The 68328-nt window shown below is 46.4% G+C and overlaps 1 protein-coding gene across 1 annotated transcript; it reads left to right on the top strand.

Moving 5' to 3' along the window:
• The first annotated feature begins 42324 nt into the window (after window positions 1-42324).
• LOC144147346 (uncharacterized) lies at window positions 42325-47779 on the top strand. Its single transcript, XM_077679462.1, has 3 exons — window positions 42325-42473; window positions 43758-43861; window positions 47297-47779. Exons 1-3 carry the CDS (start codon window positions 42422-42424, stop codon window positions 47693-47695), a joined length of 555 nt encoding a protein of 184 aa, XP_077535588.1. The 5' UTR covers window positions 42325-42421; the 3' UTR covers window positions 47696-47779.
• The last annotated feature ends 20549 nt before the right edge of the window (window positions 47780-68328 follow it).

Consider the following 68328-nt stretch of genomic DNA (forward strand, 5'->3'; position numbering starts at 1 on the left):
TCAACGGGCAGTAATTAATGAAGTTCCTGCAAAAGGACAATGGCGGGAAACTAGATAAACCAATAGCTGAAAATTCTCACATCTAAGCCACGTAACAAGGTGATGCTGCAGGGCAAATTTTTGTTTTAACCCAGCCAAGGAGAGAACTCTGTTCAATTATGGTGTCGGCTTTTTAGATGGAAATGCCGCGTGTTTTGAGGAAGCGCAATCTTCCAGATGGAACGTCGTTTACGCACTTGTGAAAAGAACGTTCCGGCAACTCCATCTTGAGTGATGCGGCTCTTGCAGCTCGCTGTAACAAATGCTGTCTTGAAGCTTTCTGTCCGGTGCTTTTTGCTCCCACACCTCAGCCAACTGCAATATCCCCTTCCTTAAAACTGGTACAATGTCTTGGTTACTTGCGGCAGCTCGAAGAATAAATGTCGACGTCCTCTGATCTTATATCTGCCTTCGTGGTTTTTTTTTTGTTATCTCTGCATGCAATGAGAGGTCAAGACATAAGGTATCTCATACTTGTTCCGAACGGGCTTCACGGAATGGACTCACCTATTTAGAGCCACAAGCATACTTCAGTGTATTTTGACACGCGTTTAGTGATAGTTATGAGGTCAACTTTCGCACAAATATTGACTTCGCCAAAAAAGCGTTGCTGAAAGTGATGGCTATTCTAGCGCCTTAACGTTTGCGTGCGTCATGTTTGGTAAAAACATTTACGAATACCTTTACTCTGGTGGCTACCAGCAACAAGTGATTGGGAGAAAAATCACGATTTCGAAACTAGCACGTGAGAATGTGGCTTGGCGACTACTCGACGCCGACACGAACTACGCTGATGAATTCCTTGCCAGACTAACTAGTAGCCAGAACTATTCTCAATAAAGTGTGTTACTGCGAAATATGTGGAAGGTTGTCATCCCAGCCTTTTTCTTCAGCGCCGGCATAACGTACGGCGTAGCGTACCTCTGCGCCTTCCGACGGCTCCACTGCCACGCCGAGATTCATTCTTTATTTTGTGCGGTTAGTGGCACATGTAAACTTGTTAATTCGTGCTAAGACAATAGGATCCCAATTTAAGGGAAGGACACTTATAGTTCATGTGAATGATGGTGCCTTCATAATAACCTCCCGGAGTTTCGCTGCCGCCGCGCCAAAACACTTCATGACGTATCTCGTCGTAGTCGTCGACGTCCACCGGAAAAAAATTACGCCGACGGTATACTCAACGACCTCTCATTCACATTCAAAACGTAGTGAACAAAAACGTACTACGTGGTCATGCTCAATTGCACGGTTAAACTACGTTTATACGTCGACGCTCAACCAGCGCAATAAAAAGCTGCGTAATGTTAGTTACCACAGCAGTGAGGGCTGTGGCTACGGTTGGCTACGGCTTCCGTCGGCCTATATAAGCGGTGTTGTTTGAAGTTGAGGTGGAAGTGCAGTAAGATACTTTAAAACTCGATCATTTCTGTTGTAAGTATGAGCAAAATATATTACGAGTTGCCGAATTTTGTAAAACATTTGCAGTGTATTTACCAGTGATAGCAGCTTCAAGTTCACCGCGGTTCTCTTGGTTTTCCCATGCCGTGTTATCTCACATCATTTTCAATAAAGAAAACGGCTTCCTGGGGACACTGTTGTAACTTTTTGGACATTTTTTAATCAGTATTCGCAGGGCTTTTATTGAAGCAAGGGTTTCAGCAATCATGCTATCAGTATGATTTTTCGTTCGGTACGGCCTGCTACATTAGCAGCGACTAATATCAGCACTATCAAGTACAGTCGCGCTCACTATGACCTACACCACTCATTAGTATTCAGACGATTATATCGTCAAAACAATGACTATGGGCATATACGTTAAAATAAGGCTTGATAGTTTAGAACGTTGTTCTCCTAATGCGCACTTGGTCTTTAACTCCGGGTGCCAGACAAAGTTCATATAAAGCTGTGAATACTAACGAGCGGTGTAGGTCACAGTGAGCGCGACTGTACAGCATTCTAGCTCAGGAGTTTGTCATGTTTTAATTCACTGTAGTTGAATAACAGCCGCTCCATTGCGCGCCGTGGTTCAATAATGTCGACTAGCGTTTGTAGGCCGTTTTTCTGCACTGTGCGGGGCTGCATACTATGTGCGCTGGTTATCGTCTCTTTTTGCAGAGGGTGGGGCCGCCTTTTAAGTGCGTATGCACTTTATAAGCGACCCCAAACCATCCACCGCCGGCGGCGGCGGCGTCCGCAGTGCTCCTCTATATTTAAAAAAGAAACAGCATCCGGCGCCAGGCTTCGATCCGAGGACTTTGCGGCCGCAGCGCGACGCTCTACCGACCAAGCCACGGACGCGACGCTGATGTCAGTGTTAGTGACGCGCCTTATATCTTTAACGCATTCAAACTACGTCGTCAGCGGCGTGCGTTGGCGACTCAGCGGCGTTATAGCGGCTTGATAACTGCGTGGTGTACACGTGATACTACAAACCCGATGGAAGAGATGGAAGAGAAGGCGGCGAGGCGGTGGGCTGCGGGGGCCGAGCGCAAGCGCCGCAAGCGGGCCGCAACCGTGCATTCGCACTTTCACATTCTCCCCCTCGGGGAAATGCGGGAGAATTTTTTGTTTATTCTATTTGTACTGATTCTGTTTTATTTTTGTCAGTGGTGATTCACCTGTTGGCCATTAGCCTGCTGCCCACGATGTGTGTAGGTGTGGAAAGTTTGGTTCTGAGCTCGGTTGTGTGTTTTTTTTTTTCACCTAGAAATTGGTTGTTATGAAACAATACTTTTGGGCTTCCGCCCCTTTTCATTTATTTTTTATTGGCTTTTAACCTGCTGTAACTTGGCTCTCGCGGGTTGTTTTAGCACCTTTTTTGTTTTTGTGTGGGGAACACGAAATAAATAAACGAACATAATGAATATCAGTCTGCTGCCGGCTACAGGCCCTCGTCTAGTTCTCGAGATGCTGTGTCCTTAGCATTGTGCGCTTTAGCGCTATTTTTCTGTATGGAGTTGTTTTATTTCGTTAGTCATCGTGTAACAATACGCAAAATATTCAACTCAAGTTTTTCCCCACGTCCCAAGTGAAGCAATTGGAAGTTTCATTCCTTTATATTGAATATGTGCGAAGGAAATGGAGTGCTAAAAGTGTTCTCTTTCACCGCAGGAAAGAAACAAGCCGCTGCAAAGCTCTCCTCATGATTTATTTCTCTTGTTGCGCCTGTTGACTATCGTGTGGACAGCTTCCTGTATCGCCACTTATTTTGTAATGGCAGTCAGCATTTCTAGTGATTACCAAATTCTATCGTCATAACAGCCGGCTATGTTCCAACGACAGACATCACGAAAGCAGGATGCCTCTGCACTGACTGCAAGGTTCTGTTGTTAAGAAAGCCGGCTTTGTTACTACAACATTTTTGTCGTGGTTATCTTGTAACGACAAACGTCACAGACAGATTTCTATGCACGACAGAATGATGCCTGTTGTGGTGACAGGTACTTCTGTTGTGACTACAAGAATGATTGTCGTTAAGAAAATTGTGACTGTCGTTACGATAGTAAATTACGACATAGTCAGCTGACTATGTCCTTCCGACCTAGTCATCTGCAACATAGTCAATTACGACATAGTCAAGTGATTATTTCGTTACCCCATAGTCAACTTTTTTAACCCCAAATCTACCTATAAGTAGTGTGTCGTAACCACAGATAGCTTTGTCGGAACAACACGACTTTTGTCGTCACTACAAAAATTTCTGTCCTACGACGGGAATTCTTGTTGAGTTATTGTCGTATTTTTATTATAATTATCGACTGGGTGAGGAGGAGAAACATTTGGATCGGCAACAGGTGTTGGTTCATATTCATCGAGTGATTGATTAGTGAGAACTTTACGAAAATAGATTAAGTGAAGCCTACACTGTGAACAACCGCGCTGAAAAAGACAGCGGAAAGGCAAATAAACTGAAGCCTTATTGAAAAAAAAGCAGCGCAAAAGTTTTCCCTTCAAAAGGCAGTGGACCCGCACGGAATACCAATGCGGCTGACAAACCTGCTTGGACGAAAAGGTAAGGCATCGCTCGTCAGGGAAAATGGATAAGGTTGTACAAACCAGCTAAATACGGTATGATTGGCTAAAAAGCAGGATTAGTTTAGTATATAAAAGCAGAGGCAACAAAGCCAGTATTGATTAATACAGACCACTCACAGTAACATCAGTTGTGTATAGATGCGTATTCATCATCAAAATCATCATCACCAGCCTATCTACGCCCACAGCAGGGCGAAGACCCGATTTTCCCGGTCCTGTGCACACTGCGACCAATTTATCCTCGCCAACTTCTTGATCTCATCTGCCCACCTAACTCTCTGCCGCCCCCTGCCACGCTTGCGTTCTCTAGGGATCCACTATGTTACCCTCAATGACCAATGGTTATCTTGCCTTCGCATTACATGCCCTGCCAACATCCATATCTTCTTTCATAATTTCTTCTAATATGTCCTTAACACGCGTTTGTTCTCTAACCCACTCCACTCTCTTCTTGTCCCTTAATGTTACACCTATCATCTCCTGTTCCATTGCTCCATGAGTCGTCCTCAATTTAGGTTGAAACCTTTTAGTGAGTCTCGAAGTTTCTGCCCCGTAGGTGAGTACTGGTAATATGCAGCTGTCATTCACTTTCTTCTTCAGGCACAATGGTAGGCTGCCATTCATTCACTCAGAATGTCTGCCGAGTGCACTCCCCTCCATTCTTATCCTTCTAATTATCTCTGTGAGTTGGTTGGGGTCGGCGTTTACAACTTTGCCTAAGTTACCATATTTGCTTACCCCTTCCACTGCCTCGCCACCTATCTCAAACCGCTGTGCTGTCCTGAGGTTATTCATCATTACTTTGGTTTTCTTCATATTATTTTCAGGCCCACGGTTCTACTCTGTTCGCCCAGTGCGGAAAGCATGCTTTGCAATTCGTCTCCTGAGTCACTTAACAAGGCAGCGTCCTCAGCAAATCTGAGGTTACTGAGATATTCTTCATTAACCCTTACTCCCACCTGTTCCCAATCCAACATTCTGAATACTTCTTGTAAACATACTGTGAATAACAATGGAGAGATTGTGTCTCCATGTCTGATGCTATTCTTTATCGGTATTTTACTGCTATCCTTATGGAGGAGGAAGGTGGCTGTGGACCCATAGTAGATATCCTCAAGTATTCTTACACAATGCTCGTCTACGTCGTGGTTCCATAATGCCTGAATGACTGCTGAGGTTTCAACCGAGTCAAATGCTTTCTCATATTCTATGAATCCTATATAAAGAGTTTTCCAGCTATCATGCACCAAGATTTAAAAAAAGAGTAATGGCGTAACTCGAAGAAACCCTTCGGCATACCTTTGCTGTACTGTGAAGAAGCGGGCAGCATTTTTGTCGGTAATTACACCTTAATAATTATTGCAATAATTATCCAAATCCAGAAGTACTGTACTAATCACTAAAGTGTCAGTGAGGCACTTGTAGTCACCCACGAGGGGCATGTAACTGCGGTATTTTCAGCGACGAAGTAATTGTGTACTCATTTATTCTGACTGATAAAGAAAACCCCCGTAACGTGAAAAAAACCACGTGACTGCGCCTCCGCGCGCATTAGCACGCATCGCAAAGCAATGCCCTCAAAATGGCAGCCTCTTAGTTAGCTAGAATGAAATAAGAAATAGGAAGAAATCGCGACGAGTCTGTGCCTTATCTGCACGCGCACCCCTTGAATCTTGCTGTTGCTGCTCCTTCCATGCATGCCAGTATCAAGGTGATGCGCCACCTTTTCGGGCTGGTGGCAGGCGAAGCAGTTGCTTTCAATCAGCTTATTTGGTCCTGGTTTAGAATGCGCGCGGAAGCACCGTCGCGTGGTATTTTTCATATTTCGCGGGTTTTCTTTATCAGTCAGAATAAACGAGTACGCAATTAGTTCGTTGCTGAAAATACCGCAGATACATGCCCATCGTGGATACCTACAAGTGCCTCATTGACACTTCAGTGATTAGGACAGTAATTCTCGAGTGATATAATTAATTAGAATTAATTAGTTAAGTGTCATCAACGAAAAAAAATACTGTCCGCTTCTCCACAATACTGCAAACTTTACGCACTAGGTTCTCTTCGAGTAAGGCCGTTGCTCTTTTATAACTCTTGGTGCATGAGAGCTGGGACACCCTGAATGGGGGTTCAGTATACTCCGCGCACTTCTCTATCACCTGACTAATCGTGTGAATATGGTTCATTGTTTAATAGCCTTTACAAAATCCTGTTTTTTATTTAGTTTGTCTAAAATTTGAGGTTTTAGAAATTATGTTAGCGATTACTTTGGGAAATAGCTTGTACACGACTGAAAGTAAGCTGATCGGCCTGTCATTCTTCAAGTCCTTCATGTCACTTTTCTTATGGATTAGGAGGATGTTCGCGTTCTGCTCTTCCAAGATTCCGGTACACTCGCAGTCATTAGACATTGCGTGTACTGGTTACACAGTTTTACTAGTACCCGCCGCGGTGGCTCAGTGGCTAAGGCGTTGCGCTGCTGAGCACGAGGTCGCGGGTTCGATTCCCGGCCGCGGTGGCCGCTTTTCTGATGGAGGCGAAAAGCAAAAACGCCCGTGTGCACGAGATTTCGGCGCACGTTAAAGATCCCCAGGCGGTCAAAATTAATCCGGAGCCCTACACTACGGCGCGCCTCATCGCCTGCGTTACGTCGGCGCGTTAAACCCTACAATCAAATCAAATCAACCAGTTTTACTAGTACAATTTCGCCGCCATCCTTCAAGAGGTCTTCTGTTATCTGATTTTCACCAGGTGCTTTGCCCCCTTTCATTTCTTTCAAAGCCTTCCAGGCAATAAAATCTGAAGTTCAAGCAACAATTCAAGGAACTCAAGTCATTGGGTATTGGGAGAATTGATTTGGGTGATAATTTTATTGATTGTAGCGTTTGACGCGACGACGCAACGCGGGCGATGAGGCGCAGCTAGTGGAGGGCTACGGGTTAATTTTGACCACCTGGGATTTTAACGTGCGGCGAAGTCGCGTACACACGAGCATTTCTGATTTTCGCATGAATCAGCAAAGCGGCCGCCGCCGCAGGAATTGAACCCGCGTCCACGTGCTCAGCAGCGCAACGCTTTAGCAACTCTGCCACTGCAGTGCGTGACTATTGTTAGTGATAACACAGTGCATTGAAATTGCAGAACCTCAGCAAAGACTAATATGGAATACGTTGTTGGACGCTAAAGGGGCCTATGACAATGTAAACGTTGAAAAGCCGTGGAGGGCGCTGGAACTCCGCGGCTTAGATTAAGAGTTAATACAGTTTCTTGTAGCAATCTATGAAGCTAATACAGTGCACGTGACTTGGGGAAGGCAGAAATACGCACAGCAGGTCAACACCCACCGATGAATGAAACTTGATGCCCTTTGATCCCAATGCGATTTATTCTTTACATTGGAAAGTTAGAAAAAAAAACTGGAAAAAAGGCCATTATGGTTGGACGTATCCCAGACATGGCAAGGTGAAATGCTACAACAGCGTATTCTGCGAATGTCATACGGAGACGACATTGTTCTTCTAGGTGATAAACTTAGCGATATGTTGTAGCTAGGAAACCACAGTCGAGGGGTTACGTTTTAGCACAAAAAAAATCGCAAATAATGGTCTTCAGTGACACAATTACTGACTCAGTGTCAATTCAGCATGGAGAATTGCCCAAGGTCAAGGAACAGGAATATTTCGGGGTGTGAATCAGCCAAGGGGACAACTAGTTAAGAACTCAGGAGACGCAACTTAAGAATAAAGAAAAGCGAAACGCAGCTATTATGAAGCCTTCAGGTCTTTGGGGGTATACCGAATACGAATTAGTGAGAGGAATGTGAAAAGAAATGTGCATGTGAATGTGAAAATTTGCGGGCGTCACATTTACGAATGCAGTAATGTGCTTAAGATCAGACGCTCTTTCATGCCTTGAGTGAACCAGAGAACCGTAGGCCGTTTGGCCTTAGGAGCACATTGTAAAACAAGTAACGAAACAGTGCGGGGAGATGTGGCCTGGGCGTCGTTTGAAGTTCGAGAAGCTCCGAGTAAAATATGTTTTGAGAGGAGGTTGACAACAATTGATCAACGTAGGTGGACAGATGAAGGTTTTTGATACCTATACATAAAAGGCCCGGGCAGGCCGTGGGAGCGGAAAACTAGAAAGCTAGAGATAGAATTCGGGGGAAAAAAGAGGAGAACTAAAGACAGACAAGGTAACCAAAAATGAAGCAAGCGGATAGAAACCAATAAATGGAGACAAAAAATGGAAGCAAAAACTTCGTTACAGGTGTACACGGCAGAGAAAGTGGACTTCCCGCTGCGGTGGCTGAGTGGCTAAGGCGTTGTGCTGGCGAGCGCGAGGACGCGGGTTTGAATTGTGGCCGCGGGAGCCGCTTTTCTGATGAAGGCGAAAAAAAAATGCCCGTGTGTACGAGATTTCGGCGTATGTGAAAGATCCCAGGTGGTCAAAATAACCCGAAGCCCTCCTCAACGGCGCTTGTCATCGCAAGCGTTGAGTCGGCGGGTTAAACCCCATGATCAATCATCGAATTGGAATTCAGAAAGAAAATCTTCTATGATAATTCCAAGGGTAGTGCTATGTTTTTTGAGACTAGAGCATGTTGCTTGAGAAGTAAGAGCTTTGTGGGGCAGCATACTTAAAATGATGGGATATGCGTGGTGTGCAGAAAGAAAACCAACTATGCGGCACGCAGTTTTAGAATGCGAGTGTATCCATTCAAATCTTCAAGAGGGAAATTTTCGGCTTTCAGAAGCACTTGAATTTCAGGGTAAAAAAGAACGAGTTCACTCGAATTCTGTCGAGGGGACTTAGCGAAGATTAGAATGCTGGTGGACAAAAGGCGAACGAAAATGCCTTAGACAGCTACCACCTGTAAGAGAAAAAAAATGTATACTGTGCCTGCCCTCAGAGCTGCGCTAGCACTAAACGAACAGTATAAAACATAGATATATTATTTTTTATTGTTATAATAACACCTCATCATCACGTTTCAAAGGGGATACCACTAGCAATCAATCAATCAATCAATCAATCAATCAATCAATCAATCAATCAATCAATCAATCAATCAATCAATCAATCAATCAATCAATCAATCAATCAATCAATCAATCAATCAATCAATCAATCAATAAAAGGGCATGCGGGGCCGCCGCTGCTCCGTGCGTGCACCAGCGCAACAGAACCTGCAGCCGCCGTCTGGGGAACTTTTTCGATAGAAAAGCGTTGGTGGTAACTATACCCTGTATTGTTGCTAAAAAACGAAGCCTGCAGGAAAGTTTTATAACTTTTTCTCTTGCGGGGAGTCCGTAAGTGGCCAAATGCATTCTCAAAACTGCCGTATGATGTATGAGTTTGATTCTGAGGAATATCTCATAAGTCCTCACGCTTGGGAGACTTTTGGGGAGAAGGGCTCCGTCATGGTGTAAATTCTTTCCTGACCTTTGACCGCTGTCCTCATAGCCTTGCCAGGCTGCAGCTCTCAACTATGAAATTTTACTTCACAGCATGGCCATCGTAGTTCTGCAAAGGGCACTGTTCGCTTTTACCGACCTTCCCATGCGACGAAAGCCTAAATGGCTTGGCTGTGATGCTCCGTGCTTGAATGCCGTAGGCGCCGGGGTTTCAGACATTTTCTAGCAACAAGGAGGAGCAAGGCGGTATACCGGATATAGTGAGTGACATGCGGAACTAATTTCTGACACCTGCTACGATTGAACTGGTGCAAAAAGCAGGGGGTACATCCGGGCGTGGTGCAGAAGGAAAAGTTTTCACGGGTGCACAATTGTTTTTTTCCAGCTGCCTTCCGACTGCGCTTCTTCAATACCTTCCCGTGACGCAACATTTCGGTGCAGTGCGGTGTGATAGTGCGCTTTTTGAAAACGCTTAAAGCCTTTGCAATATTGAACGCTATAAAACTATTGAGCAAACATTACTTTCGCGAATTCCTCCGATTTGTTCTGAAACAAAGCCAGTTTTATGGATTTAGGTTTAGAATGGGAACGGAACTTGGAGCGTTTTTTTATTCTTGAATTTTAACACTGCTCATTACGCGGGCGCTCACAGAAACTCACTCACAGCTAACATGTACATATTCATTTTTACATGTTAATTTACATATAATATTAACACAGTTGACCTACTTACAGGCATATGGTGACACCGCCTTTAATATAGCAATGTTATGTGTTGCGTATTAACCCCCGAAACAAAGGTCTCCCGGGTGATAAAATGCATAAATGTCCACGAAACAAAACGCTGCGGTTCTAAGACCTCCTTTTACAGTCCAGCAATTTGTCCGATAACCAAGCAACCTACACTTCACCCCTCCCCACAGGAAAAGAAAGCAGAAAGAGAACACAATGCCCAGAAAAAACATCTTCATTGCAGCTCTCACTGGCTCGACTTCACCTTCACGCACTGGACACTATGAGCGAACCGCTTTCCTGGCATCTTACTTTTTCTCCGAGTAAGACTTTGTGCGAGTAAAAAACATTGATGCGCTATTTTATCTTCATTCCTGACGCATTCGCCAAGCCCGTGTGAAAATTATTTTTTTACATACGCAGACGCGCAGTAAATAAACGCTCAATTTGGTAACTGTTTCCGGGGGATGGTACGCCTCTATCCCGCGCACAGCTCGGCGTGAGAAGCATAGTGGAATGATATGCTTTGTCGCCGTTTTCGCTCTAGAACGCAGTAACAGCATGACCATCCACAGCAAATGTTTCGGCAGTCACGAAATGCAAAGTCCGTTTTAGGGGCCCAGGACAAGTAAAGCGAACGTGCACTGCTAATACCGCTGCGAGCGTCCGGTCCTTGCCGAACACCCTCCAACCACTTTACAGGCTGCCCTTCGATAAACTCCAGCGCCGCACTGCGGCCTCGTTGGCCAGTGCACGAATCTCTCCCATTACATCGTGCGGAGTTTCATGACCCGAAAATTATTGAGGGACTGTGGTACTATTACCGTAAAGAGTGTGGCAGCTGTACGGGTTTCTACACTCCCTTCAGAGTATGCAAATGCAACGTATATTTAGCGAGACTATATTGCGGAAACTAGGCATTTTAATAACCTTGAACATCTTTGTGTAGCCTTCACTCTGCCTTTACTGCAATTTTTTGTGGCTGTCGTATACTTTTGTGGCCGCAGCTAGACGAAAGTAGGGCAATGGTAGCAATTTTGCATTTGCGGCGTTATGTAAGCATCCCACGAAAAAAAGGAGTTTGATAAACGTTTTGTGTGAGCCTTCTCACTCATTCTATCTAAGTTCAGAAGATCTGCAAATGCATAAAAGTTCATTACTGTGTGCATTTTATTATGTTTTACTGATATCGTTCCTCCTGAATTTTTCGCACACTAGGGAAAGCCCGGGCGTACTGAGAGATTGGGAATGGGCTTCTAAATATTACCTCAGCGGATTGTACAAATGTGTCCCGATTCCCGTAGACATATAGAGACTCTTCAAATCGATGCTCATCGTGACAAAAAAAGCCTCATACGAGCAGGTTTCTGCAAATTGAACTCCTTCCAATTTTCTGATGCCCTCATTTTTTTGCATGCGCGTTTCCACTTTACACTGATTTGGAAAAGTGAATTGGGCAGAAAAGTCTACGAATATGAGGCCTGCTGAAAGAAACGAATCAAAACTTTCCGCACTATGAGTAGGCGCCGGAAGATGGAATGAGTATGAAGCATGTTTCGCTGTCAGGGCTAAAACTATTTGTAGAGCGCATGACAAGCCAGGAGGTGCAGCCTGCAGAGAGAACGCATGACATCATGGGCAATGCAAAAAGTCCTAAAAACACGCAGGCGAGCGCCTCGGTACTTCGCTTGCTCCGCTACTTTGGCTTCTAATATTGAGAGCAGCGCAAAAAATCGTTGAAAGGGCTACAAAAATTATGCGTTTGTCGTCGCCAAGAACGTTCACGATGGTTTGGCTCAGCGCCCTAAGAAGAATCTTTGACACGGCCTCAAACAGAAGTCCGCGCAGCTGTGAGCGCTCATAGAAAGGCCTTTGTGTTTTGTACTCAGTATTAACAATTTCCTGTAAATGATGATATCACCTAGTCCTCTCTAAAACCACTCCATCAGGCCATATTGGAATTCGTGAGGTTTTGAACTATACGGCACAGCCGCCAAGAAAATGACGGCACAAGTTTCAAGAAATGTTTTTTGTTATATATATATTTAAATGAAAAAAAAAGAGTGGCCTAAGAACGGTGTTTGCCGCACCCCAGATTTGACAGAAACGGTTTCACATGCTACTTGCTCGAGCAGGACAAACTGTGGATGGTTAGACAAAAAATCTTTTATCAAGCGTGTTAATAGTCCGTTTTCAAATATGTGTTAGAGCTTTACAATTACATTTTATGACATATGGAACCAAATGCCTTTGAAAAGTGTGCTAATATTCTATCAGTTCGGGAAGACTTATTACATAAGAGTAGATGGTGCACAATTTCGCTTAGTTGCGTTTTTATTGATAATCAACTAGGAATTCCATGTTGGCAAGGCGACAGGATGCGCTTGCCAACATGAAATGCACCTGGTTGTACTGATAAACCTGGAGATCCCCGGGTGCTACCTATTATTCATACGTATTCACTTGCGTTCGAGTGATATGATTGCGCTTTCCGCCAGACTACCTTACTAGGAGGGCATATGTACTCAGGCGTGACAATTTGTCTTTATTTGCTGAAAGCGGCCATGAATACAAAATGCAAGTGTGATCGATTCGAAAGATTTCGTGTTGTATAGTGTCCCAGCACTTGTCGGGAAGTAAACGATTTCACTGCGAAAGTAAGCAATTTAGGCGAAAATTTTTATTCTCGCGCCAAAACGTGTGTTTGAACGAGGTTTGCAATAACATCATAAGAAAGGGTGACAAGAAGACGGCGCCCTTCAGGGACAACAGGCGGCTTTATTGAGCGTCTCGCAGACCACCCTCTTTCCGCTTCCATGACCGAACATGAAGAGGAAGACGACGAAGTGCACGAGCCGGGCCCATACCCCAAGCATGCAATGCAGGCCCAGCGCCACCATTCAATGTCACTTCTTTTTCCTCTAACAACAAAGTTCTAACAACCTGCCCCCCACGAAATTGGCAGGGCGGGGTTTATGCGTTTTCCTCAGAACGCACTTCTAAGGGGTACAGCATCCGAATGGAACGCTGTGACTGCGATCCATCAGCGAGTTTGACGGAGCAGGCTCTAATCTTTCCGTCGCGTCCAACGTGAAGATCTGTGATGCGCGCCAGTCTCCAGGTTTGGATTATCGACTAATACGATGTCTCGGACTCTGACAGCTGCTGTTGACTTGTTGGGGCGAGACGATAGCTCCAGCAGGTACTCGGTTGCCCATCTTCGCCAGAAGGTTTCCAGGAGATCTTGCCTTTTTGCCCACAGGTTATGAAGATGCGGATGTTGGAAACGACAGAGTTCTGATGATGTCGGGCGAGGAACAGAGGTCAGCCGGTTCCCTGTTAGAAAATGGGCTGGAGTCAGTGGCTCGGGTTCCTGGCTATCGTTCAAAACGTACGTGAGTGGCCTGGAGTTTATAACGGCCTCCACTTCGGTGAGGAGGGTAACAAGTTCATCTCTTGTCACACATTGTTGTCCCAGAGTCTTTTTCAGTGCTAGCTTCACCGAACGGATGAGGCGCTCGTAAAATTTTCCCCACCATGGCGCCCGCTGCAAGATGAATTTCCATTCAACCTTGTGGTTGGCAAAGGTGTTTTTCACGTGTGGATCACGGATTGTCTCCCAAAGTTGTGTGACTTCCTTTTTGCTGCGTTTGAAGGTGAGGGCGTTATCGGTGTACACTACAGAGGGAAAACCTCTGCGTGAAACAAAGCTACGAAACGCATTCAAGAAGGATGGCGCTGTCTGGTCGTCTATGAGTTCGAGATGTATAGCCCTGATTACAGCGCAAGTAAACAGCACCAGGTACACCTTTGTGAACTTCCGTGCCGTGCGTACAAACAACGGTCCCGCGAAGTCGATTCCGACAACAGTGAACGGGTCGGTTTCTGTGACTCTGTCCTTTGGCAAAGGGGGAACCACTTCCTCCATGGGTTTTGCATGGTGCTGTCGACAAACAGTACATTCAGAAATAACTTTATCCACAAGCTGTCGTCCCTGAAGAATCCAGTACCGCTGTTGAAGGTCTACGAGCGTGTCTCTCACACCGGCGTGTAGAAGCTTACGGTGATGTTTCTGCACAAAAAGCTTAGAGTAGAAGTGTTGCTTCGGTAAAATAATGGGATGGCGGGCCGAATACAACCGCTGACTGTGGTGTATTCTTCCAGACACGCGCAGCAGAGCCTCGTCATCGATAAATATGGTAGTGGTTCGAAGGGGAGAAGCTCGAGGGGGCAATTCTCCTTTTTGTACCGCTATGATGTCGTCCTGGAAAGCTTCTGCTTGAACGGTTCGAAGCCAGAACTTCTCCGCGTTATCGATCTCATTTGGAGTAAGGGGTCCTTTCAGCACGCTTTTGTGACGTAGCTTGTCGAGAAAGCGGAGAGTCCATGCCGTCGTTCGGATTAAACGAACGATGGAGCTGAAACGTGCTATGTCGATGACCGGCGGGTGTGTCTGAGATGTAGGCAACTTGTAGTGCATCGTTCAAAAACGCTTCCCTTTTCGCTTCGGCCGTCAAGTCTGTATCGCACAGTGGTTGTGGCGGCCACTCTTCGGTACCTTTTAACCACGGGGGTCCATGCCACCATAAGTCCGATGAAATTAGCTGTTGTGACGTGATGCCTCTCGTCACCATATCGGCCGGGTACTCCTTTCCTGGGCAATGTTTCCACCAGAATGTTTTGGTCTTGGCGTGGATTTCGGTGACTCTGTTTCGCACGAATTGTTTCCATCGGTTTACATCTCCCCTTATCCAGTGAAGCGCAATCATGGAGTCAGTCCATAAATGTACGTCACTGAAGGCGTCAGGAAGGTGAGCCGTTATAAATGCATATAGTCGTGCTGCCACGAGACAAGCCAGCAGCTCCAATCTCGCCAGGCTTATCTCCTTGATAGGAGCGATCCGAGACTTGCTGAGCAGGAGTGTTGAGAAGGATTCTCCATGCCGGTCGAAAGTACACAAATACGCTGCGGCTCCATGAGCTAGGGGGCTGGCATCTGCGAATATATGAAGAGCTCCTCTTGTGCTTCCTGGTAAAAGGTTGTGTCGGTAAAACCGTCGAACCACGATTGTGCTCAATGCGGGAAGCTGGTTGCACCAGTCCTGCCACTCTGACAATATTTCTCGTGGTACCGCTGTGTCCCAATCCGTTTTCAATTTCCATATTCGTTGGAAACAAAGTTTGGCGCTGATAGTGAAAGGTGCCAGAAATCCCAGCGGGTCATACAACCTGCTTGTTGCTTGTAGCACGAACCGCTTGGTGTCGTTCCGACGCTGAACGAAATCGGTCACGCTTTCAGGAGAAAAGGCCAGTTCATCGGTGTCTGCATGCCAAACCAAGCCGAGAACCTTGATTAGGCCGAGAGCTTGTCCGAGGGGAAGCTCTTCGCAGGTTTGCTTTAGTCGAAGGTTTTCAAGGACGGCTTTGTCATTTGATGCCCACTTGTGCAATTACATTGAAGCGGTTGCGAAAAGTGTTGTAGCTTCGGTGGAAAGCTTCAGTGCCTCAGAAATGGTTTCGGCTCCTGTTAAAATGTCATCCACGTAAATGCAGCCTTGTAACCGAGCAACCGTGTCTGGAAACTGCGATGACATTTTGTGGAGGTGGTAGTTAATTGTGGCGGCAAGTAAGAACGGACTTGAAGTTGTACCAAAGGGCACCCGTTTCATTCGCCACTCCATTACTCTCGGAAGGGGTTCGTTTGGAACAGGCGCTCTCTCGAACCAGAGGTAACGCAGAGCGTCTCTGTCACATTTGTGAATGGCGATTTGCAAAAAAGCATTTTCTATGTCTGCCACCAATGCTATACGGTGCGTGCGAAACTTGAGTAGCAGACCTAATAGGTCTGCATTCAGGTTGGGACCGCTGTAGAGGCTTTCGTTTAGAGATGCATGACCACGTGCGTGCGCCGATGCGTCAAACACAACGCGAGTTTTTGTCGTCCGATGCTCCCTGATAACAGCGTGGTGAGGCATGTTATAAACTGGGCCTTCAGTGCTGCCCATAGCCACCCTCTCAGCCATGTCATCGTTGGCGTATTTCGAAATCGCTGTGTGATACGCACTCAAGAGGTCGGGACTTTGTCGAAGTCTTCAAACGAGTTCAGTCAGCCGTCGTTCAGCGTTCGCCTTGTTATTGTCCAGCTCGACCGATGGCTTCCAGGGAAGTCGTACTTCGTACAGACCATCGATTTTCCGTATACAGTTGTTGAACTGAGCCAGTGCTGCCTCGTCTTGCGGTTGCTCACACACCTCCGAGCGAATTCCGATAGTGTCGAGGTCCCAAAACCGTTCTAGGAAACGTTCGGTGGTGGCCGCATGAGATTTCAGTACTACGGTTTGTGAACAAAGTGCTGCGGTTGTTGACTCAGAAGTAGGTCCGTGTAGAGTCCAACCAAAAACTGTCTCGATGGCCTTCAGGCCATTTCTCAAGGTCTTTGTTCGGCCTGTGATGACTTCCCAATAATGCTCAGTGCCGACCAGGATATCGATTTTATCTGAAACCGCCTTACTGGTGTGTAAATCTATGGCTGCTATAGTGCAACCACATTCGCGTAGCTCTTTCCAGGCATTTTTGGTAGGTACAGGAATAGGCCGGTCACAGATTTGTTCAGTAACAAGGGCGTCGATCTTCAAAGGAGGGCCTTCGTTGATTCCACGTAGAGCAATCTCAACTCTACGGAACCTCTTCGGTTTTTCGTGTCCGCCGAAGAAACCCACGGAAAGCTTTTCCCGGTCCGCTGTGGGGCAGGCTAATCTTCTGGCTAATCCAGCCGTAACAAAGGTTCGTTGGCTGCCTCCGTCGAATAGGATTCGTGCCATAATTTCTTTCCTCTGTGAAGACGCGTATACCACGGCAGTTTGTAAGTAAATGATTTTCCTTGTGGCGACGGTTGGGGATGCGGCTGCTTTTAGTTGAACGGGAGTAGCCTGCGGTCCTTGATGCCTTCAACTAGAAGTTACGTCGGGCTCGCACATCGTCGAAGCATGCCGGCGGTGGCATTTGGTGTAGTTGACCTTTTTTCTGCAGGTTCTGGCCATATGATTCCGGGCTGTGCAGCGGAAACATCGACCATCTTGCTGAAGCATTGTCTTTTTGTCCCGAACTGTAATGGGAGCGTCGCAACTGTCGGTACAGTGATCCTTCGATTTGCAGAAGAAAAAAGGAAAGGTTTCGCGAGTTACGGATGTCACTGAAGCGAATTCTCGAGTAGTGGAAGGTCGAAAACTCTTCTGCAAATTCTGAGGTCCTTCGCGACGACCCGGACGTTTTGGTTCGTTTGCCCGCAAGCAACCGTCCGTGCGTTCTCTCGACTCTACCTCTGCTTTGAGGAAATCAAGCAGAAGAGCCAAACTCACAGGATTGGAAGCAGTTGCATCACCAGAAGTAGCTGTGTTGTCCTGATGGGCCGAGGGACGATTGAACTCCAAAATGAGGTCTTTTGAAGTTCCCGAAAAATCAAGGGGCAGGAGCACAGTAGAGAAAGAGTCCTCTGCGACGTGTAAGGCCTTTAGTCCACGGATATGTGCCTGAAGTGTGTCATAGAGACGACGCAGACCAAGGACGTCTTCCGATGAGCGGACGGGCTGCAGATCAATAAGGTTCTCGATGTGATCTTGCACGATCAGGTCCAACTTCGCAAATCTGTCGACAAGTATGTCTCTTGCGTCTTTGTAACATCGAGACGTTGCGGTAAGGCCTGCGATGGCAGCCGATGCGGTTCCTACAAGCGATGACCTGAGGTACGCAAACTTGTCACTGTCGGTTAGCGTCGGGTTGTTGTGGACAGTGGACTCAAATTGCTCCCAGAATTGGTTCCAGTTGCGCGGACGGCCATCAAATTTCGGTAAGTCGATGCGTGGAAGCTTGATACCGTGGCTGGCCCCACGTGGCGGAACTGGTTCTGTCGAGGCGGCCGAAGACACAGCGGCTGCGGCCCTCAACTCATTGATGCGTTGGCTTGGCTTAGACAAACACGTGACGGTTTTATCGTTGTACTCTGCGGTGCGAAGATATTCTTGCTCCATATCTTGTCCCATCAAATGAGGCTCGATGTCGCGGTCGCTCTGCTTCAGCCCGGTAGACATTGCAGTAACGCGGTCATGGAAGGTAACGTAGTCCTTCAGACTCACCCCGTCTCGGTCCAAGGCAGCCTCGGTTTCAGAAATCAGCTTCGTTAGTAGAGAGTGTTGCGACTTTCGCTTGCTTTTCAGCTGATCCATGAGGGTGCCGGCCGAGGTGTTCGGAAGGTCTCGCTGGCACGGTTGCGGTGTCCTTGAAACGGTCGTCCGCCCTTCGGTGATGGGAATGCCGTCGCTGGTTCGTGGTCCCCACGGATTTCGGCACCACGCTTGACAAGAAGACGGCGCCCTTCAAGGACAACAGGCGGCTTTATTGAGCGTCTCGCAGACCACCCTCAGTCCGCCTCCATGACCGAACATGAAGAGGACGACGACGAAGTGCACGAGCCGGGCCCATACCCCAAGCATGCAATGCAGGCCCAGCGCCACCATTCAATGTCACTTCTTTTTCCTCTAACAACAAAGTTCCAACAGAGGGTTCAGCTAGAGTTGGTGTGGACCGGAGTCTTGCTTCCTGTTAGTCAACCTAGATGGCGCCATCACACCGCGGCAAGGCCATAGAGGTGACGAAGAGGCGACTGGAGTGGTGGTGGAGGAAAAGCAGGGAAAGGATGGGTACGCAGGTGGAGTAATCAGGCAGACGAGAATTTAGAACAGCGAGGGGAGAAAAAAGGGGGGTGGGGGCAATGAGTTTAAAACAGAAAAGAGGCAGAGATGGGAGGGAAGAAGCAAATCTATAGGTTAACCTGGGAGTAGGGCATGTAAACGTAATGAAACAGGCAAGTCGGTTGCTGACAACCGACGCCCCGATTCAAAAGAAAAGCCACTAATCATCATCATCATCATCAAGCCATTTTATGCCTTCGGTTTGTTTGTGACGTTATTTAAACCTGGCTGGTTTTTGTTTAATCATCAAGTAATTGTTTCGTGAAACATGGTGCCCGCTCGACAAATATGGTCACGTAAGACACCGTCGCTTGCATCAATCGGACAGTGTCGTCTGAGACAACCCCAAATCCCCGCAGTGCTGTGCATATAACTGAAGAATAGTGCGTGCAGTACCAACAGCTGTAAGCTTCGGTACTTCTATGTTTACCTGTGCTTTCGTAACTTCCACTGTTTGTCCTACCATTCTTACTGATATAAAGAGACTGTCCCCTAAATTTAGGCGCAAAGAGCTCGTTCTGCAAGCTTAAGGGTTCTGCAAAACTTGCGTTTGCTTTTTTCCGGCCTCCCCCAATCCCAGAGCTGGCTGGTATGACAATATAGGTTCTGTGGCGGGAAATGGGCTAGTGGGACGCATGGCCATTCCCTTTTTTCCTGATTATACAGCTTATTTAGCGAAGCAGGAGTTAAAAGTGGTGTCAGGATGATTATAACGAGGAAATCTTTTGAATGAACCAAACTTTCACTTTGTCTTCATGGCCCCTTAACGTTTTCCTTAAAAATGTACCATACATTTGAGCTGATGGAGTTACCACTGGATAACCGAAACTTGAAGGGCCTTGTGACCACCACTTGATCTTCGACACGGCATGACTTATGCCCTTAATTGACGTACGTTTTACAGCTGCTTTCTTCAAGAAGGTTATCTTCTATGGCGACACTGCGGAACGTCCAAATAACTCGCCTTAAACCACTGAACTTTTTGGTGAGGATATACATTTCAGTGTTGCGCTGAATAATTGCAGTGGTACCTATCTTTTTTTAAAATCAAATATTTAAACTACCTGCCGTGTGATATGGTTGATTGGAGCGGCTGTAATGTGGGAGCCAAAGGTTTCCAGCACGGCGTGGATGAGTACTAGACGCTTTTCTGATGGGTACTACGAAGCCCCGATGATAACCAGTGATGTACCCGGTTCTAGACTCTGAGAAATGGAAAGTTATTAGTGATAGAATTTAGGTTTAAGATGTTTAGTGGTGGTGCAGGCGGTGGAGATTAGCATTCTGTCGCTGCTGTGTACACCACAGATATGCACACTTAAGGTGCCATTGGGGTCTGCATCTTGCAGCAGCGAGTATACGCTTTAAACGCCGAGCTCTGGCCACGTTGTTTGTTTCTTGCGACCTTAAGACTTCTCACAATTTAACAGAATGATTAGAAATGGCAGTGTGCGTTTTCTCCATCTGGCGACTTGTAAAATTTTTAAGTATAAGGACTGTGCATAAAACTGAAAATACCTCGTGGCAATGCATGTCAGCAGCATACCTCTGCAGTTATAGCTAGGCTGTGGCCATTGCAGAATTAGAGTGAAGCAACCTTAATGTGGAGGCGAACTGCATCCCAAATAATATCAATGTAATTGTACACGAAGGGGCAGGTTCTTGTGAAAGTAGCTGTACCGTGAAATGAATCTTAGAATTAACCCCAGAGTGTTGACTAAAACGCCATGGTGGTAGCGGGTTGCTTCAGGGGTACGTAACAGCGTGAGTTTTTGTTAACCCATGAACATCACAAAATACCCAACAAAACCCAACGCTATGAGAATCGCCCCAATATTGTGCGTTATATTTATGCTGTGTATATTTCTCAACGCCAGACGACGATCCTAAAGTAATTATTGTATACCAGATAAGCTGCATGGTACGAGAAGATATTGTTGCCTTCCAGTATTTAACTAATGCTACCTTAAGCTAATGCTACATTAATACATTATTTCCTCTTCGTAATAAGCATATCTGTATTCAAAATATGAAGAGAGCTCGGGGTATGTATCTTACACGTTGTATGAGAAGTTAGAACACGCCTGCAAAAGTTACCACTTATTATGCACGTGCACCATATATTTTGCACCTCCCAACAGATCATAAATGCTGGCAAGAAGAAATTGTTGGGGCTCATCAAGGAATTTAGCATGTCGTTTTACCAACAGTTTCTATGTGTAGAGCTTTACAATGGTTTAAGTGAGAACTGTGACGGTGGACATCTATCGACTTGTTAGCGTGGACATCTCTGGCATTCCATTTATGGTGCAGGGTAGCACCTCTTGCTGTTGCTTTTAGGGAGGAATATACAAGCCCCTGAAACTTGAAAAGTGAGCATTTGTAACGGTTTTGGGAATATTAAGTGTGCAATACGCGGAAAAAAGCTCCAAATGCCCTCGCCTGGTCGTTTTATTTCTCTTTTTACCCTTCATGAGAGCTTTTTCATACACCGCGTTTCCATGCACGATGTCATACGTTTTGCCTGGAGGGTGCACCTGCTGTTTCACCATTGACTGTTCACGTGAAAGGCGTGGCGAGAACTGGATATTTTTATTCCTTTTTATTTTCAGTTTTTCTGTCGTTGCGCCAAGTTCTTTCGTTAGTTTTTATCCGCAAGAATCTGGAGCACGTGAAATTTGACGCAGCATACGGCTATTGAAGAGGACGCCAATAGAAAAAAAGGCTTCTTTTCAGTAAATAGTATGTAATAAAGAATGCTTCAAATTTCTGTCAGCGTGATTGTATTCGATTGTATTCGCGTTATTTCAGCCGGTATTACCACCTATACTCTGCTTTAGTCTACTTGGCACAACTAAGGTATATTATTCACTGCACTGGGGTATCACCTGAAAACGCCACCGTAGTTACGCATTACGTTAGCAACTGCTAGGAGATTGCACACGAAATTAGAAAGAAAAAAGGGGCTTCAGACACGGGATCGATCCCGGCCGCCGTGGCGGCTTTTATGGTGGGATAGAAACGCGACAACGCCCGCGCATCGACAGTTCAGCTAACGTAAAGCACCCCCAGCTGGCTAAAAAAAGAATCCGGAGCCCTTCACTAAAGCGTTTGTCATAGCCCAGGGGTAGCTCGGAGCATTAAACGATGACATTTCTTCAAGTCAAGAAAGATATGTTGGGAAAGCTTCAATGAACTGCTCCAGGACATAATTAATTTTGTATAGGTTAAACTCAAGGTTGATATGAAACGTGGAGGTTTCAATGCATTGATATGACTATATACATAACTAAACACCCTTTCCTTGTGTGCTTCACATGTGTGTGTAACTATTTTTTCCTTGCCCCATCTAGCGCCAGCAATGTTTCGAGCCAAAAACCAACTAGCCCCATTTCAAGCTCTGGTAAACACCCATGTGGCCTCCTGATCAATAATTAGTATTACTACTGACACTATTAACACAAAAAAATCTCCGGATGTGCAGTTTGCAACATCTTTATGTACTTATAACAAAAAATTTCACACACGTTACTGCGGAAGAAATGCTATTGTCTGACAAATATTTTGATTGCTTCATATAAAATAGAAGGTTCCCAAGGAGAAACCTGATTAACGGGTTTGTCTACTGAACGGAGTTGGGATCAAGAAGGCGTGAAGTGTTTGAGCCTCATCAAGCTGGGTTTAAATAATTATTGTTGCATTCAATGTAGGTTCCAGCGGAAGAAAATTACTGTGTGACAGTCAACCTAAAAGCCCCTTTACAAGCGCAAGCATAGGAGTAACTGTGGTCGAAGGAGCTCGCAGCGTCCACAGAAACCGCTAGCAGAAAAGGCACAATACCACTCCAGTTATTTCTCGCATGTGTCGTCAATAAAAGCGGTTGGTTTCAAAGCAGCGTCAACAACCTGTAGCAAAATTTTGAAATAGAGTGGTTCGCGTTTAATGGCGAAAATTTAAAGCGGTGGTTACAATAGCAATGGCACGACAAATTTAATTGCCAAGACAAAGAAATTAACAGATGAACAAATTAGACGTATGTGAAATGGAAGGAGTAAACTATTTATAGAAACGAAATAGCTCACTGAGGGCGTTGGCTGAAGGACCAGTGCTCGCATGGCTGCCACCGTTTGTGCGGCATGATCTGAGCTGCCCATGTTTGGCCCCCAGTGGGAAGTTGTATTGAGAGGTAACGTTGGCTTTTGGATATTTGCATAGACAATATTGCCAAGGGAGTGGTTATCCAGTGCAGGGCCGTAGGGTGGGGAGTAGGCATGAGGGACAGTAAGGTGGGGAGAATTGGTGTGAGTGTACGAGTTGTCTATTTGGGCAAAGTGCACGCTTTTATCAGCCTTCTTACGTGCTTGGCCCGTGATTTCAGTTATCCATGAGGGGGCCATATGATTCAGCGGAAGAGGGCTTCATGCTGTGCACTGTCCTTGTAGGTAAGAGGAAATGATTGGGTAACTTAGGGACGCTGTGCATATATGCTAGAAAAACGGTAGCCGGATAACTGCAGCACGAGCAAGCTGATGTGTCGCCTCATTAGCACCTGTCCCAATATGCGCCGAAGTCCAAACGACTGACATGGGTTCGGCGAGGGGATTTCATTAATAAAATTTTCAAGGCGGCTTTGGAAATAATGCCTTTCGCGAAGTTCCCCATCGTCGTCTGCGAATCTCAATGCAAGAAAACGTGGGTCGCTGTGCGAGGGCGAGGGTGATGGTAGCTCCTTCGCTGAGTATAAAGCCCGAAATTACACCATCCTCCACGCACGCACAATCTCAACGACTCTCCTTTCTCTGCCTGCGTAACACCAACTCAGGACTTATCAAAGTGCACATAACTTTACAATACATGCGACTATCTCAATCACCTGCAGGCTGACACATCTGCCACAATATAAACATGCACCTTCCTCTCCCCCTCACGACGGCTGACACGTTCCAGGCCCCCTGAAGCCGTTATTCACCATCGGAGATCGCTCATGCGTGTTCTGCTTCTTTCGTTTACCGCTGATGCAGCAACACGGGGACTATGATACGACTCGGCCACAGGTCCAGTGTTCCAAATACTTCGGATGGCCCCTGTAGGACGTGTCAAAGACTCAAAGTCATTGCGCTTTCGCCCGTGTTGTTCCGGTTCATCCTCTGAGCCCCCGATGAAATGCACCACCATACACACCAAATCACCAACAACTGAGCTGGAGGCAGCCATCGCCGCCGCACTCGCACAGCGAATAACACCTTACTTTGTGCTATCATTACCGAAGACGGCCATTCAGAAATTTTGTAAAGGCATTATTTCCAAACCCACCTTCAAAATTATTTTTATAAATCCCCCCAATGAACCCGTGTCACTAGTATGAACTTCCGCCCATCTAGTAACGACGGTGCACATCAACTTGCCCGAGCTGCAGTTCTCCCGGCTCCCGTTTCTTTCGCACCTATGCACGGTGGGCCTGAGTGGATCCGTGTAGCCCTTCTTACTTATCACTACTGCCTTCTCCAGAGAAGCCTACAACCTCCTGCCATACCACAACCATATCAATTCTCCCCTTATGCCCATCATGCAACGAACTGGACACTCACTATCATTCTCTATGTGAGTGTCTAAACTATCCCTTTTCCGTCCCCACCCCTTCCCTCTTGGAGAAGGCCCTCAGAGTTCACATCTAGCCGTGCAAGAGGAGGCTGCCATTCGTGTCCTAGAAGTCGCGGAGGCCTTGTGGGCATCTTCTGCCCCCTTTTTGAGCCACTTGGTTATAATAGTCTTTTCCTTCTTCGAGTTCACGCACCCCCAATTTCTTCCGTTTTTTAGTTTTCTCGGACCGGCAATTGCATTTGTTGTATCATTGCTGTGCACAGCGCGTAATACAGACCCTTTTCAGAAAAGTTGGCAAGGTAGTAGATACGCGAGCTTTCACGATGACAATGCTGACGTCATTCGTAAACGTCGGCCATGATGAAGGAAACACGGCTCCATCATAGCGCGGCTGCGCGGCGCTCTCTTAGAGCCACTCGTAATCACCTCGGCGTTCAGTCTGATCAGATAGGTTTCTGAGCTTTTGCTTGCTGTTTTGATTTTGTCACCACATGCGGTTACCAGTTCTGCAGGAGTCATGCCAACTCACTGCTGCGTAACCCTCTGCAAACGGCACGGATGCGCTCGTCGCTGAAACGCGGTATAACAGAGAGGTTGGTGTCCCACCCAGTGGTAGGAAAGACCAATCACCGCGACGCAGACGCCATATGATCCAGTACCCCCCTACTGTGAGAATGTGAAGTCCGACCTTAAGCGATGCGTGAGCGCGCCGAGCTACGGCACAATCGCTCTGTTTCCTTCATCATCGCCGCGTGCAACGTTGCTGGACTGGCCTTCCGCTGGTCCGCTATCCCTGATAGTATTTTGCAAAGGGTCTATTCTTGACGTTCAACGTGAGCCCTTTCTTTTATAATTTCAATGTCGTCATCGTCGTTGCCGCCGTAATCATCAGCATCATCATCATCATCCTCATCAGTCCACTTAGGTCCGCTGCAGGACGATGGTATCTCCCATTGGCGTCCAACTGCTCCTGTCCAGCGCTGCACGGGCCTGCAGTTTACCCCCGAATTTTCTTCTTTATCCCTCCAGCACATTACTGGCCTTCCCATACTTCTATACCTATCTCTTGGTGTCCACTTTGTTACCCTAGTTGCCCACTGGTTGTCGAATCGTTCGCCTCACTAAATGGTCATTCTATGTCCACTTCTTTGTATTTATTTCAAGAATAACTCAAGCTCGTTCTCTGATGCAGGTAGCTTGTTTCCTGTCGCTGCGTTATGCGCCTAACATTATTCGTTCCATGGCCCGTCGTGCCGACCTAAGTTTGCTTTCTAGTTGTTTAGTAAGGCGCATTGTTTCAGCTCCATACGTCATAACCGCAATTATGTACTGGTTATAAATTTTTCTTTTAAGTGACAGAGGTAGCTTACTTTTGTTTATTTGGGAGTGCTTGCCGAGTGCTCCTCAGCCTCTATTTACTCTGCGCTGGATATCTCTTTCGCTATTTGGCTCAGCAATAACCATCTGTCCGAAGTAGTTGTATTCTTTTACTACTTCTAGCGTTTCGTTTTCTCAGCTGAAGAAGACGTTTTTAGCGTGCTTATTTCTTATACTTTGCGTTCATTCATGTTTATTTTGACCTCCATGATCATGCTTTCGGAATGTAGTTCTTCAGGCATTGTTTACAGGTGTTCTGCCCTCTCGGTCATCAATAATTTGTCGTCCGCAAGCCTCAGATCGATCACTTATTCCCCATGTATCCTTATTAGTGTGTTTTCCGTGTCAAGCTTTCTAAACACCCCCTCCAGAGATGCTGTGAATTGTTTTGGCGAGATGGTATCTCTCTGTTTTACTCTCTCCTGTATCGGGAATTTATCGCATTGCTTGTGAAGAGTTATTGTGTCCGTGCATTCTTTATATACGTATTCTACAAGTGTTATATAGGTATCCTCTAATCCCTGGTCTCTTAGTGCTTCAAGCACGGCTTCCGTTAGAACGGAGTCAAATGCTATCTCAGTCTATATATGCCATGTAGAGGGGTTTGTTGTATTCTGTGGATTTTTCTTACTTGATTCAAAATATGAATGAGATCAATAGTTTAGCACCCTTTCCGAAACTTAACCTACTCTTTCGGCTGTTCGAAATTCAGACTGCACCATCGCCTAACTATAACTTTGGTAAAAGCCTTGTACATAACAGAGAGCCCGCTGATGGATCTGCCATTCTTGAAGTCCTTGGAATCTCCTTTCTTGTGAATAAGAATAATGTTGGCGTTTTTGCCAGGTTACGGGAACTTTTTGCGTCTTCAAGCATACCGAAAATATATAATGCGCGCTTTTCTAGAACAATATACCTTCCCTCCTTCAAAAGACCTCCGGTAATGCCGTCGTCACCTGCAAGTTTTCCGCTTTTTATGACCGTGATAGCCCTTCTTCCCTGCTCTTTTGTTGCAGGTGGCACATCGCATGTTAAACTTGTACTCTAAGCAGTATCCTTTGGCATAACGTCACTGGCATACAGCGTGGTGTAGAATCGTTCTTCTACCTTTATTATCTCGTGCACTAAGTTATTATTAGGTTGTGCGTTATGTTACCCTGCTCGCCTCTGTGTGCGCACATCCTCTTTTTGCCGATGGCTAGCTTTCTCTTAGTTGGTTTAAAGGGACACTGAAGGGAATTTTTTAAGCTTCCGTTTTTGCTAGCACTGCGTAAACTGGCTCAAATTAGCACACCTTCGAACGTTTATCAGGTTGACAAGTCGGTGATTATTTTACAAAGCGCGAAAGAAGAAAAATTACGCCCACCTCCCCTCGCGTGAACCCTGGTGTGATGCGACGCTGTGGGGGGTTCAAGCGCAAGCGGAGAGCAACCGTCGACCGAAAGGCCGCCGGAGAGCGGCACACTGGTTATATGAGCAGCGTACACGAAGGAGAGGAAACCGCGGAGAGAGAGAGTACTGCACATGCGCAGCACCGCGCGCAGCGCCGCCCACCGGCGGAGTGAGAGCGCGCTGAGGCGCACACCCGCAGATGTTGAGACAGTGTTCGCTCTCTCCTCGGCACGCGCCGGCTCCAGTGTGTCTGCTGCGGCTATGACGCAACACAATCCACTTTAATCCAATCCAGTGCAAATCCAATCCAATCCAAACCAATCCAAGCCAAGCCAAGCGAAGCCAAGCTAAACCAAGCCAAGCAAGCCAAGCCAAGCCAATCCAATCGAATCCAATCCAATGCCACTCGCGAGAGAGTGTTCGCTATCGGAGAGGAGAGGGGTGAGCGGAGGAGAGTGCGGACGCCCACGACGATGACGACGGACGCACGCAGGAAGGACAGGGCCGCCGACAAGAGATGCTCCCAGCGTTGCATCTAAAAACTACCGTGCGTGGTGTGCGGCGACCGCACCAACTAAAGGCTGTGACGACGGGAGGAGACGGACCGTGTTTGGACGATGTCCAAGGTTAACATTTAAACAAGTTCCCCGCACGGGGCACCTTGAGCAATCTTGGTGACGGTACTGGCGATACCGCGGACTCCGAGCCCCCATACTCACGCTGTAACCGACCGTGGTAATGAGTTTTAAGGTGAAGGGCAGAAACCTCAAACGGTGGCCGTCGGAGCCCAGGTCAAGCTCCGGCAGATGGGCTCCCTGTCTGTTTACCAGGCAGGGAGCTCCGGGACCTCTCAAGCTATTAGGGTAAGGTTTGAGAAGAAAGTACCCCCGTCCCCTAGTTTTTCCAATGCCACATGGATAAATCGAAACCCCCCCGCAAACCCGATCGGTCCCTGAAAAGGGGCCGCACCGATGTTACGTACCCACGCCTTCCAACTTTCACTCTCCCGAAACCTGATAATTATCCCCGATTCTTGATTATCGAGTCCCTTGAAAAAGACTAGCCAGTTGCCTCAATGTCCGTGTTTCTGATTACAAAATTCATAGAAGGAATAATCATCGGTAAACACTACAAAGCCAAAAAGCAAAGAACTGGAGAGTTGCTGGTAGAAGTCACCAACCAGCAACAGGCCACAAATCTCCTGAGCCAGACCCGTATTGCCGATCTTGGTATCAAAGTAACGCCCCACCGCAGCCTCAACAGCTCGCAGGGCGTGATTTCAGAGTCAGATCTGGCAAACGAGATGGAAGCCGATCTTCTAGAAGGCCTGAGAAATCAGGGTGTGACGGCAGCCAGGCGAATATCCATAAGGCGAGATAATAAGGAAATACATACTAGGCACATCATTCTCACATTCGACCGTTCAACTCTTCCCGACCATATCAATGCAATATTCATCCGGTGCTCTGTTCGAGCGTACATCCCGAATCCGCGGCGCTGTTACAAGTGCCAGCGGTTCGGGCATGGTACCAACTCGTGTCGGGGCCAACTAACCTGCGCCAAGTGCGCGCAACAAGGTCATCAGTCTGTTAATTGTCCCTCTAATCAATTGCTTTGTGTGAATTGCCAAGGACCTCACGGCGCGTATTCGCGAGCCTGCGAGACGTTCAAAATTGAAAAGGAAATCATCAACGTCAAAGTCACGGAAAACATCACCTTCCCGGAGGCGCGAAAGAGGTTCGCCTCTTTTCCCGTGGGGAGGTACGCCGAGCGGAGGGGGGCGGAGCGGCGTCTGGTTTCGGCGGCGACCCAGTACCGCGAGTCGGACTTGGTCCCGCCCCCGCCCGCCCCCAGGGTTGCCCCAGGCAGCCCAACCAGACTCTGCACCGCTAGCTCACCCAGCAGCGGCTGTGGTGGCAACAGCGACTGTTGGGGATGCCGCTGCATCCACTGCTTCATCTCCACCGGCCCAAAGAACAGGCAAGGGCACGGAGATGGAGACGGAGGCAGTCGCAGCGACCCCCTTCCCCGCTTCACTGCCGGTACCATCTGTGGTGCTCCCCACGCCTTCGGCACTGGCAGCGGAGGCAAAGAACACCCGAAAGGGTACAAGGTCAAGGGGGCCCAGTCCGCTGGGCACCCCCTTGCCTTCAGATGACGACATGGAAGTCGAGCCTTTCCGGCTTCCATCGCAGCGGAAGGAACGGGCTGCGACGTCCAGGTCAGTAGGGAAGGCCAGAAAACCCCTTCCAAATTGCAAGCCCGGAAAAACCCTACATAAATAATCACACTCCAGTAGCTCTGAACACATAACAATGGGAAGAGAAAATATGGTTCAATGGAACTGCAGAGGCCTTCTGAATAATCTTGACGACGTGTATGAGATTCTGCATGCCAATCAGCCAAGTATAATGTGTGTCCAGGAAACACATCTGAATTCCAAACACACAAATTTCTTGAATAGTTACCTGGTATACAGGAAAGACAGGGGTGGCTGCACACACTCTTCTGGCGGTGTTGCCATAATCGCCCGCAAATCCTTAGCATGCCACCCTGTCACCTTGAACACCGTCCTTGAGGCTGTAGCCGTTCGCTCAATAATATTTAATAGGTTGATAACGGTATGCTCCATATACATTCCTCCTGATGTTGCACTTACGAGCTCTGACTTCGAGGCGCTGGTTGACCAGCTGCCCGAACCATACATCCTTACAGGCGACCTTAATGCTCACAACTCTCTTTGGGGCTCTTCCAGAATGAATGCCCGAGGTCGGCTGATAGAGAAATTCCTGACATCTTCTGGAGCATGCCTTTTCAACAACAAACAGCCTACATATCATAACATAGGACACAACACATACTCATGGCTTGACTTGGCTATAGGGTCCGCAGTTCTCTTTCCTATTCTCGAGTGGGGTGTGGGAACTGACCCATAAGGTAGTTACCACTTCCCCACCTCACTTACTTATATAGGTAAAGGCCCAAGCAGTTCATCTTCCCATAATAGGTTTAATGAAGCACGAGCTAACTGGAACACATTTACAGAGACATCGAAACTACACCACACATCCATAGCACACCTACACGTAGATGAAGCCGCACAACTCCTCACGGCGCACATCCTCGACGCCGCCGAAAGGTCCATTCCCCACGTCTCTGGTGCCCCGCGCAACCAGCGGAGGCCGTGGTGGAATGAGGAGTGTAGGCGGGCGCGAGAGGCCCAGAACAAGGCGTGGGGTATCCTCCGTCGGTACCCCACGTCGGGAAACCTTTTATTGTTCAAAACGGCTAAGGCGATGGAAAAACGTGTGCGCCGTGAGGCAAAACGAGACAGCTGGCGCTCATTCGTAACATCCATAGACTCTTACACTGACTTTCGCAAAGTCTGGACACGAATACGCAAACTAAAAGGACAACAGACACACAGCCTGCCCCTGGTTAGAACAACCGGGGACAAACTGGAAGACCAGGCTAACACACTCGCACAACACTTCCAACACGTGTCCAGTTCAGCACACTACACTAGCACTTTCATAAAACACAAACACATGGCTGAAAAGAAGTCTTTACTTGATAATGATAAGTCGACCTCCTCTTATAACTCGGCGTTTTCACTTCATGAGCTGAGGACCGCTCTGAGCACTTGTAAACCCTGAGCTCCAGGCCCAGACAACATCACATATACAATGATACAGCACCTACACTCAGACACTCTTCTAACACTCCTCCACCTATATAACAAGATTTGGCTTTCGGGGCACATTCCTCGCTCTTGGAGGGAGGCCATAGTAGTGGCTTTCCTAAAAGAAGGGAAGGACTCTTCCTCTCCCTCCAGTTACCGGCCCATTGCTTTGACAGGCTGCCTGTGCAAGCTCCTCGAGAAGATGATAAACCGTAGGCTCGTGTACTTTCTTGAGTACAATGGTCTTCTCGAGAGCTGCCAGGCAGGCTTCCGGGCACGGCGATCCACAAACGATCAATTAGTTGCACTGGAATCTTACATTAAGGATGCCTTTATACACAGACAGTACTGCATGACCGTATTTTTTGATATCCAGAAAGCTTATGATACGGCATGGCGTTATGGCATTCTTGCAGACCTAAAATCCTATGGTGTGACAGGTGACATGCTGAATACTCTTTCAAGTTACCTTTCTGAACGAACATTTCTGTCAGGGTCGGTTCGGCACTTTCAAATGTTCACGTGCAGGAGAATGGCGTGCCTCAAGGTGGCGTATTGAGCTGCACCTTGTTTATAGTTAAGATGAACTCTCTCCGAAAGGCACTGCCGCCAACCATATCCTGCTTGATGTATGTAGATGACGTTCAAATATCATTCAAATCATGTAACATATCCATTTGTGAACGTCAGGTCCAGCTTGGGGTAAATAAACTTTCTCGCTGGGCAAATGAAAATGGATTTAAACTTAATCCTTCTAAAAGTACCTGCGTTGTATTCTCAAAAAGGCGGGGCATCCTGCCCGATCCCGACGTAAAACTCTTTGGTGACTCGATTCCAGTGAAAAGAGAACACAAGTTTTTGGGTGTGGTGTTTGACGAGAAACTCTCATTCATACCCCACACAAAAAGACTTAAACAAAAATGCCTAAAAACAATGAATATTCTAAAAATCCTGTCTCACCAATCGTACGGTGCAGACAAACAACTCCTGCTTCGACTTTATGCCGCGTTGGTAGGGTCACGGTTCGACTGCGGAAGCGTTGTGTATGGGTCAGCCACAAAAACAGCACTTAAAATGCTCGACCCAGTGCTTCACTTAGGCCTTCGCCTGTCTTGTGGGGCGTTCCGTACCAGTCCTGTCCACAGTCTTTATGCAGAGTGCGCCAAATAGTGCTTAGCGTACCAGCGAACTTATGTTGACCTTCTATATGCCTCCAAAATCTCATCAATGAATAACCACCCCTTTAAACCGGTTTTTAATGATACGTCCACAACTAAACTATTTTTAAACCGCCCATCCATTGCTGTTCCTTTCTCGCAGAGAGTGAGGGACGAGGTGACTATTCATGACGTCTTCCTCTTAGACACATTCAAATCATCTCACACTGATCTTGTAGCACCATGGCATCTTCGTCCTGTGGCATGTGACTTGTCTTTCGTACAATACAATAAGAACAGGACACCAAGAAGTGGGATTTTGCAGCATTTCATGCATCTGCAGAATAAATACAGGGCTGCAGAGTTTTTCAGCGATGCATCTAAAATGTCCACTGCGGTGTCTTGTGCTGCGCATGGGCCCAATTTCGAAGCATGTAGAACAATTAATGTTAATACAAGTATTTTTACGGCAGAGGCATATGGCATATTTCTAGTTGTAAGTCACATAGTTGAACCTCATATTCCTACATCCGTAATTTATACAGATTCTTTGAGCGTCGTCCGTGCATTATCATCCGGAAAGTAATAAAAAAACCATGTAATTAATCTTGTCTTCAAAAAGATTATGGTAGCTTATTCTTCAAACCTTGGGGTGACTGTGTGTTGGGTGCCAGGCCACTCTGGCATTGGCGGTAATGAAGTGGCGGATGAAATGGCCGCCAATGCTGCACTCCGAAACACAGTCGACATGGCAACACTACCTTACACAGACCTCAAGCCACACATTAGACAACAACTCCGTAAAACTTGGCAAGCAGACTGGACCGAACAGACAGACAACAAACTACATGTAATAAAACCACACCTGGGACAATACACTACTGACTCACCAACAGGCACATTGAAGTTACCTTAGCTAGGTTACGGATAGGTCATACGCATGTAACGCACTCGCACCTGCTCACGGGATCTCCAAGACCCCTGTGTAGCAGGTGTGGGGAGGGCCTATCCGTAGTCCACATACTCATACAATGCAAGGCACTTGACACAACACGACACAAACACTTCAGAGAACTCTACAGACAACATATTCCCCTACACCCATCTCTGTTTCTAGGTGACGGTGCCATGGTTTCTGTGAAACGCGTTTTTAAATATTTGTCAGATGTTAAGTTTTTAAACCTCATTTCCTATCATGCGTAATCACATCTGGCCCTATACACAAGCCATCACCATTATCTTTATTGATCTTACTATGTCCAGCTTACACATTTTATACCTACCTTTTGTGGTAATCACTTGTTTTCATTAAATAACTTCTCTGGCGCTCTTTGCTATCGTCGGCCTTGCGCCATTAAGCACCAACCATCATCATCAACATTTAAACAAGTTTCGGTTTTAGTTCTGTAAAACAACATGCTTGACATCCGACGGCATCGTTTAATGGGCATTCTTGATACCTCCGTAATCGTCGAAGCACGGTTCTGCCATGTTGTCGGCTATAAAATGCATACGATAAGCCTCCCAGGACGGCTTGCAATCGAAGCAATCACCAGCCGAGGCCTTCGCAGTGGATGAACGCCCTCCGCGTCCTCGCAGATGCTCAAATGCCATGCGCTGTCCCCCATATTTGGAGCTTGCCTAACTCATGCCTGTATCGTAAAAAGCGTGTTCGCACCAGGGCAAGGGTCTGTTGCTTCTGGCTTGTGCCCACTGCCCGCAAGCAGTCGGTGCTTATGGCAACAACACGCCAACGAGAACTCGCTAGAGCAACAGTTTATGCCTCCCCGCGTTCTATGAACTAGTTCTTGGAGCAGTGCACTTGGCGGCCCAAAAAAAGGCGAACTCAGTATAAAAAACATCGTAAACCCATTAACATCGTAAAAACAATAGCAAGCCCAGCGCTCAAAACCACTCAGCCACGGGCAAACACTGCTGAGAGAGGAAATATAAGGTATATAACGTACAACCAGTTTACACTTTTATTTAGTTTGAGAGTTTCAAGCAGCTTAACTGACTATTTGTTGTACTGCGCTCGTGCAATAAGCGTCCCCCAAGTTTCCACAGTATCTCACCTCTAGCAATTGCATTTTTTAGACGAAAAAGCATTCGCAGATGCGTAGTCGTGCTGCTGACCACTGCTCCTGTTCGCCCCGCGCAAAAAAGTGCTTCCTGCACCCTAGTTTTACGCTGTACGGTAAAAGTATGAGTTGATTTTATTGCCTTAGTAGCTATATTGACTTCGCTGACTCTTCTCCCGCCTTCAAGTGGCCTTAGATTTCCCTGCTGGCGTACCAGTCAGCGAAGCGTCTGTGTGCGCTTGTGCAGCACTTGTGTGAAGCGACCTTGACTTGGAGCTACATACCGTGTACAAACTAACCAAGTAAAGAAAGGTACATTGTCCTTTCACAAACGTGTCCTGGGTTCGTTTCAGCTGAGCGAGCGAATTGAGACGACCCGTCGGCGGCTGGTGGACGAAACGCTGGGCCGACTGACTCTGTCGGAAGACCGGCGAGCCCTGCAGTAGCGCAGCCAATTGCCAGCTGATCTTCTCCTGACGTCACACGAAAACGCCACAGAAAATGGGTGAAGGTGCAGAGGGGAGGACAGCATTTTCGAATTGATTTTTATACTTCATAAATTCGCGTAAACACGCTCTGAGTGGTCGAAACAGGGCGTTGGGACTCCGTACTACAATTTGCGCTCGTAATCCTGCAATGTTTATAAATCACTTCAGTGTCCCTACAAAGTTTCCCCCTACCTGCACCGTGTCCTCCATCACTGCCATAGTATATGCGTGAGTATCCTTTGTTTTAAATCTGCCAATGAGTTTTGAAAGCTCGGACAGTGTAATCTGATCTGCCGTACTTGACACTGCCAGGTGCGTGCGTTTGACAATTAGTTCCTCCGTGTTTTCAGTTAGTTTTCCAGTTTGTTTTCTATATGTTGCTTCTCCAAGAGCTGCTGCTCATTCACTTTGTGCCGGTGTTAGGTTCTCTTTTATGCTGCATACACTGAATTCGTTCTGTTCCTCTGGAAGCGCGAAGTTTATTTGAAGAGTTATTTCAAACTCCTGCGATCTGGCTATGACTGACTCCACACAGAACACAAACCAACCTAAATTGAAGTAAATGGCCTGTCGCATAACTCAGTACCCATTTAAAGTATTCCAAACTCCTTCCAACGTGAGTATCACTGTACTGTCATTATTTCCGAAGTTTCTACAGTAGCATATGTCAGTGTCATTTTACTTCCACTACAATGGGAGCTTTCAGGGGGACCATTTGGAGTATATGATATCCTGCAACTGGGACTAAGGGGGCGCGTTGGGAGCAGTACTGACCTGCATTGGAGGTATTTTTTGTTTTTGATTCTTTGATGTAAGCGCTGTAGAGGAATTTATTACTGTATTTGGGAGTTCTTAATGAGCGCACAGTCCGCATTTTCATTTTTAGTTGAAGAATACGTAAATTTCGCTTGTAACGTTAAATGACTAAACGTGAAAAGTTTGTTTTCTGCAAGCAGTCATTTTATTGCAGAGCAATTACATAAATACGATATACGTGTAAACACGTTAATAAGAGAACAAAAACAGTGAATAAACAAAACACCTACACCGAGAATACAAGGTATCTTGGTAAGAACTTTATCTTCAACAAAAAGAAATGTAAGCCATTTGCAAACGATGAGGTCAGCATATCGTCGATGCGCTGTTTGCTTGCACTTGACTCCAAAACAGTGACTTCACCGCGCCTCCTGGCACGTTCCCCAGGAACCCACAGTAGCACATCATTACATAGATAAGAAAATGCTTTCAATCTACGGCAACAAATACAGAAGCATATTTGGCATCGGACCTGACAAAAAAAAATAAAGAAGTGGCATTGTGATGACGCCGCATTGTCATTTTTGTGTCCAAATTTCCGTAATGTCTGAATGTTTATTTAAATATACGCAAAATTGCGCTTCCGTCCGAGTCACCTGCTCTCACTAGTTGGTCAAGACGAAGTGGTGTTTCTCGCTTTCTCACTCCCAGCTTTCTCGCTCAAAATACCGAACTCTCAGCAACCTAGCAAAACCGCTTCAGGAAAGTGATATCTGGCATAAAGCAAGAAGTCAACGTGAAGATGAAAACGCTCGAAGGAGTTTCCCGGATTCTCAGTATTTTGTGTGTAATTAGCTGTCAAATCTTAATCCCCTTGCATTTCTAAGGGATAGTTTCCATGGCTCAGGAATCTAGTCGCTCAACGTGCGAGTCTTGAAACTGTCCACAAATCACGTTTTCAAACCCAATATTAGCTGCGCGAAATAAGTACATTGATTGATTGAATGTAGGGTTTAACGCACCGACGCAACGCAGCCGATGCGGCGCTCCAGTGTGGAGGGTAAGGGATTGATTGTGACTGCCTGAGGATATTTAACGTGCGCCGAAATCTTGCACACACGGGCGCTTTTGCTTTACGCCTCCATTAGAAAAGTGGCCGCCCTGGCCGGAAATCGAACCCGTGACCTCGTAAAATATGTACGTTTTGGTAAATACCTACAGAGTTATCACTGCTGAAAGGACTGCCATGAGCGGAAAAGCTGCACATGGGACATTTTTTATTCCGCTCGCGAGTGTAAATAAGTGAGTGTTATGCTCCAGACCCGCGCAAATACGCATTGCTTTCACACTGTTCGGCCTCCCGAATGACGTTCCGGGCATGGCGCCCTCTCTCGCGCACAACGCTCACCTCCAGTGCCCGAGAACCGCCCGTGCAGCGACGCGGGAAACACACTGAATTTACATGACACTAGAAGGGGCACAAGTCTCCCAAAATGTTGGTTACAATAAAAAAATTCAAATCTTACCATGAACCCCCTCGTTGAGGCACAATCGTGTTGTTTTTAACGAGGTGCTCTCAGTTAGCGAAAACTGCATTTAGGCCTCGTGTCGGCTCGCAGGCCGGTGATTCGGAAGCGACGTTGCAGTTCGTCGCACGTTAGTCTAGGCTCGTTCCACGATGTTCGCAACGAGCTTCGGTTGTCAGGAAGCACTTCACATCCGTTCGTGCGGCCGCCAGTTTACAACGACAATGCATTTTCGGGGACGATAGAGCTCACACGACACATGACACATACTGGCAGCCATATTGTAAGGAGGCGCATAGGAGGAAGGGTGAATGGGAAGGGGGAAAGGGACAAGGAGGTGTGGGAGTTTTTAATACTCCCATTAGGACAAACGCAGTATTCACAGCTCGATACTGCGTTTTGTGGGGAAGTTCAGTCGTGGTAAATACGCCTAATTACAACGGCTCGTGGCCTCCAGTGTACACTGTCGGTTTTTGCCACCATCACACTACCACACGTGGGAGCAGGCCGCCTGCCGTGAGGAGTTTAAAAAAAGTATTTCAGCCAAAAAACTTCCATTCAGGCTAATTTGTGTTTTGTGTGTCCATGCGGGGTTGAGTAGCTTTACGAGATTATACCTTTCTTTATTGATATTCAGCCTTAGCTTGCATCTAACCATCCTATGATCGCTGCTCCGAATCTTCCATACCCGCTCTACGTCTTGCACAATACCTTGGTTGTCACTTAAAATGAAGTGCATTGCGTTTTCTTGTACCATCGGGACTTTTTCACGCCCATTTTCTATTCTTTTCTTTGTAAAAGATTCGTTCATCAGCCTCAGCTTATTTCCCTGTGAAATTCCAACCAGTACATCTCTTCAATTTTTGCGAGTCTATTCCTAAGTTTCCCACTCACCTTTCTCCTATTTTCATACACACCTTTGCGTTAGTCCCTAATCACAATCATGAACTATGGTGTTGCCTTCCTCATTGTTGATTCAACATCCTCGTAGAAGCTGTCTACGGCTCCATTAACGTAGGTGGCTGTTGGCGCATAGGCCTGTACTATCTTCAACCTGTATTGTTTAGCTTGACCACGACAGCAGCGACTATCTCTCTTATGCTGATAAACTCCTCCACGCTTTCTTCTTTTTCTATGTGTATTACAAATTCAACCCCGTGTACCTTCTTCTCTTGGGGTCCTCTGTAGCACAGAATATGTCCGCTAGTGCGCTCGATGAAGCTTTCTTCTGTCCTTGTAGCTTCGCTTAAACCTACAATATCCCTCTTAATGTCCGAAATCTCCTCTAGCAGTACAGCTGAGCTTGCCTCACTATTCAGAGTGCTCGGTCTGTTGAACGTTGCCAGGGTCAAGTTCCAACGGTGGGCTGTCCGGACCCGGAGATTCTTAGCACCTTCTGCTGCATAGCTTTTATGACCATCACCGTAGACGGGTGCTCTACAGCTTCTGGGGACTTACGGCTGATATTTTAGTTGGTCGGTCAGGGGAGGTGGCGGACATTTACACATGGGTGGCCAGGTCCTTCTGTGGTGAGGGAGTGCTGTTGGTGTCCCTAAGAACCTTCCTAGCGTAGTTAAACACTTCTAGTATATCCTCTTAGGTATCCGGGATGATGATTGCTTCCAGAGGAGGCAGTACCTGAAAGTCTACTGCACAGAATAAGGCAAAAAAAGGAAAAGGAAGAGGAAGCGAAAAAAGCTTTCAGCGGAGGACGTTGCCGCGTACCCCTGCAGTGATATTGAGCAAGCGTTTTTTGTTTTACTTTTTTACGCGCGGTTCTGAAGGAACAACCTGGGGCACTACCTTACTGTTGAGAGATCCACTGACGTCTGCTCGTTGGAAAAGCGGCCAATGCTGTGCTGAAGTGTATAGCTATGATAAATGGCTACCCTGTAGCTCAGCTGGCTAAAAGGGGTGCTGAAGGCATATTAGCATCTTTTCTCGCCATTTGGACACTGTTCTAGGCTTAAAAACTGTTTATCGGAACAACGGTCGCTTTTTGCCAGGGCTGCCCGAACGTTAGGCAACACTTAGCTCTCAGAAGACCGGAAGCCTTAGAAGCGCAACAGGGGTTTAAAAACTCTATTTACGTTATTTTATACATAGAATCCGATTGAATATTTCTCTAGCCGTTGCTCGCGGGTGACAGCAAATGTTTGTACCTATTTGTGCTCCCAGTTGTTGCCCAGTTATTGAAATTTGGCGACGTTACTTGGGCGACCCCGAATCCCATCCGTGCTCCTAGCTCAGTACGATGACGACTTTTTTCAACATAGCGCGTAGCTTATTTAGAGCTTTTCACCTTCGTAACTTAGTGTTCGCTGCTGCTGAAGGTCGTCTTAGGAACAATCTTGATCCCCTGTGTACCAAATACTTTTCTTTCTTATTTAATATAAACCGTGGCTGCTCTGTCGGTTACGCTAAATTCATGTCTTAATTTCACTACTGGTTGTTTATTGGCGACATTTTGTTGGTGACCCATGCTGCTTTTATTGACGACCCATGCGACAAATAACTTGAGTGGTAGTGTGGCTTTTGTGCTAGCAGATTTCGGTGAACGCCGCGGGCCCCTTCAGCCTCTGTTTCTCTTATGCTTGCGCTGGTTATGAGGATCATACGTTGACCATAAAACGCCGAATTGTCTTACGCTGGAACGTACGTAGAATGTTGCAATAAATTCTTTGACGAAGTGTGCTGACGCCCACACAGTTCACGCCTTCTTGATCCACTCAACGTTGGTCAGATGCCCGCTCATTTGGTTTGCCCCTGGGTAGCCAGTTTTGTTTAAAGAAGCAATAAGTATGTATGGGTGTGTAATTTTTTTTATCGGTAATACACGAATATATTGTAAACTACACCTACGTAGATTATCCGGTAACAATAGTCAGCAGTAACACTAAGTATTGGTCACGAGGACACAGGAGTATCGGTAATGCAGATACTAGTAACATCAATGCGTTGAAACCTACACGTTGCATACTGGTGTTTAGTTTAGCCTCCACAGAATTTATTAATCCCGTAGCAGTTCACTGAAGCTCTGCCAATCGTCCGTTCCAAAATTTTCAAATCTTTGGTGCTTGATGCGGGAGGCTTCACTCGGGCTAACCGGAGCGTCCTAGAGGAGGCCTCGGGATTATTTTGGACCAACTTCAGATCTTTAAAGTGCTCCGAAATGTCGACACACCATCGTTTTTGCTTTTATTTTCCATCATAAAAGCAGCCACTAGGGCCGGGATTGATCCCGCGTCCTTCGGCTTAGCAGCACTTGTAACTACTCTTAGCCACTGACACCGTCTGTATTTTTTATTTTTTTGAATTTATCTAGCTTTTGTGGACGTGATGTCAAACTACGCGCCCAACTGCAGTCAAATACTATGCTTTAGAACTTCCAAGGAGGTTAGAGTAGGGTATAAGAGGTAATGGAGGCTTAAAATAATGTGAACACATTTGAATACAATCAATTTCCCAGAAATATGGCACTGTATTTAGGTACGTAGTAATAATTCGAAAAAAGCCTGTTTTGTTTCTTCTTGGCAGCATTTTCACTAATCGCATCTGCATCAAATGTCACGAGCTCCAGGACCTGACGACTGAAACGTAAGCGCAAAAACTCACCGAACCGGCCGGAAAACCATGAAAATAATAAAAAAAGGCATAAAACGATCCAGTTCCCTCCACGCGCTTCACGTGAACAGTGCCTGGTAAAACAGCAGGTGCACCATTGACGTAAAACGTATGAAAGCATGCATGGAAACACGGTGTATAAAAAACCACGCATGAATTGCAAAAAAGCGAAATAAAACGAGAAGGCGCGCGCATTAGGGATCTTGATTCCGCTTTTGCCGCCGGATCTACTATTGCACACATAATGTTTCCAAAACCATCGAAATGGTCACTTACAAGTGTTAGGGACTTGTATATGCCTTCTTCCTAAGGTTAGCCACAAGAGGTTCTACCCAGCACCAATAATCGAACACAGAAGATGTGCACGATAACAAGCCCAGAGATGCTTACGATCGGAGATGTCCGCGTGGCCCGTGTGCCCAGGTGACGAGGCAGCCTAGGGGACAGCAAGGAGGTTGTGCTGGACGTGGCATGGGGGGTTTTTTCCGCGGTGAAGCGATCCCAACTTTCAGAAGACATTTTGTAAAGACGGTGCTCCACGGTCACATTTGGTGTCTTTAGGTCATTCACATTGAACTGAGAACGATGCAGATTTCTTGTGGATAGTTGAGGGCAAGGAACCGCCTCCATACGTTTTAATAGCACTGCCGATTAGCACTGCGTCTGAGAAGAACAGCGCCGAGTGGAGCCCTCTTTTACGTAGAAGGGACTACAAAGGCTTTCTACATTCCATATGTGCGTTTATACCCCAAAAATGACCGATAACGTCTTGTAGTGAGATTTCAATAAATTGAGACGGGAGCATTAGCAGTCTCACCAATAACAAACATCCAAGGGAAACAGCTACAAGGATTGGGGATTTGTTTGTTTCAATTGCGGCAGGGTCAGTATCTGTATAAAAGGTAATGAAGCAATCTAAAGAAAGGTGCACCAATGCTACCGCTTTCCGTATAAAATTATTTGCCGTGTACGGTAACTTTGAGCTTGGTATCAGTGCTTTGAACAATTAACTGATAAGTGTGATCCTAATAATCTATACCCCGTGAATTTTTTCGGAAACAAGAGCATTTTTAAAAATTCAAATATATTTGAAGGAATATTTAGCACATCACTTTTGTGCGTTCCTTTATTAGCTCTATTTTGGAGACAAAGCGAACTGAAACAAAAATTTATATTAAACCTGTTGGCATAATGGAACGTTGTAAACACTTTTCTCTCAACGTTTCCAGGGAGACTTGAATTATTTGTTTTTCGTTACTGTAACAAAATTAGACTTGTCCCCTTATCAAACGAAATATTAAAATCTATCTGAGACCAAAGGCTTCTCAATTAGTCGAGACTTCAAGTGTTAGCTGTAGACAGTTCCGGGCACAGAAAAGGGGCTCAAGCTTTTGCAAGAGGAACCGCTGGGTGTTAAACAAAGGGAAAATAAATATAGATCGTTTTTTTATTTCTTGGTGTTCATACTCAAGCGGTATTTTATGGGCTGTCTCTTATTTCTGACGGCTGCCTGTCTGAGTTTGAGTTGTCAGTCGCTACACCCACCATGTACATTCATAGCTAAATATCCATAACACAAGCAAAAAATGTATAGTAGTGGCACGTGACATGGTGGCTGCTGGGCGGGTAAGGGATAAGCAGCAATCTTGCGCAAAGGTGTGGGTGGAAAAATTACGCAGTTTTCCATGAGCAGTATAAGAGCCACGCCCGCATTGCAAAGAGGCTTAGAGAACCCCACCGCTCGTTCACACGAATCAGAAAGACATGAAGCTGTGTGCTCTCGTGCTCCTGCTTCTAATTATGGAAACCTCTTCGGGTACGTAGGACTAAATCCTGCCCCTTTATTTGTGCTGTTCAGAATATGTTATTTGCGTTTTATTTGGCTCACAATTTGGCACTTGCTTATTTACCATACCCTAAATGCGCCAGAAATAGGTTAACCTAAACACGATGAAGAGCGGCTCACGAAGTAAAACCGATAATCGTCGAAGGAGCTGTGTAGCACCAAGACATTCAGGCCCGCACGAGCCATGAAATGTTCAGCATGCTGCTGAGTCTGCACAGGCGGGAATTATTCAAAATTTAATGCTTCTTTGTACCACTTCCGTCTATGACCCTTATGGCACTTGAGATTGTGTTTTACCTGCACTGATGCAGCAAAGAGCGATGAAAAACCAAACAATTTTATAATTGCTTGCTCAAGCCTTTGTCCTTTCTCGCTCAAACATTTATAATTAGTCCGCCAATGCTTTGTACTTAATTTATAATTGCTTTCATAAATATAAATATTACTTTCGCAAACATTGACTAAGAAAGGAAAATAGTAGTAAAAACCCCTGGCCATGTTCCTCAAAAAATAGGCCTGAAACCGTGGCAAGTTTTGATTGTGTTCGCCATTTAAACTTAAGCGAAGACCAATGTAGCAATCTTTTGAGTTCCCCAAATTTCCCCTTAATGTTCTCTCTTGCATACTCATCCAAATACTAGGTGCGACAAACTTCAAAGTACGCCTTTCCCCGCCCAGTTTGATACCGAAGAGCTGCTTGTACAAATACATGGCTAGCACGGACAATTGTACACCTAGTTCACAGAGGGTCGCCGTGTAGGGCTACTTGGCGTTTCTTCACCAATCTAAGCAGCAACAAATGCGTCAAAAAAATAGAAACAAAGGCAAATTAGTGCCTGTGGTGTTCAGTGACACATGTGGTATTCCCTATGTCTTGCTAGCGCTGGTGTACGTAGGGGCGCGATGAGCAATCGATTTTACAAATGGTAAATGAATGGCACTTCGCATAGTTTGTAGATCACGTTTCTGGTATGAACAGGTTTTTGTAATGAACACTTTTGTCTTCCTCACCTGAAGTAACAAGGATAGTTTTAGTACAGGAAACCTTATTCCGTGAAGGCTGCAACAAGTTCATTTTTCAAACTCAAGACTTAAGGTGAAAACAGGACAAAGTTGCAATCCTGATCCACAAAAAATTCCATAACCAATGAACCGTGCCTTCTGGCTAAGGTTGGATGTCTATATTTATTTAAAAATATTTACGTTTTTTTACATAAACATTTCCACTGTCAAGACATGTAACTTGATGTCCAGGCATTTTTTTCAATGATCACGCCCTTCTTGGCCACGGACTTCACCGGAATGGAAGAGGACCATTTGGACTGGAGCCAAATAATGAAGAATATGAGCCCTTTCGGGTGAGTATCGGGTGTATAGATATTTTATTCTGCTCTCGCTTTCATGTTCCAAGTTCCAAACTATTTTAAGCTAGTTTGTTCTATGACGTTTTTGTCTTCCAGGACAAGGAAAACGAAAATGGACGAATATTAGCAGCCATATTGTTAGCTGAAGCATTTCTTCTTTCCCAAAGGAAAGCAAAAAATGGCGTATAAATTGTAAAGGAAGCCCTAAGTTCTCAAGAGCTGAAGCGACGGTCGGGCGCATATGCAATGACACAAATTATTCTACGATTCTTGAATCACACATAATTTGAGAGCTGCGTTATTACAAAATACAAACAAAACAATTATGGCGACAAACAAGCTCCTGTACCGAAATCCCGATAAACAAAGTGTGTCAGAACTTATCTGTCGCAATTTAATATGGTGTCACTTGGGGAAATACCAAAATTTCAGAAGTGCCATTTTTTTCTCCCTTTTGTTATCTAATGTCGCTACGCTTACAGCAAAAGAAAATAGAGATTTTAAAGAAATTGCTTTGTCTAGTTTGCTTGATTGGTTCCACTGTACCTCCAATTTCTGGAGAGCGTGAAACGACTTTATAAAATGCTTTAGTTACATGCTTTATGTTCAAACTAAGAATGTTTCAGTATACAACGCTATGCATCATAAAAGTGTCCCTGCGCCATTACTCTGAGTTTTTCGATATCTCAAAACGATTCACCGGGGTGGGGCGCACAATGCCTCTTTACATCATGACCATATAAACAACACGTTGGCGTCGTCACTGTTAAAAAATACAGCTAATACTGCACTGCAGGCCCTTGCGCTCTCCCATCAAAAGTTACCAAATTTGTAAGCATTCGAAACGGTGAATCTAAACAGAAAACGAAAAAAGAGAAAGAATTGGTGCTGCAATTTTTGCACTAGAACGGGTCAAAGGAATAAAAAACTGCGGCCTCAAAAGCAATGAACACAAAAGTCGGGAAGGTAACTTCATTCATTTTTGTATTTTTTAATAATGAATTCCACCCACTTCAAAAAAACTACAACAGACCTAGGAAAAGTCGAGTGGCCACTTATAGCGGAGAGGACGAATCCAAGTTGCTAGCGCAGTTACGCACCTCATATTTGAATAAGAAAAACGGAAATAAAAGTGATGAATGTAGTTAAGTAATGTTGGCGAGGTGTAGCGGAAAGCGCGCAAATGAGCCAACTTTGCAGTACTTGCTTCGTCGGCAACAATCAATATTTTGAGAAGTAGCGCACTCCGTCACTGAAGTCTTGTAAATATACGTTTTTGGAGAAACCCTCCTGAAAATGTTCACCAATATTCAATAAACTTGCTATAAAGATTGCTCAAAACATTCCTTTAAACATTTTGTTCACATTTTATGGAATATTTAAATGAAGTTTCCATTACGAATTGGCCACTCCTCTTTAATTCAAACTGTATAGAGCCTATTAATAAACCTTACTTGTTCTGAATGCAGTTTCTTATTAGTTTTCTGTGGGGTGTTTATAAAAAAATTCAATAAGCTTTGTGAACAATTCTCACTGAGTATAGTACTAACAGCCTGTTGCGTGTTAGGTCTGAATAGAGTCTCACGGGTTTTTATTAAATTTTTCGAATTTGCTTTTCCTGAAAATTCTATTGAGTATAGTTGTAACATGTTGTTGCGTGTTAATGAAGGTTTAATAGACTTCTTGCCAAGTTTTTTTACATTTACCTTAATTAGCTTTCTTAAAGTTATTACCGAGTATAGCTGTAAACATGTTGCATATGAGTCAGGTTTGAATGCAGTTTATAATGGGTTTTTATTAAATTTCTCTACCCATATTTTTATAAAATTCTTATTGTTCCCGGCCATAACATCCTGTTCCATATGAGCTAAGTCTATTCAGAGCTTCTGATGAGTTTTTATGAAATATATCTGAATTACCTTTATATAAAATTCCTATTAAGTATAGTCGTATTATGCTGTTGCCTGTGAGTCAGGTTCTCTGGTAAGTTTTAACGGCGAAACTTTTTGGGCACTCAGATGTCCAGCGGTGATTTCCGTCATCTCTGGCACCACCGCTCCCACGTTCTCCCAAGACGAAGTGACGGGCCGGCCCGTCCATCGCGCGATCTCGGTTCATGCGGCGGCGCAGGCGGCACAATAGCCCCCCACATTTATGCACCGATAAACTACCAGACTTCCGTGTGTGGGCTATAGAAACTTGATACAGAGTTTATTGAAACTCAACATAAAAGAGGCAATAAGATGCATGCTGCGTGTTCGTAATAAAAAGTTTATTGCCTGTGTAATGACCACAGATCATAAATTAGGCGTTCGATTGGCCATACTGAAAGCAATGCAGAGTCTGTTAGAACTGAATATATTGGAGGCAATAAAATGCTTGTTGCATTCTCGGAATAAACTGGCCGAAGTTTTTGAGAGGGGAGTTTCGGTTAACTCTACATAAACGCAATATGAATTGTATTAAAACTCAGTGTCTTGAAGACAATTAAATATTGGTTGAGTTTGGGCAATAAAAAGCGTGCTGACTTTCTAACCGGCATAGTCTATAAGCGATGTGTTTTAATTGACTTTTTATTGACTTTATAGAAACACAATTGGGGGTCTATTGAAACTCAGTCCAGTTGTATGCAAATATTCCATAAAAAGAATAAAATATTCCAGCGTCTTTTGCTAGTCACAGTCATTATAGGTTGTAAAAAAACTCACACATTTGACAATTGGACAACTGGACAGCGGCCTGAGAATGCTAGGTAATGGTAGAGAATTCCCTGAATTTGTGCAGATTTTTTGAAGTAGGTGTTGGCCAAGGTGTTGAATCTCGAAATCTGACGTTAGGCCTAACGTCCAAAATTGTAAAAGGCGACGTTAGGCCCGATATCTTGCGCTTAACAGCCTTTCGGCGTGCTCGGAAGCGTCATTCCCATCATATGTCGACTTGTGTATAAGGGCTATCGACGTTCACGTTAGAACATGACGTCAGGCCTACTTACCGCATTCCGGCGCACGCCGTCATAAAGTTAGGCCTATATACGTCACACCGGCGCATCAACGTTCAGCGGAAGTGGCCTAGCAAAGCTGTCGCCTAACTTCTTAAGGAAGCGTTTTAATTTTTCTGCACTTCATTCATGATGATCATCACCGTCGCCAAAGAAAGTTTGCTGTCGTGCCATGCGTTTTTGTGGGCGGGTATAATCACTAAGCGGGTGAATGCATTGCTTCAAAAAATATTGAAAACAATTCTTAATCTTTCTGTTCAAAATTTTGTGGTAGAATCAAGATAAACATTGTCTCCCTTGCCTCTGTTGACAGCTGCAGTGATAACGCAGCTAGACCTTTTTTCCGTGACGCGTATTATGACAAGATAAACTTCTATCCCCAAGTGTCCAAAAGTAACCATTATCGGTTCATTTTCTGCTTACATTTCCAGCCTTTCGGCATATGGAAGAAACTGCTCGAGAGGTTGATTCAGCAACAGAAACTTTCAGGTTGTCAAAGTACTGAAACTGATCCTATGCCTACGAGAACTGATGAACAGCCCACAACGACATCGGTTACGACGTCCCTTGATGGCAGTACAGTTGCTGCCAACACCGGGAGCCCTCCAGATTCCTCCACGGAGCCTACATTGAGCGAATCTTCATCTGATGTCGGCAATGTGTCCAATGCAACGAACTCCTTATCCGCAGTTACGGCGGAGGCAGTTGAAACCGAGGAGGCGGCAGCAGAATCAACGCAGTCGACTGCAGGAGAGCTTGCATCGGACGGCAGTAGTGACTCCAGCATGGATAACGTGGCATCTTCAAGCGATGCCTCAACAGTAGTCTAAAAAAGATCCGTACCATATCTAGCTACTTCTCAGCAACAATCACTTCTGAATAAAGCAACTGCATTTCGTAGAGGGTTGGAAGAAGTAGCGGAGAATAAGAGTCAACGTAGAACAGGACACTAGAACTTCTGCTGCCGGTATTCATGTAGCATAAAAGGCAACTCCACTACAAGCGAAAATTTCACCACGTGCGGCATCGAACGAGACACACTGGAAAAGATTGTGACCACGATTAAATCTCTGCTCTGTAAAGCATTTATTGTTGCACCCATTATCAAGTAGAATCGTAGAAACAGGGTTACCCTTATCGTGTATAAATGCAAAAATAAATATGTATATCGAATCCGTAAATAAAAATAATTCGGTCGCAATACGACACGAGGCAAATATTCTAACGTAAACAGTAGTTTGCAAGGTTGACAGAGCGCAGTTTTTCTGCGCGTTTTAGGTACAAACCGCTGCAGATTTCTCTTTGTACTTGGAAGGGTGTTTTAAAGAACAATCATACACTATGTTAATATGAAAGAGCCTCAGAAGTGTTTGATTAGTATTACCTTTTTAAAACAATTGTATATTTATTTTGTAAAATGAAACAACTGAAACAACGTTTGCAAGTATGATGTAGAAAACGTCGGATCATATAGGAAGCCACGAAATTGCCCGTATAACAGCCTACCGGCAGCGTCCCTATTTTCTTGCTACATTTGTTTCGCGTTCGGGGTGCGGCTGTAATGACTACCCTGCTCTAGATGCCAACAATGGTGATGCGCGATGTGCACTTTCCACTTGGCGTTAGAGGTGGCCTCCTCTGTGCGCATGCGCGGACCGCCCCCTTTGGGAGTACCTTTCTTCCGTTTAGACACGAATGAACCGCTCATTTCTGAGTAGTTAGCTGCCGTGTATATGAGGGCAACTACACCAAAACCGTCGATGCAAACCTGGACGTCGGACGCCGCCTTCCTGTAGTTACGGAAGCATCGGGGCGCCGTTTCTCGGCTTGTGCGGGTTTATAGTTGGGCACTATGCGTCATCGTTGTCGTCGTCTTCACGATAGGTGCGGTCTTGTCGGGTACGCAAGCCACCGTGTGGCCGTCGTCGTGTTCGGGAGTCACGTCAGGATTACGTCAGGTCTTCGGGCTGCTAAGGGCATGACGTGGATCATGCACTTCGGTTCGTCGTTGCATCGTTGGGCGGTTTTCGTTTTTTGCGCCGTTCTACAACTTCATCTCCAGAAGTTGTTGCTTTTAGTTTCCCCTTCCTGGTCTAGGAACATTCTACGTGAGAAGGCAGCGGCGCTGCGGCGTCTGCACGATAGGTATAGATAGGGTGATGGCAAATGTTATAATCGGGCTGGGCCACGGCTTGTCTGTGACAGATACTCCTCGATCTCACTTAGCCGTTGGCCGAGAAGTAGCGTCGTGCATGGACAGGGAAACCTCAAAGGCCGTGTTGTTTGTAGGGGTAGCGACGGTAAATGTGGCCTTCGACACCGCAGTGGCAGGGAAGCGGACGAGGGTCGGTGGTTTGCCATACAGCGCTCTTCCTTGTTTCCGGTTTACGGAACGCAGATGGTCGGGCGTGCGGCAGTGAATGGCGGTTCGGTGGCGCCTCCTGGCGACCACTTTGAGCTGGTCGGGGTGTAACAACAGCTGCGTCGTAGGCCATAGATTGCAGCTGGCAGTGTTTTTCTGACGGCAAAGAAGTTCTGAGAGCCTGCTGAACTTCTTCACGGATCACTTCGCCCAGGGAGGCCACTTGGGGTTGAGGCGTCGTGCCGAAACTTTTCTCGAGCTCCTCCCTGATGACTGCGCGAATTGTCTTGCATAGTGTATCAGAGCTAGCAGCCCTGGTACCAATATTCTGCGAAACCAGTGCATTGATCGGGCTGTCGTGCTACGTGGCACAATTTTCCAGCGGCTTCTTTATCGCGACGCCCTCAGACGGGAAGTGGGCGCCGTTTCAGGAGGGTTACGAAAAAGGGAAGCGTTCTTGCGTTACCCCTCCCATCAGAAACCCTAGTTCCTTTTATTTCATCATTTCTGGGTACGCAAGGCGAAAAATTCGCCCTATCTCTTCGACTCTCCTCGACAAAAATCAAAACCCTTTCGTTGGGGTGTTGTGTTTTAGTTCCAAGCAAACGAAAGCGCACTTCGTTCAGTTCTCACAGCGGCAGGGAAGGTCTCAAAGAACTCGATTTTAAATTGAGTCCAGTTGGTGAAAAAGCTCCCGTGGTTCTCGAACAGAGCCTGAGTTGCATCTTCTAAGTAGAAGAAACCATGCGCAAATATTTATTCGTTGTCCCGCCTGCTGATAGCCGGATGCATTCCAGCTGTCCAACCATTCTTCTGGGCCCTCCGCGAGGTCCCCCCGAACAATGGTGGTTCTCGGGGCTACTGCAGGATGATTGACAACGTTGCTTCTTTCTTCGTGGTGGTGGTGGCAGCGGTCGTTCTCTTCTGTCCTTCTGGCCCGAGACCAAACTCGGGTGGTAAAGCTTGCGGTCGCGGGCTCGCTGTAGTTGGACTTGCTGAGCGCCTTGCAAAAGCCGCGCGGAGCATGAAACGTGCCTACCCCGCCACTTCAGCCGATGTCACGTAGCCGAATACAACGCAGCTGTGTTGAAGGCAAAACAAGTTTAATGGAGAAAACTTGGGATCACCACACAACTCAGTGAGTGCATGGTCAGCAAAGAAGCAAACAAACGTACGTCCACAGGCGAAAGTCGGCGAAAAGAATACCGCGGCGACTGCGCAGAAAGCGTTTATATTTCGGTGCGGTTGTTTCTGCGAACGTTTTATTACAACGGGAACACTGGAGGCGAAAGAATATTATTCTATGCTCGTAACATCAGCGCTAAACTACCTCCCCATTAAAATAAATTAGCCCGTGCGGCATTCAAAACAAAGGAAGAGATACATACAGTTTTCTTGAAACTGATACCACAGCCTGGCGCCGACGGATGATTAAAAGAAAACAGAAGGATACAAACAGAATGCATAGTACGTACACAAACACACACACAGAAATATATATATATATATATATATATATATATATATATATATATATATATATATATATATATATATATATATATATACACACACACCGAGAGAGATCTGTGTTGGCAGTGAAGAATACCCCGGAACGCAAAGAGGAGAATGCGGTAGGTTATTTACGTCGTTGAAACAGATGCAGTTTTTTGTGGAGAGAAAGGGGAGAAAAATGCCCGCCAGGCGGTATCGAAACCCACGACCTCCTGAATACGCGTCTGGTGCGATCACGACTGCTCTACAACCGGGGCTGCTCTCCCCGCCACTTTCCAGGTTATTTATGCTAGGGTATTTGTTTCCTGCGCTTGGGGGTGGTAGCCAGCACCACGCGGACTACGTGCGGTGAAGGAGACCTTCTTTTTAACACTGGGGCTGTGACTCGAGTGTCTACGACATGTCAAAACTGGTCGACCGGCATTGAACCGTCTGAAAGGGACACTGAAGTTAATTTGTCAAGGTCCCGTTTTTGCTTGTACGGTGTAGAGTGGCTTAAATTAGCACACTTTTCATAGTTTATCCGGTTGAAAAGTCGGTAATTATTTTACAAAGCATGAAAGAAGAAAAACTACCAGGCGCGGTTTGTGGCGGCTAAACCAACTAAAGGCTGTGACGACGGGAGGAGACGCACCGTGATTGGACGAAGTTCAAGGTTAGCATTCAAACAAGTTTTAGTTTCGATTCTGTAAAACAACATGCTTGACATCCAACAGCATCGTTGGATGGGCATTCTCGATATCTCAGTAATCATCGTACCGCGCTTCTGCCATGTTGTCGGCTTTAAAATGCATAAGATAAGCTTTCCAGGACGGATTCAAATCGTACCAGTGGATGAACGCCCTCCGCGTCCCCGAAGAAGCTCGTATGCATGCGCTTTTTCCGCATATTTGGAGCTTGCCTCACTCATGCCTGTATCGTAAAAAGCGTGTTTGCACCAGGTCAAGGGTCTGTTGATTCTGGCCTGTGGCCACTGCCCGCAAGCCGTCGGTGCTTATGGCAACAGCACGCCAAGGAGGACTCGCTAGCGCGTCAGTGTCAGCCTGCGCGCGTTCTGTGAACCAGTTCGTGGAGCAGTGAATGTTACGGCCCAAAAATGGTGAACTCAGTATAGAAAACATCGGCGGAAAACGAGAGAGTGAACTTACAAAAAAGAAGAATGTACCCTCAGAAATTCGAACTCGTAACTTACAAAACACTTGCATTAACATACCTAGCGCTCCTGACAACTCGCCCATGGGCGAGCGCCGCTGACCTTGGAAATATAAGGTATATATGTATTACCAGTTTACACTTTTATTTAGTTTTAGCATTTCAAGCAGCTTAGGTGACTATTTGTTGCATTGCGCTCGTGCCGTAAGCGTCCCCAAAGTTCCCACAATATCTCACCTCTAGCAATTGTATTTCTTAAACGGAAAAGCGTACGCAGATGCGTAGTCGTGCTGCTGACCGCTGTGCTTGTTCGCCCAAGCGCAAAGAATTACTTTCTGCATTCTAGTTTTACGCTGTATGGTGAAAATATCAGTTGAGTTTATCTCCTTAGTACCGATATTGACTTCGTTGACTCTTTTCCCGCCTTCAAGTTGCTTTAGATTTTCCTACTGGCGTACCAGTCAGCGAAGCGTCGCAAGTGGGCTTGTTCAGCGCTTGTGTCAAGCGGCATTGACTTGGAGCTAGATACAGCGTACAAACTAACAAAGTAAAGAAAGCCACATTCTTCCATTCACAAAGGTGTCCTGGCTTCGTTTCAACTGAGCGAAGGAATAGCGATGACCCGTCCGCGGCCGGCGGACGAAACGCTGGGCTGATTGACGCTGTCGGTAGGTCGGCGAGCCGTGCAGTAGCGCAGCCAATTGCCAGCTCATCTCCTCCTGACGTCACACGAAAACGCCACCGAAAATGTGCGAGGTTGCAGAGAGGAGGACGGAAATTTCGAATTGATTTTTCTTGTAAATAAATTCGCGTACACGTGCTCAGAGTGGTGGAAACAGGGTGGTCGAAACAGGGCCTAGGGACTCCGGAACTCAATTTTCACTCGTAATCCTGGAATGTTTACAAATGACTTCAGTGTCCCTTGAAGCTGCCGATGGCACCAAGACCGCGAAAAGTGGGACCCTCGTTATACATATAGCTAATCAGAATATGAAATGAGGGGCTGGTTCAATTAAACAAAAATAACAGTTGGCAGTTGAGAATGCCAAGCAAAGCAAGGGGATAATGCTGTAGGTCATTTTTTGTGGTTGAAACAGATCCAGATTTGTTTTTTAAGAGAAAGAGATTGGAGAAAAAATGTCCCCCGGGTGGTTTCCGAAAACATGACATCCAGAATACACGTCTGGTGACTTGACCACTACGCCAACGGCGGGGCTGTTCTCTTCTCCACTTGCTCGTGTATTTATGTTAAAGTATTTGTACTCTGCGCTTGGGGGTGGTAGCCAGCGCCACTCGGACTACTCGGTGTGAAAAAGACCTTCTTTTTAACTCCCGGGCCATGACTTGAGCGTCTACGTCATGTCCAGAGTGGTCTACTAGCGTTGAACCCTCTTATGCGACCGATGACCGCTCTTATGACTGGCCGAACAGAGACCCCCGGTATGGATGTAGCGAGTCAGAATGGGAAATGAGGGGATCGTAGAATTAAGCCAGATATAAGGGCTGGCAGTCAAAAATTTGAAGGAAAGCAATGTGGAGAATCCGGCACGTAGTTTATTATCGTTGAAAGAGATACCAATTTTTTTTAAGAGAAAGAAAATGGATACAAAATGCCCGCCGGATTGAATCCGAATCCACGACCTCCGGAATACACGTCAGGTGAGATAACCACTACGCCACAGCCGCGGCTGTTCTCCCCTCCAGTTTCTCAGATATTTACGTTAAGGTATTTGTTTCCTGCGCTTGGGATGCCTGCCGGGTGGGATCGAAACCCACGACCGCTAGAACACGCTTCTGGGGCGATGACCTCTACGGTAGCGGCGGGGCTGTTTGCCGCCCCCCCCTCACTTTCTCGGGTATTTATATTAAGGTATTTGTATCCTGCGTTCGGGATTTTAGCCAGCGCCACTCGGACTACTCGGGGTGAAGGCGACCTTCTTTTTAACGCCTGGGGCGTGCCTCGAGCGTATATGTCATGTAGAGAGCGGTCGAGCAGCGTTGAACCCTCTTAAGCTCCCTCTGGCACCAAGACTGCCAGAGCAGAGGCCCTTGCTATGCATGTGGCCAATCAGAATAAGAAATGAGAGGCTCGGTGAATTAAGACAGAAATAAGGATTCGCAGTCAAGAAAACCACGCAAAGCAAAGGGGGGAATGCGGTAGGTCATAGAAACAGATGAAGAATTTTTTGAGACAGAAAGAAAGTGGTGAAAAAATCCCTCCCGGCGGACATAGTTGCACCACTTTCTTTCTGTCTCAAAAATTCTTCATCTGTTCCTATGACATACCGCACTCTTCTTTTTGCTTTCCGAGGTTTACTGGACTGCGAACCCTTATTTCTGTCTTATATATCTATGTATCTATAAATATACACATTTATATATATATATATATATATATATATATATATATATATATATATATATATATATATATATAGCGATGAATAAGTTCCGGGATTCGGTTTCAAAAATACACGAGAGGGTAGACACACGTATGAAAACGATGATTGAACTAACGTTTCGACCGGGGTCCGGTCGAAACGTACGAGGGTCTCTGACGAAGACCGGACCCCGGTCGAAACGTTAGTTCAATCATCGTTTTCATACGTGTGTCTACCCTCTCGTGTATATATATATATATAGTCTGGAAACGTAAAAACTACACAGAGTGCGAAAACATAAGGTAAGTAGAGACAGAGACAAACGACAAAGACATACAAAAAAAAATCAAAGTTCACTGACGTTACAGGAAGAGGACTTCCTTTCTTCTCCACCGACCAACTGACTAGGACTCAGAAAACTCGGTAATGCAGCCGCCTACCCAGTGTCAAAACAGTTCTTAAAATTAAGAAAGTTTACTGAAAAACGCATACGTCCCCAAATGCACGTTTCCGCACTTTCACAGTATTTGTTTGCCGAGGTAGCTTCCATGGGTTTGAGGGTTAGGCTGAGACCTGCAACTGCCCAACTCTCCCCACCTAACATGAGGACTTGGCAATAGGTACTAACCAACGCATCCTTGCAATTAACGCAGATAATTCTAAATCACTAGGAGACTATGTCCCATTCCCTCCGCCAGGAAAAGGAAATTCTTAGTAAGGAGCTAAGCGAAAGAGAATCAGGCCTTCTACGCGGCTACGAAACCAAAAAGGCATCCGCCATCTATGAAACAAATGTCCGTAAATTTTCCCTAGATAACATTCCTAGCAATGACTACTCCCGTAAGAATAAAGTTAGCCTCACTACTAATGGCTGTCTATTATCTGGGAATGCTCGGAAAAATCGCCCTTTAACGCGATTAACGCCCCAAATACTGACAAATCACCAGCTCACGTTAGCGCCGGTACTGGTCAGTCTGCCAACGCAAACCGAAATTTTAATCCCCCTTCTGTCAGCTCTCCGCAGGCTATCAACGCTAACAAAAATCTCACTGGAAATGTGATGAACCTCTCTAGTATTACCCTGTCATCAGATCAGATGAGCGCCCTGTCAAAAGGGTTGAATTTTTTCCTAGCAACTGGCGGCTTCCATGAATTCCAACTTTTTAAGGACTTAGATAACTTCGCCAGAAATATGAGACTGCGAAAGTACTTCCATGGCCGTCCTCCAACCGACGAAGCCCGAACTGCATTGCCTACTATAAGCCCTGGACCCCTCCCACGCAGCGCGATACATGCCTCGACATGTACATTAAAGCCGTTCATCGTGATGTACGAGCAGCATACCAAAAGCAAATCTCTTTCCGCCGTAACCTCACGAACAACGAAAAGAAAGCCCTGGAGGAACTCGCAGATTGCCCCGAAATAGTATTCAAACCGGCCGATAAAGGAGGCGCCATCGTGATCCTCGACAAAGCTGACTATGTCAACGAGGCTCATAGACAACTATCAGAATATACGTTCTACAGAGTACTCTCTAGTGATCCCAGTAATGATTATAAGCTAACTGTCAAAGATAAACTCACTGAGGTTGTTCAAAATCAGGAAATATCTGAAACAACTGCTCGTTCTCTTATCCCCTTAACAACAGTAGCCGGTAGATTCTACCTTCTTCCTAAGATTCATAAAAATAACAACCCAGGTCGCCCCATTGTCTCTGGAATTGCTACTGTAACCGACAACCTCTCTCGCTATGTGGACTCTCTCATTCGCCACATTCCCCCGAGCTTTCCATCCTTCATTAAGGATACAAATGATTTTCTCTCGGATATCATGAAGATAGAAATTCCTAACAATTGTTTACTTGTTACCATGGTTGTCGTGTCACTAAGCACTAACATTCCTCATGCGCATAGAATCACCGCTGTATCATGTGCGTATGAGCGGTCGGCGGGTGATAAACATATCGATCTTCTCACCCTCGAAACTTTCCTTCCCCTTATTCTTGAACTTAACAATTTTGAGTTTGATGCTGTGAATTATATGCAAGTAAGCGGAACGTCGAGCACCAAAATCGGGCCGAACTACGCGAATATCTTTACGGGATGTCTAGAGTCAAACTTCCTCGCACCCCAAAATTTGAAGCCACTGTACTACAAAAGGTATATAGATGATATATTCATGATATGGCAACACGGTGACATGGAACTTCTTGCGTTTATTCAGGTTTTTAATCTTGCGCATCCTACTGTCTCCCTCTCCCATTCCTACTCTACGCACAGCGAAAGTTTCCTGGATGTTACTGTCAGTTTCTCAGGGCAGGATTCAGACTAATCTATATAGGAAACCTACGGACATGCGCCAGTATTTGCTCTTCCACGCCAGCCATGTCAGTCACTGCAAGACTGCAATACCTTATAGCCAATCTCACCGTTTTAGGCGAATGTGCACGAACCAGGCGTATTTCGATTCTAACTGCAGATAACTTATCACCGCGCTCTTGAGTCAAAAATACCCAGAACAGATGATCGATGACGCGATTACACGAGCTAACCACTTGAACCGCGCCGACATTCTCCGTAAAACAGCTCCAAAACCCAATCCACAAACAAACCTCGTTTTGACCCATTCAGCCTCTTCTCCGAAAGTTGCATCCTTATTAAGGAAACATCACATTATTCTTGCTCAAAGTGAACGCCTAAAAAGAATATTTCCCGAGCCGCCACGTGTTGTTTATAGACGAAGCAAAAATTTGGGTGACGTTCTCACAAAATCCAGCATTAACCGACCGCAGACTACTGGTTGCATGCCCTGTAACAAACCACGATAACAAACCAAGGTATGCCCACAAATGACCACCACACCGTGCGCCGCCACCACAACTTCAAACTATTATGTTAATGTAAAAGACAACATTAACTGTGATTCCACCAACGTCGCATACCTGCTGGAATGCACCCTCTGCAGCAAACAATACATCGGCCAGACTAAAACACCCTTTCGTTTGAGGTTTAACAATCACGGTTCGCATGCAAAAACCCGCACTTCTTTGCCTCTATCAAAGCATGTTAACACTCCTGGTCATTCTTTTAAGCCACTGAAGAACACAATTCTTGAATGTAGTTTTAAAACGCATCACGATTGCGAGGTGCGTGAGTCCTACCTCATTTATAGGTTAAGTCAGCGTCTTTCGGAATAATGAAAGTTATGGGAAAGTGACGTGTCTTTTCTCCGATTAAAATTTCGGCTGCTTTTCTCAGGCTAGTGTTATGCCTGTTCATTTCTTTCCCTCGATAATATTCAGTTGCCGACCCCCCGTAGATGGTTATAGATTCGTGCTAGCACCTTTTTTTAGCACAATGGCTTCACTAACCCAAATTTGACAAGCAAGTTTGGACATTATGTTCTGGGTAGAAGGCTGTGGTACCATTGTTAGCTTTGACACTCTCACCTTGTAATGAATTTGTGCACGCGAGCGTGTGTGGTTGCTTTCATCTTCCCTTTCTTTTAGATGCGGCGCATCTCTTGCTCTGAGGCATGTCCCTCCTGCGTCTTCGGCGTCCGTCCGCACGCCACCTGCGCATGCGCGACTCTCCTCCGTTCGTCTCTCCCGCAGCTGTGCGCAACACTCTCACTCCGGCGCATTAGCATAACGACAGCTGGCGCGCTTGGTTGGCGCGCGCTTCGGTGCGTTAACGCTGCGTTAACAGCTGCTCCGGTGCGCATGTGCGTTCATGCGCGACTCTCTCCACCACGGTCTCCTCTCCTTCAAGCGCTGTGAATATAAAGCGGGTATCGCTCCTCGGCGTTTCAGTCAGCGCTGGCTCTCGTTCTTTTCGAACATCGACGATGAAACCAAGATTTGACCACTGCTAAGGCAACCGCTCACTGTGCACTTTACTGACCATAAAGTCATCATTCCTAAATGTAATAAAGATCTGGGTGGTGGTCGCTAAAAAACGTGTACTCTGTCATTTCGCGTATGCATGCGCCGCATCACACCAGGGTTCCCTCACGGGGAGATGGCGGCAATTTTTTGTATTGCTGTTTTCTAATATTTGTTGCTGACCACCTCGGTGTTCCCTGAACTGGTACCATGCGCCGGCCAGATGCATACCGTCCGGTGCCTCGTCATACGCGTGCACCTGCCTTCTGTGTTCTTTTTTTTCATGACTTGTTTGACCATGCCTTTCTTTTTCTCCAATGTACACTCATTTCCTGTCGAAACTGCCTGTCTTACTGCTTTTGAGTGCGACTCTTGCCTTCCACCAACAGAAGCCAAATTTCTCATGTTTCAATCACCTGACCCTGATTCTTAGAACGGGTGTGTATGGGCAGATGTTCGCCCTTTGTACGCATTGGCATATCTTCTCTGGACCTTCTTCATTCCGTGTGACTGATTTTTTCGCCTATGTCAAAGACGTGAATGGGCATATCTTGTTTTAACCACTCTTTCACTCCTGTTACCATGGGGGAGGAAGGGCATTACCTTGCTGTTTTTTTCTTGTTGTTCCTTTTCTTGTTTGGCTCTTTTTTATCACAATCGTACCGGGCGGGACTATGGGTTCTTGTTATCCTTTTTTAATAATGTTTTCCCTTCCCTTCCTCTCCAACTTCTCTCATTTTTTTGCTGCCCACCAACTATGATCCCATTGTACCTACTCTCCTTTCCCTTGCCCTGCCCTCTCTCTTGCTGCATTTTCTTTATATATAACCCGGAAACCAACTTATTCTGTACTTTGAAGAAAGGAAGTCGTGTTCCTGAAACGCCAGTAAACTTGTGTTTTTATTTTTTATGTCTTTTTTTTGTCTGTATACTTCCCCTATATACCTATTCATAATCTTTTTTCCGTTTTCTTTGTTTCAAAATTCTGTACCTGTTTGAATGACCTACCACATTTTCCCTCTTGCTTTCGAGGTTTTCTTGACTCCCAATCCTTATTTCTGTCTTATTTCCACTGAGTCCCTCATTTCCTATTATGATTTATAATATATATATATATATATATATATATATATATATATATATATATATATATATATATATATATATATATATATATATATATGTATATATATATAGGGAGTAGTAGAACTTTGAAGATGGTAGAGAACACAAGAGAAGAAAAACTTCGAACAAGGTAAAAGCACGATTGTGGCCTACGTTTCAGCAAAGAGAACTTGGCCCTGAGGAAAGCAAGTTCTCTTTGCTGAAACGAAGGCCACAATCGTGCTTTTACCTTGTTCGAAGTTTTTCTTCTCTTGTATATGTATATATATATATAGTCGTGAAGTAGAGTCCTTAGTTGCAGCAGGAATACGCACAAAGTAGAAGTACGCTCTTCGGAGACTTTATTTCCAACGTTTCGACCTGAGACAGGTCTTCCTCAGGAATGAAAGCTTTAGGTAAAATCGTACGGACTCGGAGTGGGGGCGGCGCCCCGAAACACAAGCCACATGGGAAACAAACACGCAAACGACCACACACACCATACAGAGCTTATTCTGCCATAGGCAGGCGAAAAAAGAGCCTCACAAAAAAAAGCAGGAAAGGAAGACGGAGGAACAAGGTGGCAAGGAGGAGGCAAGAAAGAGGCAAGGAGGAACACACTGCATGAACGCGAGTATGGGGATAACAGGAAATGCGACGAATTCACGGGTGGCGAAAGGCCCAAAAACATCCGGTGTCTCCGAGAGGGAAAAACTACAAAGCACACGCCGCCACGAGCAGTAAGTTTACATGCGCGTCACCGGTAACAAGGATTACCTACCGACCGTCTTCATATATATCATCTTCATCATCATCACCAGCCTGTCTACGCCCACTGCAGGGCAAAGGCCTCTCCCATTATTCTCCAATTACCTCGGTCCTGTGCCAACTGTGACCAATTTATCCCTGCAAACTTCTTGATCTCATCTGCCCATCTAACTTTCTGCCGTACCCTGCAGCGCTTGCCTTCTCTAGGAATCCACTCTGTTACCCTTAATGACCAGCGGTTATCTTGCCTTCGCATTACATGCCGTGCCCACGTCAATTTCTTCTTCTTAATTTGTATAATATGTCTTTAACACCACTTTGCTACCTGACCCACTCCGCTCTCTTTTTGTGCCTTAGTGTTACACCTATCATCTTTCGTTCCATTGCCTGCTGAGTCGTTCTCAATTTAAGTTGAACCCTCTTAGTGAGCCTCCAAGTTTCTGCCCCGTAGGTGAGTACCGGTAAGATGCAGCTGTCATACATTTTCTTCTTCAGCGACAATGGTATGCTGCTATTCATTATCTGAGAATGTCTGCCATATGCACCCCACCCCATTCTGATCCTTCTAATTATCTCTGCCTCATGGTTGGGATCTGGAGTCACAACTTGGCCTAAGTAGATATATTCGCTTACCACTTCCACTGCCTCGCCACCTATCTCAAACTACTGTGCTGTCCCGATGTTATTGATCAGTACTTTCGTTTTCTGCATATTATATTTCAGGCCCACGGTTCTACTCAGTTCGCCCAGTGCGGAAAGCATGCTTTGCAATTCGTCCCCCGAGTTACTTAGCAAGGCAACGTCATCAGCAAATCTGAGGTTACTGAGGTATTCTCCATTAACCCTTACTCCCACCTGTTCCCAATCCAACGTTCTGAATACTTCTTGTAAGCATGCTGTGAATAACATTGGAGAGATTGTGTCTCCTTGTCTGACACCCTTCCTTATAGGTATTTTACTGCTCTCCCTATGGAGGATGATGGTAGCTGTAGACCCATTGTAGATATCCTGTAGTATTCTTACATAATGCTCATCTACCCCCTAGTTCCGTAATGCCTGAATGACTGCTAGGTTTTCGACCGAGTCAAATGCTTTCTCATAATCTATGAAGGCTATATATAGGGGTTCAGTATACTCAGCGCACTTCTCTATCACCTGATTGATAGAGAATATGGTCCATTGTTGAATAACCTTTACGGAACCCTGCTTGTTCTTTAGGTTGACTGAAATCTAAGGTTGCAGAGATTCGGTTAGCGATTACCTTGGTAAATACCTTGTAGACGACTGACAGTAAGCTGATCGGCCTGTAATTTTTCAAGTCCTTCATGTCGCCTTTCTTATGGATTAGGATGATGTTCGCGTTCTTCCAAGATTCCGGTACCATTGCGGTGATTAGGCATTGCGTATACAGGTTTGCCAGTTTTTCAAATACAATTTCTCCGCCATCCTTCAAGAGGTCTGCTGTTGTCTGATCCTCACCAGGTGCTTTGCCCCCTTTCATTTCTTTGAAAGCCTTCCTTACTTCTTCGGTCATTACTAATGGGATGTCTATCTCCTCTGAACAACTGTCTCGTTCGGCATTATACTGTATGTCCCGGCTACTGTACAGATCCCTATAGAACTCCTCGGCCACTGTGACTATTTTATCCCTATTGGTGATGACATTGCCTTGCTTATCCTTAAGTGCATACATATGATTGTTCCCCACGCCAAGACGTCTCTTCACTGCTTTCAGGCTACCTCCGTTCTTTGCAGCGTATTCGATCCTCTCCATATTATACTTCCGTATGTCAGCTGTCTTGCGCTTATTGATTAACTTTGAGAGCTCGGCTAGTTCTATTCTGTCAGCTGCGGTAGAGATTCTCATGGTTCGCCGCTTCCTGGTTAGATCTTTCGTCTCCTGTGAAAGTTTACCAGTATCCTGTCTGGTCATAGTGCCCCCGACTTCTACTGCACACTCCGTGATAATGCGTGTAAGGTTGTCGCTGGCTTCCTGTGTCGTAAGCTCGGCTTCCTCGTTAACGGCGGAATAAAGGTTCTGCAGCGCGTTCCTGAATTCTTCTACTTTACGTCTTACTGTTAGCTCATTTATCGGCTTCTTTCGTACTAGCTTGTTGCGGTCCCTCCTCAAATCTAGCCTTATTCGAGATCTTACCATACGGTGGTCACTACACCTTACCCTTCCGAGCACTACCACATCCATATATATATATACATATATATAAATATATATATATATATATATATATATATATATATATATATATATATATATATATATATATATATATATATATATATATTTAGAGAGTCGACGGGAACGCTTGAGGTCCGCTTTATTTGCGAGCGCCGAGCACGGACACAAAAGGACAGCAATCGTTCCAGCAGCGGAGATGATGATCAACCGACGAGAAGGAAGATGAAATGAGGTGATCATGAACGCGCACAATGTCTAAACGACGACGAAGCATAAAAGGGATATTGGCCGCTTCCTGTTGCAAACCCTGTTCTTTGCCAATTTCACGCTCACACTATTACTCCCCCTCGGCTGAAGCGGCCATCCTGGCCGTCACTGTGAGAGAGAGGAATCGCGGCGAATGAACGGCTTCATCCGGGAAACATGTACAATCTCAGTTCCCCGGCACCGACGGTCAGTGACACCGGAAATAGGCGTGACGCGGTAATTCACTGGTGAGGTTTGCTCCAGGATCCTGTAAGGACCGATGAATCGGGGCAAGAGCTTCTCGCACAATCCAGGAACACGGTGGCGAGTGGCAAGCAGAACTTCTTCACCAGGTTGAAAAGTGACCGAACGGTGCTTCTCGTCGTGGCGAGACTTGCGGCTTTCTGACAAGCCACCGTGTTCAAACGGGCAAGATTGCGGCAGTAAGCCAGTCGAGAAACAAACTGGTCGGGAAGGTTCGCTGTTGGCGCGATAGGTGCGGAGAGAAACGACGCGTCAAGTACAGAAGAAGGTGAACGGCCATAGACGAGGAAAAATGGCGAGAATCCAGTGGTTTGTTGCACAGCGGTATTGTAGGCGTAGGTAACAAATGGTAAAATAGTGTCCCAATTGGTGTGGTCAGGGCCAATGTAGAAGGAAAGCATGTCCGAAAGAGTCCGATGGAAGCGCTCCGTCAGGCCGTTCGTTTGCGGGTGGTAGCTCGATGTAGTTTTATGAGCGGTGTCAGCGGCTCGAAGCACTTCAGAAAGTAGCGAAGAAAGCAACGTTCGTCCACGGTCACTGAGGAGAACCCGAGGGGGACCGTGGCGCAGGAAAATGGCCCGCAAAAAGAAGTCAGCAATTTCTGAAGCGCAGCCCGAGGAAATAGCAGCAGTTTCGGCATAACGGGTTAAGTGATCCACTGCTGTAACAACCCACCGATGGCCGGCTGCAGTTACAGGAAGAGGTCCATACAGGTCAATCCCGACAATATCGAAGGGAGCTGAAGGGCACGGAAGGGGTTGGAGCGTCCCCACTGGGGCCGAAGTGGGTCGTTTGCGCCGTTGGCATGGTTCACACGACGCAACATACTTGGCGACGCTGGTTGAGAGGCCGGGCCAAAAACAACGGCTTTTGATGCGGTCGTATGTCTTCTGGAAGGCAAAGTGACCAGCCGTAGCGTCGTCATGAAAACTTCGCAAAATGTGTGACCGAAGACAACGCGGAACGACGGGGACCCACTTGTCGCCTGTAGGGTGGTAATTGTAGTAGTAAAGGCCACCGTCATTCAAGAGTCTAAATTTTTTCAGTTGGCGGCGTGAGCGACTGTTTGGTGGTCAAGCGGAACCGTCCAAAAGATCAATCAGGTTCCGACAGTACGTATCCGAACGCTGAAGAGAGACGATATCAGATGGGAGTTCCGGGCTGACATGTTCCGCGACGGCAATAGGGATAGCTGCCACTTGCTGAGCAGACGCTAAGCAACTGTCCTCCGTGGACGACAGTGGACAACGTGAAAGAGCGTCGGCATCAGCGTGTTTCTTGCCGGTCTTGTATGTCACGGTGAAGTTGTACTCCTGTAGGCGAAGTATCCAGCGGCCAAGGCGTCCGGTTAAGTTTTTGATGGACGAAAACCAGCAGAGTGCGTGGTGGTCGGTTACAACCGTGAAATGACGTCCGTACAAGTAGGGCCGGAACTTTTGAATAGACCAAACGACAGCGAGGCACTCCTGCTCGGTAATGGTATAGTTTTTTTCGGCTTGCGTCAACGTGCGGCTGGCATACGCAACTACTTTTTCCATAGAAGAAGCAGTGCATTGCAAGAGCACAGCCGCGATACCATGGCCACTGGCGTCTGTATGGAGTATTGTTGGGGCGTTTTCATCAAAATGGCTGAGTACAGGAGAAGAAGTGAGGGCCTGTTTGAGTGTTGTAAACGCTGTCTCACAATCTTCCGACCAGTCAAATGAAGAATTGGCAGCGAGGAGTTTGTGCAGCGGTGAAGCAATTGTAGAAAAGTTGCGAATGAAACGACGGAAGTACGATGCCAATCCCAGGAAACTGCGCAGCTCTTTCTGGCGGAGAGGTCGGGGAAAATTAATGACGGCCGTAATTTTGTCGGGATCAGGACGAATTCCATCTTTGCTAACAACATGACCCAACACTTTGATAGATTTACTTGCGAAGTGACATTTTTTTGCGTTGAGTTGCAGGCCGGCATTACTGAGGCTAGTTAAAACTTGATCAAGGCGCTGGAGGTGCTCTTTAAACGTGGACGAAAAGATAACAATGTCGTCGAGGTAGCACAGGCACGTTTTCCATTTCAATCCACGAAGAACATTGTCTATCATACGCTCGAAGGTGGCCGGAGCGTTGCAAAGCCCAAACGGCATGACATTAAATTCGTAGAGTCCATCGGGTGTTGCGAAAGCGGTTTTCTCTTTATCGGCCTCATTCATGGGGATCTGCCAGTACCCGGATCGAAGATCAAGACTAAAAAAATATTCTGCGCCTTGCAAGGTGTCTAAAGCATCGTCGATCCGAGGCATCGGGTACACATCTTTGCGCGTGATTTTGTTGAGTGCCCGATAATCCACACAAAATCTCACGGAACCGTCTTTCTTTTGAACAAGCACCACGGGTGATGACCAGGAACTCGCAGAAGGACGAACGATGTTTCTCTTCAGCATGTCGTCGACGTTTTCTTGGATAATTTGGCGCTCTTTAGGCGAAACGCGGTACGGGCGTCGGCGAATGATGCAGGAACCATCTGTTTCAATCCGATGGGTGGCCGCTGATGTCTGCCCCAGAACCGAGGTGTGAGAATCGAATATTGTCTTGTGTTTGGCCAGCATGGTCAGCAGTTGTCCGGTTTCCTCTGTAGTAAGGTCGGGGTTGATAACTGCACCAACAGGAGCAGACTGCAATTTGGATTCCGATGAATTATTCGTAGGTGATAAGGAGCTGAGAGGAAGAACAGCTGTAGCGTCATCGCGGAGAACGAAAGCAATAGTGGCGTTTTGAGGTAGCAAAATGGTCTCGGTTGTACTATTGACTGCGGCGAGAAAGGCGGACCCATTTGAAAAACGGACAAGGCACAGCGGTATTAGTAGTCCTCGAGCGAAGAAATTTCCGGTTGGTGCAATTAACAAATCGCCGTCAACAATGTCGTCTGAAGCTACGGAGATTACGGCTTCTTCGCCAGGAGACAGGGTAACGTCGGAAGTACAGGCCAAGCGGAGCTCTGGTTCGTCAGCGACACTAGCAAGGTCCGTTTCGGTGATGTCAATCATCGGCTTTCCGCAGGAGATCATAGCAGATGCCAATCGCAAAAAGTCCCATCCTAAAATGATTTGATGAGGGCATGGATAGAGTATCGTAAACTGAATGTGATGACGAATGCCGTTGATGATCACACGCGCTGTACGATGTCCTGAGGGTTGAAGCATAGCGGCGTTCGCACCACGTAAAGCTGGACCAGAGTAAGGCGTTCTCACTTTGCGTAGTCTAGAGCACAAACTTTCATTAATTATAGATATGCTGGCGCCAGTGTCTACAAGTGCTTCAACCATAATTCCCTCAACTGTAACAGTCAACGTATTCCACGGCCGGTAAGGGGGACTTGCACTGTTCCTTGGCGAAGCAGTTTCACCCCCAGAAACTGCCGCATCTAGTTTTCCGCACGGTTCTCACCAACGTGAGAGGCCGGGCACAAGGGTGATGTAGAGCGACGGTAGGGTGAAGGAGAGCGACGTCTAGCCAGGCGCGAGTCAGGAGGGAAGTTGGTAGCATCCCGAGGAGGAAAATGTTGGCGCGGAGGTGGCGAGTAGACGCGTTGACGAGGGGCGTAGCCGAAGTAGGTGTCGCGTTCGTATGGTGCGTAACCTCGGCGCTCGTCCAACTGTCGTCGCCGGCAAAAACGAGAAATGTGCCCTCGTATGCCGCAATAGTAGCACACTGGTCGTTCACTCGTTTGCCGGGTTGCTCGCCACGCAGGAAAGGAAGGTGGTGAAGGCACAGGTGCCGAAATAGCGGACAAGTGGCCGTGGTCAGTCGGGGGAGCGATTGGCTCCATAGGCAGGGTTGGTCTTGTAGCAGCTTGAGAGTAGGACTGGGCATGTAGCGGAGCAGGACGACCTGGCTGCTCAACGGCGGTCATACATGCCAGCTCCTGCTTGATCAAGTCACGCAGGCCATGAGTGTGGGCGTGGGCGTTCTGGAGGCAGGTTCCGTCACGCTGCTGTAGCTCCTCACGGATTATAGTCCGAATCAAAATACGGAGCTCTGAATCCGAAAAGGAGCCGGTAGGCAAACAATCTTGTTGAATGCGATTGGACTGCAGGCGGTCCAGGCGCTGACAGATCGTGCGTACGTCAGCAATCGTGGTCGGGTTCTGTACCGCCAGAGCATTAAAGGCGAAAGAGGAGATTCCCTTCATGATGTGATGTACTTTGTCGGTTTCCGACATGTCCTTGTCAGCTCGTCGGCAAAGCGCGATGACATCTTCGATGTACAAGGAGAATGTCTCGTACGGGTGCTGCACCCTGGCCGCGAGTTTCTTTTTGGCTGCACCGGAACCAGTCGACGTGCCGAAGATTTTACGGAGCTCTTCTACAAAGGTGGTCCAATCAGGGATATCTGCCTCGTTGTTTAGAAACCAGGTCTTCGCCACTTCATGCAGAGAAACCGAGACATTCCTGCGCTTGAATGTATCGTCCCATCGGTTGAAAGCGCTTACCCGGTTGAATTGATCCAGCCAATCTTCAACATCTTCACCCCGGAGGCCCGAGAACGACGGAGGATCGCGCTGACAGCTGGTGATTATGATGGGAGGCTGGACCGGGGCGGCAGCGTTGCTGCCCGATTGGCCGCTCTCGTGCTGCATGGAGCTGGTGGGCAATAGCAACCGCCGACCTGATCGGAGCTCCAGTGGTGCGACCGCGAGAGGTAGACGGCGGGATCAAAAGCACCCTCCACCACTTGAGAGAGTCGACGGGAACGCTTGAGGTCCGCTTTATTTGCGAGCGCCGAGCACGGACACAAAAAGACAGCGACCGTTCCAGCAGCGGAGATGATGATTAACCGACGAGAAGGAAGATGAAATGAGGTGATCATGAACGCGCACAATGTCTAAACGACGACGAAGCATAAAAGGGATATTGGCCGCTTCCTGTTGCAAACCCTGTTCTTTGCCAATTTCACGCTCACACTATTACTCCCCCTCGGCTGAAGCGGCCATCCTGGCCGTCACTGTGAGAGAGAGGAATCGCGGCGAATGAACGGCTTCATCCGGGAAACATGTACAATCTCAGTTCCCCGGCACCGACGGTCAGTGACACCGGAAATAGGCGTGACGCGGTAATTCACTGGTGAGGTTTGCTCCAGGATCCTGTAAGGACCGATGAATCGGGGCAAGAGCTTCTCGCACAATCCAGGAACACGGTGGCGAGTGGCAAGCAGAACTTCTTCACCAGGTTGAAAAGTGACCGAACGGTGCTTCTCGTCGTGGCGAGACTTGCGGCTTTCTGACAAGCCACCGTGTTCAAACGGGCAAGATTGCGGCAGTAAGCCAGTCGAGAAACAAACTGGTCGGGAAGGTTCGCTGTTGGCGCGATAGGTGCGGAGAGAAACGACGCGTCAAGTACAGAAGAAGGTGAACGGCCATAGACGAGGAAAAATGGCGAGAATCCAGTGGTTTGTTGCACAGCGGTATTGTAGGCGTAGGTAACAAATGGTAAAATAGTGTCCCAATTGGTGTGGTCAGGGCCAATGTAGAAGGAAAGCATGTCCGAAAGAGTCCGATGGAAGCGCTCCGTCAGGCCGTTCGTTTGCGGGTGGTAGCTCGATGTAGTTTT

The sequence above is a fragment of the Haemaphysalis longicornis genome, unplaced genomic scaffold (assembly GCF_048455015.1).
Source record: "Haemaphysalis longicornis isolate Haplotype H1 unplaced genomic scaffold, Haemaphysalis longicornis Haplotype H1 scaffold_7, whole genome shotgun sequence".
Classification (NCBI taxonomy): Eukaryota; Metazoa; Arthropoda; class Arachnida; order Ixodida; family Ixodidae; genus Haemaphysalis; species Haemaphysalis longicornis.

What these genes read in the sequence shown, in the direction of transcription:
- LOC144147346 (XM_077679462.1), top strand. Translation starts at nt 42,422, where the DNA reads ATGAAGCTGTGTGCTCTCGTGCTCCTGCTTCTAATTATGGAAACCTCT. An exon ending in AATTATGGAAACCTCTTCGG is followed by an intron (nt 42,474 to 43,757) that starts GTACGTAGGACT and finishes CTTGATGTCCAG; the next exon opens with GCATTTTTTTCAATGATCAC. An exon ending in AAGAATATGAGCCCTTTCGG is followed by an intron (nt 43,862 to 47,296) that starts GTGAGTATCGGG and finishes TTACATTTCCAG; the next exon opens with CCTTTCGGCATATGGAAGAA.